The 60,948-nt window shown below is 38.1% G+C and overlaps 5 protein-coding genes across 8 annotated transcripts; 4 read left to right on the forward strand and 1 right to left on the reverse strand.

Moving 5' to 3' along the window:
* The first annotated feature begins 9,644 nt into the window (after positions 1-9,644).
* On the forward strand, positions 9,645-26,484 carry eppk1 (epiplakin 1). The gene is made up of 3 exons (XM_059350759.1): positions 9,645-9,759; positions 15,623-15,751; positions 16,261-26,484. Exon 3 carries the CDS (start codon positions 16,275-16,277, stop codon positions 25,854-25,856), a length of 9,582 nt encoding a protein of 3,193 aa, XP_059206742.1. The 5' UTR covers positions 9,645-9,759; positions 15,623-15,751; positions 16,261-16,274; the 3' UTR covers positions 25,857-26,484.
* A 342-nt stretch (positions 26,485-26,826) lies between these two features.
* fbxl6 (F-box and leucine-rich repeat protein 6) lies at positions 26,827-34,520 on the reverse strand. 3 transcript variants are annotated; one of them, XM_059350764.1, is made up of 10 exons: positions 34,469-34,520; positions 33,355-33,958; positions 32,462-32,620; positions 31,351-31,414; positions 30,788-30,919; positions 30,498-30,605; positions 30,068-30,181; positions 28,436-28,667; positions 27,470-27,722; positions 26,827-27,257 (listed from the first exon to the last, which is right to left on the reverse strand). In XM_059350764.1, the coding sequence occupies exons 2-10, from the start codon at positions 33,900-33,902 to the stop codon at positions 27,128-27,130; spliced, it is 1,740 nt and encodes a 579-aa protein (XP_059206747.1). In that variant the 5' UTR covers positions 33,903-33,958; positions 34,469-34,520; the 3' UTR covers positions 26,827-27,127. The 3 variants fall into 3 exon arrangements, with proteins under 3 accessions (XP_059206747.1, XP_059206746.1, XP_059206745.1); XM_059350763.1 differs by lacking the exon at positions 34,469-34,520 and adding an exon at positions 34,100-34,446; XM_059350762.1 differs by lacking the exon at positions 34,469-34,520 and adding an exon at positions 34,033-34,446.
* Positions 33,712-40,608, forward strand: LOC131985576 (uncharacterized). 2 transcript variants are annotated; one of them, XM_059350761.1, is made up of 4 exons: positions 33,712-33,844; positions 35,929-36,038; positions 36,477-36,543; positions 37,690-40,608. In XM_059350761.1, the coding sequence occupies exons 3-4, from the start codon at positions 36,483-36,485 to the stop codon at positions 40,224-40,226; spliced, it is 2,598 nt and encodes an 865-aa protein (XP_059206744.1). In that variant the 5' UTR covers positions 33,712-33,844; positions 35,929-36,038; positions 36,477-36,482; the 3' UTR covers positions 40,227-40,608. The 2 variants fall into 2 exon arrangements, with proteins under 2 accessions (XP_059206744.1, XP_059206743.1); XM_059350760.1 differs by lacking the exon at positions 33,712-33,844 and adding an exon at positions 34,623-34,686.
* Positions 40,609-40,733: 125 nt separating this feature from the next.
* slc52a2 (solute carrier family 52 member 2) lies at positions 40,734-47,729 on the forward strand. Its single transcript, XM_059350765.1, has 4 exons — positions 40,734-41,914; positions 42,821-43,673; positions 43,782-43,905; positions 45,831-47,729. The coding sequence occupies exons 1-4, from the start codon at positions 41,785-41,787 to the stop codon at positions 46,167-46,169; spliced, it is 1,446 nt and encodes a 481-aa protein (XP_059206748.1). The 5' UTR covers positions 40,734-41,784; the 3' UTR covers positions 46,170-47,729.
* Positions 47,730-51,756: 4,027 nt separating this feature from the next.
* si:ch73-196l6.5 (riboflavin transporter 2) lies at positions 51,757-54,572 on the forward strand. Its single transcript, XM_059350461.1, is given in 5 exon segments — positions 51,757-52,426; positions 52,429-52,550; positions 52,594-52,769; positions 54,117-54,240; positions 54,358-54,572. Coding segments are annotated over 5 exon segments (1,302 nt in total). The 3' UTR covers positions 54,568-54,572.
* The last annotated feature ends 6,376 nt before the right edge of the window (positions 54,573-60,948 follow it).

A 60,948-nucleotide genomic window follows, 5' to 3' on the forward strand; every position in this document is an offset into this window, starting at 1 on the left:
TGATCTTTTCGGCACAATAGTCATTTGAAGATACACCTGGAGAACAGGTCCATTCTCGCTTTCTTGGCCTCTTCTTTCTAATGCTTTGATTTTAATTGCCCAATTACAATCATAATACATCCTCTGAATGCTCTTGACCTCTAGTTTATTATTGTAAACAACAATACTAATAATAATAATAAATGCATTTCAATTAAATGTATGCATATTATTCATTTTCCAGATTACATGCATTGTATACGACCTATATCAATATACAGTTATGAAAAATATTATTAGGCCATTTTAATGCCTGGTACAACTAAAGGTACATTTGTTTGGACAAATATAATGATAACAAAAATAGCTGTTAAGAGTTTAATTTAAGAGCTGATATCTAGACATTTTCCATGGTTTTCTTGCTCTTAAATTAAACTTGTATGAGCTATTTTCAGTGTTATCATTATATTTGTCCAAACAAATGTACCTTTAGTTGTATCAGGCATTAAAATGAACAAGAAATTGAAGAAAACAATGATCTAATATTTTTTTCCATGACTGTATGTCTGACCGCTTAGGAACTGAGTTGGCAATTACGTATATACATGGCCAAAATGAACATATCCATTTAATCAAATAATCATCTAGTGATATTCTCAACAGCTTTAATGGATTCCTTGACCAAGAAAATGTATATTACGACACCAAGATTGACCTTCTAAGTGGCTTGGAAGATAAATTGGTTCTCATAGATTTTATATGGCTGCCATCTCCAATCCGCAAGTTTGATGAAGTCGCTCCCATCAAAGATTGGTCCATAACAATGTTCTGTGCAGAAAGCTAAAAAGGCAAGAGGACATTTCAAAATCCATATTGTGTGTAGTGACTTTTGTTTCCTTCTTGAGGGACTTTATGGTACATTAGTCTGGATACTACTGTTGCATTTGGTCGGTCCTTTCCACCTTTGGTGATGGAGAGCATGTGGAAAAAATTAGGTGCTTTTGTCCGTTGTGTCCCCTTCATTTATCTCAGCCACCAAAGTTTCTCCAAGTTTTTATAAAGGAGGGTCAAGTTTTTATTTTGAAGATACACCTGGTTGTTTGAAAATTATGAAAAATTATAATATTTATAACATGAATATACTGTTTCCTACTTTTGAAACTGATTATCTACCACCTGGGATATAAATGAGTCAACTACTTAACTGTGAAGTTCTCTTGAAAACAAAGATTTTATCTGGAGATCTTGAGAGAAATATCCCATTATCAGGGAAAATTTGACGATTTTGATTTTGACTTTGCACTATTCTCTTTATATGCACAATATCATACATGTTTACAATTGCATCTCCATGCTGCTCTGCACTTTTATACATTGCATCTTCATTATAGCACCTCAACAACATACCTCAAAATGGCAAAATGACTAAACTCTGGCAGACTGTGAATTTTCTTTATATAGCTTATCGGTCCATTGTTTGTCTGTATATGTTGGGTCCATTGTTGTTGTTGGTTTGCATTTGTTGTATAAAATATGTTGTGTGTTATATATTACTTGCAAATTTGGGTATGAGAAAACGCAATTTCAATCCTCTGTGTAACTACCTGTTGCATTGTTTGGTTTACAATACAGTTCACTTTGACTTTGATATAAATAACTTCTGATCTTGAGGGGAAAAAACAAAAATAATATTTTCAATACGTCACATAACTGTCCTTTAGTCCTAGATGCTTGAACATTCAGTTATCTCGCCTCCATCAGGGTGGTGAGACCTTTACAGCGGCAATATAGAATAAAGATTGAGCAGATAATACATGTTAACGATTACTTTAATACTCATTCTTCCACAGTTGAGCTCTTTTGGCATGTGTAATTAAGCCGTGAGCACACAGCTCAGTGTCAGGGTGCCCAGTCGGTAGGAAAGCTGTCAGGCCTTTGTGTTCACTATTGATGCATGTGAGGAGAAAGACTGGGTGCGGCTGAGATAACGTGGCTGATAAAACCTGTCCAGTGTGGTCCTGGAATGCAGAACATTATAGATGCTCAGATTAAAATGTTTCAACAGTCAACGGATAATGAGTGTTTCTGAGAATCAAGTCGGCAAAGTCCGCAGTAGAAACTAAAAAAAGAACTGTAGCAACAAAGTGTCAATGTCAACACAGCTCAGGGACAGAAGCTACGATATATTTTGAGGCTTATTACAGTCAAATTTAGCTCTTTTGTTGTGCAGCCAAGAGCAAGAAGAAAGCAAGAAGAGTTTAGAATTTGAGTGACAGTTAGGATAAGGATTTGGTCAAACCGGCTTGCATGCAAGCAGTGTTGACCGTTTTTAAGTAAAGTATGTTACAAAAGAAAGAGTCTTTATGACTTTAAATAATAATAAGAAAACCATATAATGCAGAATTTACTGCATGTTTGAGAACTCTCAGATTAATGTGTGTCAATAGTCATCGGAAAATGAGTGTTTCTAAAAATCAAGTCGGAAAAGTCTGCAGTTAAAATTTAAAAAAAGAACTGTAGCAACAAACTAAGTGTCAATGTCAACACAGCTCAGGGACAGAAACTATGGGATATTTTGAGGCTTATTACAGTCAAATTTAGCTCTTTTGTTGTGCAGCCAGATCTTCTGGACTGGTTCAAGGGGTTAGCTCAGATTAAGTACTGTGAAAGCAAGAACAGTTTAGCGTTTAAGTGACAGTTAGGACAAGGATTAGGTCAAACATAGGGCTTGCATGCAACCAGTGTATGTTGCAAAATAAAGAGTCTTTATAATTTGAAATAATCAGAACAAAACCAGATAATCTTGGGAATTTACTTCCTCTAAAGAGAAGTGGACAGATATTAATGAGGTGAGGCAGTCAGGGGCTCTCACAGCAGAGTGAGCAGGGTGTGGTGCTGGCAGGAGCGGACAATGGGAAAACATTCCTGCCCCGGTGCGTTCGTTTCAGAGCAGACTGGAACTCACCGAGCAATATCCTGCTGCAACTTTAACAATGTGGAGAGGAAGGAAAACATCTTCTGCTTATAAGTGAGCAACGACTGACATATGAGGAGGGTTAAGTGGAGTAAACTGAAATGAAAAACTGTAAAATATTCATCAAGCCTTGTTGGAATTTGATTTTGCAGAACAGGGAGTTCATGAGTGTGTGTTATTTTAAATAGTAGGGTTAGATAGTTTCAGTTTTAGTCATAATAAAATGCTTCCATGTCTCTTTAAGGCATCAGCACTCAAAACTTCCCCTTTTTGTCTTTTGAAAGTAAAAGCTGTTTCTCTCATCATGAAACTTAAGAGCTTGGCCAATTTTCACACCCACCAAAAACTGCTGCAGAAAGCTGGCATTCGAAATCAGTTCAGCTTCCAGTTTTATGCCCCCAAGAGTCAAAAGTTTATACTTTAAGTTTATGCTTTACTCTGTGACTCAAACATAATGTTAACACACCAAATGCACAAACAGTGGAAACTAGATACGATAATAGTCTACTTGCACAAAGGACATTTTCTTCTGACACATTCAGAAATAAATATGCAGAATCAAGTGTCCGTGTGGATTCCTGCTCGTGTCTTTTGGCCTGATGCTTTAAAGTCGCATCTGTACTCTGCAGGTTTGAGCATTAGTTTGTTCCTGAGAGAAAAATAACCAATTAAAAACCTGCCCAAACATGTGTTTTATAGGTCAGTGTAGCATGCAGGATTTGTTGGCAGGCTAATAGCAAAAATGAAAGAAAGAAATGGTTCAATGCATCAGCACATGTCTATTCAAGTCTGCTGAAAGGAGCTTTAATGGTATAATAATAATAATGGTATAATTTAAAACCATGATTATGCACCCTCATTTAGATATAGTGTGTGTGTCTCAGCACTTAGATTGTATTTCATGGTTTCATGAAAGCAGTAACTTTTGAAAAAAATGTAAAACAGCAACTTTGGTTCTTTATTGTTTAAACAGCCTATAACAAATACATGAGAACATTTAATTGCAAAGTTTTTAGATACTTTTAAATATTGTGCTACTTTATACTTGTTCTCCACATTCGAACTTTTCAGGTGGAAACATTGCACTCTTATCCAAAATCTATAGAAATATTTGAAACACTAAACATATAATCATCTAACTATTCAAGTTGCATTGTTACGAACATAACAGCTGCATAATGCTTCAATAATGACTACTAAACAAACTTTACAGGCCATCATGTATTATTAGTATATTTTTGTGCCACTAGAGGGCAGCAGAAACAAGTTGTCAACACAACACCTACAAATTATCACCTTATAAAGTTAAAACAAACTTATTAGAAAGCCTTTTCACACACTTAGCAGACATAAAGCAATGTGAGAATTAATCTGGTGTCATGCTTGTGATGGTTTAAATATTCACTCACTTTTTAGCTCTGTTTTGGTCTCCAGAACTCGAGAAAAACGTCAGAAAAATATTGTTCAAAGCCATATCAAGTATATTGTGCAAACACTTCTATTTCACTTAACATAGTTAACGCAAGATTTGTTTTACTTATAATAAGTAGATTTACATTGTTGGATTACTACTGTTATAGAGATAAATTTTTGTGAATATTTTTTTGATTAGCAAGACAATTGTTAAAGTGGTCATTAAAGTGGACAAAGTTGCTGTTTTTGACTTTACAGCATAAGGATCTGAGGACTTCTTCCACCCTTTCCAGTAATAAATGCCCTCAACTCATATTCCTATGTATTCCTTATAAATCTGGTTTGGGTCAGAAGTTATTTTAAGGTCCAACTAAACAAATGAACATGTCTGAAAGTCCCCTCGCTGAAGGAAAGCCCGTCTTAATTAGTCATCAGGTCCGTCAGAGACAAACAAGGCCCAGTGTTTAGTTTCTCAGCTGCTGAATTGTATGTGCAGACTTTTTCATTGTGTGTGTGTGTGTGTGTGTGAGTAAACATTAACCTTGCCTGACCTTAACCTAGTTATTTTAAGGATCCGGTTTGTTCACGCTAATGTTGTGAATTTAAACTGAACTAACTTCTGATTAAGCTGTAATAACTTCAGTGACTCAGATTAACAATGAAGCTAATGTCAGTAGGGGAGACTTTTCTTTGAAACGGTTTCATTTGTCTAATAAGTCAGCCCACTAATAATTTTTATTTGCTGGTATTATTTGAAAAAAAAAAAAAAAAGTTGTTAAGCTGAACTGTAAGTGATTCCAGATGTACATATTGGGTTTCACTTTCTTTTTAATAACTATTTTGGCAAACATGCATCTCCAAATAATCAAGCAAATACGAATTATTAATGGGCTGTCTTATTACACAAATGAAACAGTTTCAAAGAAAAGTCTCCAATGATAGAGAACATAAACTCAGGAACTTAGGAAATGTTTATCAAGATAATAAATCAAGTGAGAAGTAGTGTCATATGCTCATAGCCTTACAACAATTAAACTTCTTTTTGCAACCAGTGGAGTCGCCCCCCTGCTGGGCATTAGAAAGAATGCAGGTTTAACTTTACATTTTAGCTCTACAAGTTACCTCTTGAGTGTGACTTGCCGTGATTTGCTTCAATATTTCAATGCAGCGTCTTATTTGTATCGATCAACATGTATGTATGTTTCATGACAAAGTCTGATAAATAACTACAGGTTGACAAGGTAAGAATAAATACGGTCAAAACCATTTCAACACTGCCAACATACTGTGCTGATGGTGTTTAAAGTAAGTGGCATGAAGACAAATGTGCTTTGTATATTTTTCTTTACTGGTAAATAACCCAAACCCTTTGTAGTTTCCCTAACCCTAACCCTATTTGTTAAATAAACCACAAAACTGGCATGAGCTCATCATTAATAACCATTCTAATAGTGGTTAAGTGCTGCAAGTTTGTACCCATCTCTATCAACAGTTTAAATGTTTGCTGACAAGGAAAATTCTTTTGACAGCTGCTTTTTCTTTTAACCTATAAAAAAAAGAAAAGTCAATTTGTTTTACCCCCAGAGTGAACAACAAAATGTCATTGACCCCTTAAGAATTTAGCAATCTGGTTCCAAGTCATGTAAACGCTTGTCTCTACATGTCATTAAAACGCCCCCTTCCTGTTAGTTTAATGAATCCTCCCTTCTTTCGAGACCTGTGGCTACCACACCCAGCTTCAGCAGAATAATCATTCTGGCAGATAAATGTGAGAAGACAGGTTATATGCAAAAGTGTTTGGCACAGGGGAGGGGAGAACTTGGATGCCATAAATGTGTTGGCTTGATTGGTTTTAAGGTTTGTAATCTACCCAATTTCTCCCAAAGGGAGTGGATTAATCACTTTGATTGTCATTTGACATTTTAATATCTGTTTCATCATGTTTAGTTGGTTTTGATTTGACATTTAATGAAGCAATTCTCAGCAAACCAAAAGGTTAAGCTCATAATTTATGACTTCATTTCGCATCAATGTTAATGATATTAAACTTAAACTGCAAACAAGTGGTTCTGGCAGCTGTTTTAAAATTGTAAAAACTGTTTTTGCAGGTGTTTTTTTTGCACAATTGAGAGTGACATTTATTCTAGTTTGAGTTTAATTTTTTTGTGATATATCAAGCTATTTGCACATGTGTCAGATATTTTCTATAGAGCCTTTCACACATGCAGTCAATCCCTGAAATGCTCAGGAACATTTCCTGCACACACTCACAGAAATAGTGTGCTAAACTTTTACCTTTAGGGGTACAATGGTCCGTCACTGGAGCAGTAGCCCTTAAGGTCCAGCTGTTGTACCCTTGACATTGGCTTGGGAACATAAATGTTCCTTTTTGGCAAAAAAAAAAGGACACATTTTGAGGTCCAATAATAAAGAAGGAGTCCATTTAATTTTTTTGTCCTCCATAGTACAGTCTACATTAATGTACGCACCAAGGGTTCATTATTGGAACTCAACTAACTACAGGGTTCAAATTCAAGCATTTTTCAAGGTCAATTTTCAAGCTTTTCCAGTGTCTTACACCTGTTGTAAATTGCATGTTTTAGATGAGTACTTACATACTAAAAGGGGGAGATTTCACTTAACCATACCAACAGCGATGGTATTACACTTTTAGGAGGAACAGTCTTCATTTCAGATAGGCTACTCATTATTTTTTACATTGAACATGTGATTATCTATAGTCTATAGATGGATATAGTCAGATTGCAAGAGAAATACAGTAAGAATTTCAAGCATTGGGCGTTCCCGGTGGCACACCTGGTAGAGCGCATACCACAGAGGCCCAGTCCTCGTAAGCGGGCGGCCCGGGTTCGAATCCGGCTCGGAGCTCTTTCCCGCATGTCTTCCCCTCTCTCTTCCCCTTTCACTCTCAATATCTCTCCTGTCAATAAAGCTCCAAAATGGCCAAAAAAATATCTTTAAAAAAAAAAAAAGAATTTCAAGCATTTACAAGCACTTTATCTAAAATCCAAGCACTTTTTAAACCTTGAAAATACAACATTTAAATTCAAAGATTTTCAAGGATTTCAAGCACCCGTACGAACCCTGGAACTAAGGGTTGTTTTTTTTGTTGTTTTTTTTTAGGGCCAAAAAGGTACATACAGTATGTGTTTCCAAAGGTTCATTATTGGAACTCATCTAGGTACTTTTTAGGGCCAAAATGGTACATACAGTATATGTTCCCAAGCCAATGTTAAGGGTACAACAGCTGGACCTTAGAGGTACTGCCCCAGTGACAAGCTGTTGAACCCCTAAAGGTACAAATTCAGCACATTATTTCTGACAGTACAGGAGTCATGTGTGAAAGGGAGCTGAGTTCAATATTCATGTTTACGGCCGTGTTGTGAATGAAAACGGTAACACTGCAGGGACAAACACTTAGAGGGTTACGTACGTCTGAAAAAAGACGTCTTAATGTGCAGCAGTGAACCAATCACAAGACCTCACTGATGTCTGTTCTGGCATTGACATTGCATGTGTGACTGTGCACAAAACAGAAATGTTCCTGAATGTCATGCATGTGTGAAAACAGTGCAAGAAAAAAGGATAGATAACAATTTATTTGAAGGGGTATGCATAAGACTGACATGACATCTCTCATTTAGATGAAGGAGGCTTTATGCATGCTTATGAATGATGTCAACAAGTGTCATTCGGTCAGTTATGTCACCTTTAATGCAAAGCTGAGATTGTTTGAGATGGCTGAAACTATCACAGCAAAGAAAAAAAGTGGAAAACTCCTCCAAACAAGATACGATAAGATAAGATAATATAAGATAAGATAAGATCTGACTTTATTTATCCCGCAGTTGGGAAATTTAGTTGTCACAGCAGCTCAAGGTACAGACAAATAAAAAAAACAGAATAAAAGTACTAAATGAACATGTACATGAATATGTTGGGGCCTCTGTTTGAGGAAGTAATCCTGTGTTCTTGTCAAAGACATCACAAACAATGTCAACTTTGCATTAAAGGTGACATAACTGACTGAATGACACTTAATGACATCATCGTAAGCATGCATAAAGCCTCCTTTATCTTAATGACAGATGTTATGTCAGTCTTATGCAAACCCCTTCAAATAAAGTGTTACCAAAGGTTATCACAATATTTTACCAGGTAGTATCCAAACTCCTCCAGTGAGACAATACCTGCATTTGATTGCTTGCAGCCAATAACTGGAAGCATTTTTCGTGTGTGACGTGTGATTGGCCCGCTACTGCAGCAACCCACACAGTCGGTGGTGTCAGACGGCTGAGCATGTTTGAGTTTGCAGTTCTACGTGCCAAAATGCCATCAAAAACTCTTAACACACACCTGTGGCCCTGGTGACATTCTGCACTTGTACTTTTCCATTCACATGACAAAAAGTCTTCAAATGAAGCTCTACTGGTATCAGTGTCACTTTAAGGTATTTGTATCAGTTAATGAGAAACACAAAGAACACATTTGGAGCACAACCTGCAGAAAATGCTTTTTAATGACTTATTTTCTTTTGAGCCACTCAATTGGATCGTTCTCACGATAGATTGCCTCTGTTGTAATCTTCACCTGGACAAAATGTTTCCACCTGCACATTAGTCATGGAACAGTGTAAGACATTAAAGTGTCGTCACTAGAATGTGACTGCTGCCTCTGCACCTGGTTCGTGCCACTAATAACAGATGTTTGTTACACAGGTGATTTCATGACGCAATGGATTTTTTAATGAGGATTGTGGGCCTCCCCCCCCCCCAACCTGTCAAGTTTCGGCTATTCGCAGTTGAAAACCTGCCAAACCTGAGGGAAGTTCACACACAAAGACAAAGCTCTCTGTAATGAGGGCTTCCGGCTCTGCTTGTCTCAGGCTGGCTGGTTAGATAAGGAAGATAAGCTGCTCACTTAAAAAAAATAATAATTTACTGTACATCAACAGAAGACAAAGGGGGCTTGAGACCCTTCTGTTTGACCAGAAAAATCATTAACACTAATCTTTTAAGCAAGTTATAACACAATATTTGGTTGATCTGCTCACCTACAGTACAGTAAGAGAGGATCAATTTGCTGTGTGTTATTGTTTAAGAGCACAATGGACATGTTCTGAGGAAGCCTGCAGGAATTCGCGGCATCCTGAGTGCAAAGCTGCACAGACTTCTCCTGCCGTTACTCCCTCACAGCAGAGAGGAGGCTGTTCCTCAGAAAGGGGAGGGACTAAACAGCTGGACCTGCTGTATATTTACCCAGTGAGCACTGAGCTCTACCTCTGAGATGTTGGGAGCACCTCAAGATCCCAATGTCTCTCGCACCCACTGAAACCAACTTCTAACCAGGGTGAAACTTCCTACAAACATCAGGTAAGAGCAGATTTCTCTTTGAAGATTGCTGATTAAATATCCCATAATGTACTTATATGTTTATGTCTTCTTGGATCAGTCTTGTCAGGGAAAAGCTCATTCTGTCAGTGAAAGTAAACCCACATTTAAACTGCAGCTTTGTAGTGGGAGCAGATAGTGTTGAAATGGCTCAAAGTGAAGAAAAAAACTCACTGTCTGCACTGTCAGCCAACACCCTTCTGATAAAAAGGGAAAGCAAACATTCCTCACTGATTGTGTCAGACCGCACTTATTAAAACAAAGATTTACCCACAAAGTTATCCTGCATGTCACTGTTAAAGCTTTTCACAAGTCTGAACACTGTCTCTACATCACCCTCAGGGCTGTTGACACGTAATTATAAAGCTTTGTTTTCCAGAGGTACAGAAACTGTTATGTAACAAAAGATACTCCGTTACCTCATTTATTCCTGTTTTCCTTTTATTGCGGAGATGGTGTCAGGAATTCAGTGATAAAGAGGGTCGTAGACATGAAGCAACAGGCCATGTAAGGTGTATTGTAAACCAAAGGTGAGAACAAATAGGGAGTTTTCAGTGTAGTGTTTTTAATTTAATATTGGTCTGAAACAAAGGCAGATATCCCCAGGATGGCTCCGAACAGTTTAGATTGAATGGAAATTGAAGTAAGAAAATATCAAATATATTATATAGTATATAGATACTTCAGAGATACAATAGGTTTGGGAACATAAGATTTTTTCCCATATTCCCAGAGCCAGAAGCTAATAAATGAAGGTTAGAATTTTTTAATGTACAACCCAGACTCCAAAAAAGTTGGGATGATGTGCAAAGTGCATCAATTAATTTAGAATTCAGTGTTTTTTCAAAAATAAAAGTTTAACAGTTTGAACATAAAATTTTCCTGCAGCTCTTTAATCCCTTTTCAGTGGCTCCCTGGTTGTACTTTTTTAATATTTTAATCTTTATGCAGGCCTTGTGATTTTTGCAATATTTATTGTGAAAATGTATAGCTTACATACTAATTTTGGACATTTTAGTCAACTAAAATGCGCATCTTCTATGTACGTCTGTGTCTTATCTTATCTAATACTGCTGAACTTCAATACTACTACTTTCCTTTATGAGTTTCCATCGCTGGGTATGAATTACAAATCTCCTGATACATTTCTTCACTGCCCTGCCTCTCATTTGCACTTCTCACTGCATTCTGCATTCAATTTGATCTATGTCTGCATTGAATTAGACCTATTAGTATTATTGATCGGCTAATTTATACCTAACAGGCTGTGATTTCTTCTTTATTCGACTCAAATGTTTTGTGGCTCAAGAATCTATATTTTTTTTTGATTGGGGGCAAAAATGGCCCTATTGATAGTAAAGGTTGTTGACCCCTGGAATATACTGTCTTTGTGCTGTTTTCAAATAATTATGTCACAAAGGATGAGCAAGTTGTTTCATTGACATTTTTAATAACTTCCCACCTTTTGGTAGTCAGCATAGCTCTGATATCTTGGCTCAACTTTTGAGTGTGTATGGGATTAAATAATCTAATCATTTATGTAATAATTTGCATGAAAAGATGTTGAAATCCCCTGGCCTAGAACTTCTTTGTCTTCAAGGCAGGTTCACTGGGTTGTCAAACATTTAAATGTAACCACTTCATTTGTCATGCAGACAGATTCTTGGCTAAGTGGAAGCTGCATTTAAAAGCCACGTACTGTAACTCTTTCAGACAGGTGGGCGTACTGCAACGTCAGAGTCAATATACATTATGTGAGGAAAGTTTCACTTTTTTCAGTAAATCAATGTCAGTCAATCAGTTCTACATTATAATAAACACAAAACCCTCAGGGCTGTTCCTTATTAAACTGCTGTTATATAATGTATATAAATAAGTGATGTATGTCATGAAACGTATAATCAAGGTCAAAAGCCAGCAGATGTACTTTGTAGGCTGAAAGAATTAAAGAAAAAACAGCATTTAGGTGCCTTATATCCTGTTAAAGTAATATTTGTGTCACTAGAATTAAAGCGGTAACAATTTGTTGATTATTTGTGATCAACGGGAAATTAGTTGACACCTTAAAAAATAGAAAATACCAAAAGATACCTGGAGACTTCGCTTCCGGCTCTAAGACAATCATGATTGACACTTTTCTACTATTTTACAGACCAAACAATTAATGAGGACATGAACGGCAGATTAATTGTTAGCTGCAGCAATAATTACAATTTCATTAGTAATGGATTCCAAACATTTAATGAGGTGTATCTACAATTCTTAACACAGCTGCGTGCTATAAAGTCGACTTGTATGACACCTATAATTATCAGCTCTTGTTGACACTGTTACAGAGGTACTAATTAAATAACATGTTGTAGTTCTGTGGTGTTGTAGTAACAGAAGTGCGCTCTATTTAGAGGTGTTTCTTATATATATATATATATATATATTCTGCCCCTCCCTCCAATGTTTCAATATGGAGATGCATTTCAGTACATCAGTACAACACCACCTAACTATGACCTTGATGTTAAAACCGACATATTCTCATGAAGGGGTTTTTCATGATTTTCTACAAAAACATTTGCAGTGTGATTCTTGTGATATCCTGCTAATCGTGACATGTGATGAGTTTTCAGCATGTGACCGCTGTTGTTGGGTCACCATCGTGGTTTTTAACATGATGTTAATGCTGGTAAACACAAGACAACTTCCTTAAGGTCAGGCACCAAAACCATAATCATAAGGTCAGAAATAAAGAACAAGGTTAGGCTTTAAAAACTCTACTGACAGACATCCTGGTAACTTCCAACAACCTGACACAGACACCGGTCTTGTGATTGAAAAAGCAAGAGTTCCTCGCTGACACCAAAGTCTGTTACATAGCTACGAATTCCAGTGCTTTATTTAGTTCATGAGGACAGCTTAATAAATATATAACTGAATTTACACATTGAAAAGTAGAATATTATGAGGTGTCTTAATGGAACATCAGATTTTACAGGTGTACCTAATAAAGTGGCCACTTAGTGTATGACTACTGTAGGTACTAAAAAAAAGTGCATCAACTGTACATAAAGCCTCTTTTCTTCCAATATAAAACATCAGCAGTTAATTTAAAATAAAGTGCTAACTTAAGGGTGCTTAACTGACACTCTACTTTGGATAATTTGACTTTCTAAGCAGACTGTGAAGAGTAAACAAAGAAGCTACAGTATGTTAACACCCTCGAGCTTCATGCAGGTGATGCATTTGTCTTTTACGATATGATAAGCAAACTCACTCATGCTGTAATAAATGTAAAGTAAATGTTCAACGACTTTGAAAACATTCAAACATTTACAAAGTGGGCAAAGATGCAAAGATACTGAAGCACCGCATGACTGCTGTTGCTGCTGTACAAATACTTCAGTCTGTTTCATACGAGCAGACGTTTGTTCTATCATAGTGACCTTACAGGTGTTGCATGTAGTGAGAAACAGTACACACCTTTAGTCCACGGAGATTAGAAATGACAACAGAGCCACTATTTTTACCTTAAAGCTGCTCACAAACTATTGTGCAAAAATGCTTGAATGACAGCTGGTGGTTTCCACGTCATGCAGCTAATTTAGCAGATTTTCTGACAGAATTCCCACAGTAAGTTACATATGGAAGTAATGATGTAAAGAATGGAGCCTTGTGCAGATTTGCCCTCTCACTTGTGCATTAGAACAGGGTGCAGGTTTGTGAACTTCATGGCAGAGTTCCAATCCACACCCTGTTCTTTTCTTTCTTTATTTTTCCCTGAGAATTAAATATTCACTCCTACCCGAGGCAATGACATCATGGACCATATAAAACACAGCCATTAACCTCTCAACACAAGGAGTGGAAAAAGGCGCTGGTTTATAGAAATAGTTCTCTACTTACCACTTATGTGTATGGGCTAATTTAACAATACTGGAACTGTTGGAACTTGAATGTCATGGAGAGGTTTTTTTCATAGGACCCAGAACAGAAAATCTTATACAATACAAAAAGATGCTGCCATGTTTTGTAGTATACCAGAATTGTATTGAGTTTAAACTTCACTGGTGTATTTACTGGTGATGCACAATACATATCCATGCTGATAAACTATTAGCCAATAGGGCTATATATATTATTTTGTATTACTAAGATAATTAAATTATAATCAACCGCTAAAACGAAGCCAAATCGCTTTCATTGACTTAACAAGATAATGCACAGGCCGATACAGTAGGTGGTGTTGGCTCATCAATGGAGTTCAGTATTTCATACAAGCCCAATTCTAAAAAAGGTGTGACGCTGTCTAAATCGTAAATAAAACAAAATGCATTAATTTGTTAATCCAATGTGACATAAATACAATTGAAGACTGTATAAAGATGGTATATCTATTTTTGTATACACTCTATATTGTGAATTTGATGCATTCTGGTTTTATTTGCATTTTACACAGCACCCCAACTTTTTTGGATTCAGGGTCGTATATTGACATGTCTGATTTGACAGTGAGTCAAACAAGTCTTTAATTTGAATTCTTCTGCAAAATGCTCTTTAAAAGGCAACATATGGTTGTAAAGTTTTGCTATGTCCTCAGAAAATGTAATTATGAACTATTTAAAATACAATATGTGAAATTACTGGTTATCGATCATGTATGTATTTACTGACTTTAATGTCAGCAGCATGTCTTATGTCTCAAATGTTTACAATACTTTGCTACTTTTACTGAACAAAGCCATTAAAAATTATCCCCCAAATCTGCAGTTCACCTCAGTGTTAAGGAGCATTTGTGCATCTTTCAGCTCACTGTTTCTCTCACTTTCATCACAAAAGAACCCAGTTTACACTACCTGCCCAGCACTAAAAACAGCAGACAGACACAGTCACAAGTAGCTGGTGAACATAGTGGAACATTTAGCCGCTAAAGAACAAGATATTTTCCTCAGAAGGTGGTGGAGACCAAAAACAAAGTTAAAAAGGAGGCTAAAAAAGAATTGTTACGACGAGGTTCAAAGGGTTAAGAACTGTAGAGTGATTGTGTGCCAAGTATTTTCATGCCTGTTGTTACAACACAAGGCATCAGGCTGTTCCAGTTTCAATGAATTACATCATGCCAAGCCAAAGCAAACACATGAAGCTTGTGAAACATGAGTGAACTGGCAGAAAGTTCATTTCTAATCGGTGAATCTGTGACATGATTAAATGACAAGGAAAAATGAACCCCAAGTAAAAAAAATGTCCTGTGCACCATGTACTCAAGAACTCATTAAAATGTTTGCAATATGGTGCTTAAATTCTGTAGGCTATGAAAAATAAAGGTCTCAATTAAAATGTAGTTACAGTTACAGTGAGGTGCTAAATAATTAGACCTAATTTTACTGCATTTTAAAATGAATAAAGACATTTCACAATGTTTTAAACTAAATACTTTTTTTCAAATGTCCTACATACAATAAATTGTTTATCTAAACAAAACAGATTCTGTACTGTCAAACTATAAATACTACTGCCACAGAAACATTTAATTCTCTTTTTTGTTAGTTAACTAGTTAATTAACGTTTATGGCAAAAGAGCATTTGTATTAGATTGAGCGTACAGTATACAGAGCCGATATTATAATCTTGCAATCTTCTTTTATCTGATTTGATATCTGGTGTATCGACTGGATTTTATGGTGTCGCTTTAAAACAAGTACATAAACTTGGCAAATCTACAGGTGTAATAAATAAAGAGGTCATGATAACAAGAAAAGAAAATGTATCATAACATAACCACAAGATATAATCATAAACATGTTCGTAAGAAAGAGATTTGAGGAAACACTTTTTACTTGCCTTATCTCTACAGGGACGGAGTATCAAAGCAAGACGGCTCGGACCAAAAAAGCCTGTTTACCTTTGATCTTTATCTTGGGATTTGGAACGAACCGGAGCATCCAGTGACCTGACGAGCCCACCGTCATAAGGAAATTTAAAGGTTTGGAGCACAGACCATATATTGTAAAACATATTTTATGGGTGCTATTCAAGTTCATAATAAACCATCACTACCCTCAGTTATCATTGACATCATTAACTTTTTTCTAGCTACTAATATTTGAGCAGATCAGAGTAAAGTTGGATGTGACACTTACCTTCTAAGAGAGTTGATTGAAGTACTTCTAAATCCCCTGGAAAAAAAAAGTATTCCCAAATTTCCAAATCCAATCCATTTTTATGACTTGTGTAAAAATGTAGCATATTGCTGTCTCCCCTTCACTAAGTCGGGGTTTACAGGTATTTAGGTACACTACATTGGCCTTGAATTATAGACAATTGTAGCAAAAAACACAAGCTTTGCATTTGTTGTTTACTTATGTATGCAGCCATAAAGGGGAATAGTAATCAGCACCGCAGTGTAACCAAGGTTTACAAGTAGTCCTTAATTGAAAAGAAAAAGAGTACAAAAATTTAACCAATTTAAGCAACTTTTTCTGTGTTACACAGCTTTTTCGGCCAAGATGGACTCCAAGCAAAATGGCCACCAAGAGGTCCATGGACCTGTGGCTGGCATATTCCTGGAGAAAACAAAGGAGAAGATAACCATATATCAGGCCATGAAGAAACGTCTGCTCAAGCCAGGAACCGCGTTAGCCCTGCTCGAAGCACAAGCGGCTACAGTGGGCATTGTAGACCCAATAAACAATCGGATACTTCCTGTTGCAGATGCTGTTAAGGAGGGAACAGTTGGACCGGAGATGAAAGAGAAACTCCTCATGGCAGAAAAAGCTATCAGTGGCTATGTAGACCCCTACACCAGTGAAATTATATCTGTGTTCCAAGCTATGCAAAAAGATTTAGTCCCAAGAGATTATGGCTTGAGGCTCCTGGAGGCACAGGTCGCCACAAAAGGCCTGTTTGATCCTGTTGAGAAGAAGAACATCACAGTTGAATTGGCAATTCAAAAGGGCTACTATGAAAAAGATTTGCTCAAAAACAAGATGTCAGAGCTCAAAGTGTTCTACAATCCAAACCTGCAAGATAACGTTAACTACCGAAACCTGCTGGAGAAATGCACCATCGAGCCCGACACTGGCCTGCTGCTCCTTCCTGTCTGCATCACCTTCAGAGGCCTGCGAAGAGGCATTTCCTCCACTGAACTCCTTGAATCAAAGATCATTGACAAAGAAACATTTGATGACCTAAAGAAAGGAAAGACCACAACACAGGATGTGATGTTGATGGAAACTGTGAAAGAATTCCTACAGGGCAAAGGCAGCATTGCAGGCATAGCCATATTCTCATCCAACCAGAGAATGAGCATTTATCAAGCCATGAAAAAAGGCGTATTGATGCCTGGAACAGCACTGGTTCTACTGGAAGCCCAAGCAGCGACTGGATTCATGATTGATCCTGTTGAAAACAAAAAGCTCACTGTGGATGAGGCCATCAAAAGTAAACTTGTTGGCCCAGAATATCACGCAAAGCTGCGTTCCGCTGAACGAGCAGTAACTGGATACAAAGACCCATACTCAGGTGAAACTATATCCCTGTTTCAAGCCGTGTCCAAAGACCTCGTTGTCAAGGAACACGGGATACGCTTACTTGAGGCGCAAATCGCCACAGGTGGAATAATAGACCCCATCAACAGTCACAGACTGCCAACAGAAGTGGCCTTCAAGAGAGGCTATTTTGATGAGGAAATGAATGCCCTACTAGAGGATTCTGGGGATGACACAAAAGGGTTTTTCGACCCAAACACTGAAGATAATCTAACTTACCTTCAACTGATGGAAAGGTGTGTCATTGACCCAATCACTGGACTGTGTCTGCTCCCTCTCCTTGAAGAGTCAGACAAGCTGAATTTCAACTTCATTGACTACCAAACTAAAATGGCCTTTAAAAACAAGAGTGTGAATGTGACATGTGGGAAGTACATGGGGATGACGGTGTCTCTGTGGGAACTCCTGATGTCAGACTACTTCAATGAACAGCAGAGGCGAGACATCTTTCAAAAGTACAGAGAGGGGAAGCTCAACATTAAGACGATCATCACCACAGTTCTGGAAGTCATTGAAAAGTCTGTGAAAACAACCAATGTCATCTTCAAAGGCATTAGAGAAACTGTCACAGCGACACAGCTTGAGGAAGCAGATATCATCAGCAAAGACACCCTGGAGGATCTGAAAAAGGGAAAAGTGTCAGTGAAGGAAGTGATAGAAGATGAACATGTGAAAGTGTTCCTGAAGGGGAAAGACAGCATCGCAGGCGTTCTGCTTCCTGATTCTCGAATCATGACCATCTACCAAGCCAGACAAAAGGGAAAGCTGATGCCAGGAACTGCTCTGATTCTACTGGAGGCACAGGCAGCAACAGGGTTCATAATTGACCCCATTGGAAACAGGAAGTTTTCAGTGGATGATGCTGTCAAAGCAAAGATAGTGGGGCCTGATATCTGTCAAAAGCTGCGCTCAGCAGAGAAAGCAGTCACTGGGTACAGAAATCCATACGATGGCAAAATAATCTCTTTGTTCCAAGCCATGCAAAATGATCTCATCCTAAAAGACCATGGAATTAGACTCCTGGAGGCACAAATTGCCACTGGAGGGATCATTGACCCAGTGAACAGTGTCCGCATCCCTGTCCATGTGGCCTATGATAGGGGATACTTTAATGAGGAAATGAATGAGATCCTAAGTGATCCAAGTGATGACACCAAAGGCTTCTTTGATCCCAACACCCTTGAGAACCTGACATACTTGCAGCTCGTGGCCAGATGTGTCAAAGATCCCAGTACAGGCCTGGTTCTCTTGCCACTCAAAGGCAAGAGTAACAAAATTAACATAGATGATAATATGCGGGAAATATTCAAAACAACAACAGTCACTGTAAAGTATGGCAGGTTCAAAGGCAAGTACACAACACTGTGGGAACTTATCAATTCGGAGTATGTGACTGAGGACAAAAGACAGGAGTTTTTCAAGCTCTTCAAGTCAAGGAAAATCACGATTGAGCAACTCATTGTCACCATTTTGGAGATTATTGAGAGTAAGGAGATCAAACGGCAAGCAGGGCTGAACTTCGAAAGTCTCAGAGGAGAGGTCTCAGTTGTGGATCTTTTGGAGCTTGAAATTCTGGATGAAATAACATACAACAATTTGCTCGAGGGAGCGGTAACCAGCACTGATGTGATGGAAATGGACAGTGTGAGGGACTACCTACAAGGGAAAAGTTGTGTGGCTGGGGTGATACTACAACCCTCCAATCAGAAGATGAGCATCTATGAAGCACAAAGAGTTGGGATTCTCACACCTGGCACTGCCCTTTGCCTTCTTGAAGCACAAGCAGCCACAGGGTTTATTGTTGATCCCCTGAAAAACAAAAAACTGACAGTGAAAGAAGCTCTCAGAGAGAAGGTCATTGGTCCACAGATGCATGAAAAGCTTCTGTCTGCAGAAAGGGCTGTCACTGGTTACAAAGATCCATACACTGGTCACAAGATCTCACTTTTCCAAGCCTTGCAAAAGGATCTAATTGTCAAGGCACATGGCATCCGTTTACTTGAGGCCCAGATCGCCACAGGGGGCATCATTGATCCTTTGAAGTGTCTTCACTTACCCCTTGAGGTTGCATACAGGAAAGGATATTTTGATGAAGAACTTAATCAGATCCTATCAGACCCAACTGATGACACAAAGGGCTTTTTTGACCCAAAGACACGAGAAAATCTGACATACATGCAGATGTTGGAGAGATGTGTGAAAGATAAAGAAACAGGATTGTTTCTCCTGCCACTGGACGACAAACCAAAAGCTACGGAAGCAAAGGCAAAACTGTACACCAACGCAGAAATAAAGCAAGAGTTTGAAAAGACAGCTGTGAACGTATCGGTTGGACACTTCTCAGGAACATCTGTTTCTCTATGGGACTTGATCCACTCCCGTTACTTCACTGAGGATCAGCAACTTGAATTTTTGGAGAAATATAGAACAAGGAAGATAACCACAGAAACCATCATCACAATAGTGACTACCACCATTGAAAAACTGGAGCATGACACTCCCAAAATGATAATGGGCCTGAGAAAAACCGTCTCTGCACAACAACTACTGGATTCTGATATCATCGATGCAGATACTTTCAAACAGGTGAGAGAAGGAAAACTCACTCTTGAAGCAGTGATCCAACGGGAAACTGTGAGAGGATACTTTAAGGGCACAGGAAGCATTGCTGGAATTAAGGTGTATCCATCTCAGAAAGTAAAGAGCATATATGAAGCAAGAACGGAAGATCTGTTGACACCTGGTTTTGCACTCGTACTGCTTGAAGCACAGGCTGCAACAGGATGGGTCATTGATCCTCTCAAAAACAAGTTCTATTGTGTTGACGAGGCGGCAAAAGAGAACGTTATCGGACTAGATATACATGAGGAACTTCTCTCAGCTGAAAGGGCAGTCACTGGCTACAAAGATCCATACACAGATACAACAATATCGCTGTTTGAAGCAATGGATGAAGAGCTGATCAAGAGAAGTCATGGCATCCGTCTCCTTGATGCACAGATGGCAACTGGAGGAATCATTGACCCAAATCAAAGTCACAGGATACCGGTTCATGTTGCTGTTAAAAAGGGATATCTGGATGAAGAAATGAGCAAACTTTTGTTGAACCCCACTGATGACACAAAGGGCTACTTTGACCCAAACACCAAAGAAAACCTCTCTTACCTTCAGCTGATAAAGCGATGTGAGAAGGATCCTGAAACTGGGCTACTTCTTCTACCCCTGCATCAAGAGGAATCCCATAAATTCCACACAGATGAGCAAATAGAGCTTGCATTCAAAAACAAAACTGTCACCATTGATGCAGGAAAATTCAAAGACAAAGAGGTGACATTGTGGGATGTGCTGCTCTCTGAATACATATCAGAGAAAAAAAGGGAGCAGCTCATACAACAATACAAGACCAGAACCATGAAAATAGAGGAGATCATTGAAATACTCACTGTTATCGTGACTGAGGTATCCTCCAAAGAAAGAAAATTCAAAGGCCTAAGAAAGCAGGTCTCAGCCAGTGAGCTGTATGAGTCAAAGATCATCTCAAAGGAGCTTTTCACACAGATTATACAAGGGGAAGTAACTGAAGAGAAAATCAGCAAAATGGAATCCATTCAGAAGTACCTTGGAGCTACAAACTGCATAGCAGGGGTGAGAGTTGAAGCTACAAAGAAGGTTATGAGCATCTACCAAGCCAAATCCAAAGGGCTACTGACCCCTGGTACTTCTCTGATTCTTCTGGAGGCCCAGGCTGCCACTGGGTTTGTCATCGACCCAGTGAACAACAAGAAACTTTCCGTAGAAGATGCTGTGGCTCAAGGAGTGGTTGGAAGTGAGTGGAAGAGAAAACTGCTTTCAGCAGAACGAGCAGTTACGGGATACAAAGATCCCTACACGGGAGACACAATTTCTTTGTTCCAAGCCTTGCAAAAAGATCTTATTGTCAAAGATCATGGAATTCGTCTCCTTGAAGCGCAAATTGCCACTGGAGGCGTTATTGACCCAGTCCACAGCCATCGAGTGCCGGTACAGGTGGCATACCAAAGAGGTTACTTTGATAAAGAAATGAATGAGATTCTGTCTGACGCTGATGATGACACCAAGGGCTTCTTTGACCCAAACACTCAAGATAACCTTACCTACCTCCAGCTGATTGAGAGGTGTGTAACAGACCCAATAACAGGCCTTATCTTACTGCCCATTGTAAAGAAAGGAGAGTTTTATTTCTTTGTTGATGAGGCAACAAAACTCATTCTGAAATCAACAACAACAACCAAAGCAGGAGGAAAATACCAAGGAACAAATGTGTCTCTGTGGGAGCTCCTCTACTCCAAGTACATCACTGAGGAGACAAGGAGGGAGCTTGTGCAGCAGTTCAAGTCTGGATCAATTACTATTGAATGCTTCTTGGAGATGATCTTGACAAGCATTGATCAGCAGACCGAAACAACCGAATCGTCATCACTCGTAATGTGCCAACCACCAGAAAGAAAAGTGGACAGCAACACAACAACAACAACCACCACAACCACAACTACAATCACAGAGACAACCGAAGTTGAAAACTTCCACGGAATAAGAAAGGATGTCACTGCTACGGAGTTGCTTGAATCAAAAATTATCGATGAAGACCTCTTTGAAGATCTAACTGCTGGAAATCTCACAGTGACAGAAGTAAGTGAAATGGAATCAGTACGCAAGTACCTTGAGGGAACCAACAGCATTGCAGGCGTGTATTTGCAGTCCACCAAAGAGACCCTCAGCATCTACAAAGCCAAAGCCAAAAACCTGCTGACTCCTGGTACTTCTCTGGTCCTCCTGGAGGCACAGGCTGCCACCGGCTTTGTTATTGACCCGGTGAACAACAAGAAACTTTCTGTGGAGGAAGCTGTGGCTGAAGGTCTGGTCGGCAGTGAGTGGAGAAGTAAACTGCTTGCAGCAGAAAGGGCTGTTACAGGATACAAAGATCCCTACACTGGAAACATAATTTCTTTGTTCCAAGCCTTGCAAAAAGATCTTATCGTCAAAGATCATGGAATTCGTCTCCTTGAAGCACAAATTGCCACCGGAGGCATAATTGACCCAGTCCACAGCCACAGAGTGCCAGTACAGGTGGCATACACAAGAGGTTACTTTGATGAAGAAATGAACAAGATTCTGTCTGACGCTGATGACGACACCAAGGGCTTCTTTGATCCCAACACACAGGAGAACCTCACATATCTTCAGCTGGTTGAGAGGTGTATCACAGATCCCATCACAGGCCTTAGCTTACTGGTGATTACAAAGAAAGGAGAGTTTTATTTCTTTGTTGATGAGGCAACAAAACTCCTTCTGAAATCTAAAACAACAACCAGAGCGGGAGGAAGATACCACGAAACAACAGTGTCTCTGTGGGAGTTGCTCTACTCCAAGTACATCACTGAGGAGAAGAGGAGGGAGCTTGTGCAGCAGTTCAAGTCTGGATCAATCACAATTGATCGCTTCTTGGAAATCATCCTGACAATCATTCAGCAGAAGACCATGACTACCTCGTCAATATCGTCATCATCATCACTCGTCATGTGTCAACCACCAGAGAGAAAAGTGGACAGCAGCACATCAAAAACTTCCATTACCACTACAGTCACAGAGACAACCGAAGTTGAAAACTTCCACGGAATAAGAAAGGATGTCACTGCTACGGAGTTGCTTGAATCAAAAATTATCGATGAAGACCTCTTCGAAGATCTAACTGCTGGAAATCTCACAGTGACAGAAGTAAGTGAAATGGAATCAGTACGCAAGTACCTTGAGGGAACCAACAGCATTGCAGGCGTGTACTTGCAGTCCACCAAAGAGACCCTCAGCATCTACAAAGCCAAAGCCAAAAACCTGCTGACTCCTGGTACTTCTCTGGTCCTCCTGGAGGCCCAGGCTGCCACCGGCTTTGTTATTGACCCGGTGAACAACAAGAAACTTTCTGTGGAGGAAGCTGTGGCTGAAGGTCTGGTCGGCAGTGAGTGGAGAAGTAAACTGCTTGCAGCAGAAAGGGCTGTTACAGGATACAAAGATCCCTACACTGGAAACATGATTTCTTTGTTCCAAGCCTTGCAAAAAGATCTTATCGTCAAAGATCATGGAATTCGTCTCCTTGAAGCACAAATTGCCACCGGAGGCATAATTGACCCAGTCCACAGCCACAGAGTGCCAGTACAGGTGGCATACACAAGAGGTTACTTTGATGAAGAAATGAACAAGATTCTGTCTGACGCTGATGACGACACCAAGGGCTTCTTTGATCCCAACACACAGGAGAACCTCACATATCTTCAGCTGGTTGAGAGGTGTATCACAGATCCCATCACAGGCCTTAGCTTACTGGTGATTACAAAGAAAGGAGAGTTTTATTTCTTTGTTGATGAGGCAACAAAACTCCTTCTGAAATCTAAAACAACAACCAGAGCCGGAGGAAGATACCACGAAACAACAGTGTCTCTGTGGGAGTTGCTCTACTCCAAGTACATCACTGAGGAGAAGAGGAGGGAGCTTGTGCAGCAGTTCAAGTCTGGATCAATCACAATTGATCGCTTCTTGGAAATCATCCTGACAATCATTCAGCAGAAGACCATGACTACCTCGTCAATATCGTCATCATCATCACTCGTCATGTGTCAACCACCAGAGAGAAAAGTGGACAGCAGCACATCAAAAACTTCCATTACCACTACAGTCACAGAGACAACCGAAGTTGAAAACTTCCACGGAATAAGAAAGGATGTCACTGCTACGGAGTTGCTTGAATCAAAAATTATCGATGAAGACCTCTTCGAAGATCTAACTGCTGGAAATCTCACAGTGACAGAAGTAAGTGAAATGGAATCAGTACGCAAATACCTTGAGGGAACCAACAGCATTGCAGGCGTGTACTTGCAGTCCACCAAAGAGACCCTCAGCATCTACAAAGCCAAAGCCAAAAACCTGCTGACTCCTGGTACTTCTCTGGTCCTCCTGGAGGCCCAGGCTGCCACCGGCTTTGTTATTGACCCGGTGAACAACAAGAAACTTTCTGTGGAGGAAGCTGTGGCTGAAGGTCTGGTCGGCAGTGAGTGGAGAAGTAAACTGCTTGCAGCAGAAAGGGCTGTTACAGGATACAAAGATCCCTACACTGGAAACATGATTTCTTTGTTCCAAGCCTTGCAAAAAGATCTTATCGTCAAAGATCATGGAATTCGTCTCCTTGAAGCACAAATTGCCACCGGAGGCATAATTGACCCAGTCCACAGCCACAGAGTGCCAGTACAGGTGGCATACACAAGAGGTTACTTTGATGAAGAAATGAACAAGATTCTGTCTGACGCTGATGATGACACCAAGGGCTTCTTTGATCCCAACACACAGGAGAACCTCACATATCTTCAGCTGGTTGAGAGGTGTATCACAGATCCCATCACAGGCCTTAGCTTACTGGTGATTACAAAGAAAGGAGAGTTTTATTTCTTTGTTGATGAGGCAACAAAACTCCTTCTGAAATCTAAAACAACAACCAGAGCGGGAGGAAGATACCACGGAACAACAGTGTCTCTGTGGGAGTTGCTCTACTCCAAGTACATCACTGAGGAGAAGAGGAGGGAGCTTGTGCAGCAGTTCAAGTCTGGATCAATCACAATTGATCGCTTCTTGGAAATCATCCTGACAATCATTCAGCAGAAGACCATGACTACCTCGTCAGTATCGTCATCATCATCACTCGTCATGTGTCAACCACCAGAGAGAAAAGTGGACAGCAGCACAACATCAACCACAACTACCACCACCACAACTACAACCACAGAGACAAACTTCCATGGCATCAGAAAGGATGTCACTGCTACTGAAATGATTGAATCAAAAATTATCACTGAGGACCTCTACAAAGATCTTATATCTGGAAAAGTCACAGTGACAGAAGTAAGTGAAATGGAATCAGTACGCAAGTACCTTGAGGGAACCAACAGCATTGCAGGCGTGTACTTGGAGTCCACCAAAGAAACCCTCAGTATCTATGAAGCCAAAAGGAAAAACCTGCTGACTCCTGGTACTTCTCTGGTTCTCCTGGAGGCCCAGGCTGCCACCGGCTTTGTTATCGACCCAGTGAACAACAAAAAACTTTCTGTGGCGGAAGCTGTGGCTGAAGGTCTGGTCGGCAGTGAGTGGAAAAGTAAACTGCTTGCAGCAGAAAGGGCTGTTACAGGATACAAAGATCCCTACACTGGAAACATGATTTCTTTGTTCCAAGTCTTGCAAAAAGATCTTATCGTCAAAGATCATGGAATTCGTCTCCTTGAAGCACAAATTGCCACCGGAGGCATAATTGACCCAATCCACAGCCACAGAGTGCCAGTAGAGGTGGCATACACAAGAGGTTACTTTGATGAAGAAATGAACAAGATTCTGTCTGATGCTGATGACGACACCAAGGGCTTCTTTGATCCAAACACAAAAGAGAACCTCACATATCTTCAGCTGGTTGAAAGGTGCATCACAGATCCCAAAACAGGCCTCAGTTTACTCCCCTTGCACAAGTGAACGAAAGAAAAGCTTCCTACAAGCATTTACTCGTGTTTTGCTTGCATTATCATGTTTTCCTACTGTTTACTAAAAATTAGTGAGCACTATTTCTGTCCTCACCATAAAAAAAGTTTTCATGTTTTTTTTAAAGAAACCTGAAAGGAAAATACATGTTTACTGTACTGTGCTTAATACTGGTGGACAATAGAGCTAGAAATGGATTACAGAAAAAGGGCTTTGGTTACAATTTTTTTTATCACCATGTGGAATGTAGACCTGGTATTTTATGAGTGAACACTGAAGAAATGGAGTATATACATGTAGTCTGTCTTTTTGCTTTCAGTCTCTTTACTTAATCGTTTGCTGACGTATATGGCAGTTACTGCAGTATAAAACATTTTGGATTTGTGATTCTTACGGTTTCATGTTATTTGTGGAACCAGTGGGTTTGATTGTTTTCCGACAGATGAAACTGGTTCAGCAGAGCACAAGTCTATGTTGCCTAAAAAGACTGGACTTAAATATGTTTTATAACATTTAGACAAGCCTGGTAGCTGGTTATGCACCTATTGTTTTTTTGTATTACTGTAAAACCATTCTTGCTCAAATTGTTTTCCCAATAAACAAGCGAGATATAAAAATTAAATTTTGCCTTTGTTTCAAATAGTCTATGAGGTCTTAACATTTTTGGATATTGATGAGCTTTTCTTATAGACTTAGAATTATTATTAATATTTTGTGGCTTTACTTCAGTACAGCACATGCCGTTAAATAATTTCCTAATTGAAAAGACGACTTTTAGACTCCTTAAAGCACCCATAATACTTCCTGTTCAACAACAACAAAAAACATTTGTAATTTCAAACACCAGCATGACATAAATCTCTCACTTGAATGTTTGTCAAACTGTATAAAAGCAGCATGGTCATACTGTATATTTAGCTTGAGAGTGCAGCACTCTCTAGTGGACAGAAAGTATATAACAAACTTTATAGTAAAATCTTGAACATTTATTTTTCATGTCAAATATCTCTTGACTTTTGTCTGGAATTTTTGTCCCTTGGTGAAAAATGTATTTAGAAAAAAAAGAAATCCATGAAATTACGGTATATACAACTGAATGTCACTGTAGGTTAACAGTTGAGGGGATATATACAAATTAATTCAAAGCCAACATAATCACAGTGTAGACATAAAACAACATTTACAAAATATCCACATTACTAAAACAAAGAGGCCTTGTAAATCCAGTTCAGTTTCCGATTTCTGAAACCAAATCAATACAAGTACTACTCCAATATGTCGAGCAGCTGACGAATGTCTTCCTGGCCACGGTAAAGTCTCTTCATTCCTCTTGGTAGATATCGGCAGGATGAAAGGTTGAGGTAGCTGAGAGCAGTCATTCGGCAGATGACTGGCCTGCAATATAAAGTACAGATACATTTTTTTCGAGTGAATTCCTTGGAAATATAACAACAATACTAAACGTCAATACTCAGAATTTGTAATTGTGAATGATTAATTCATGCTCAGCTCTGCATGCCTGTAGATTATCTCATAAGTGTTGGTTTTTAGTTTATTTAATAACTTAGACTGGTAGAGTTAACAAGGAGTAACTATATTTTGAGTACCTGAGGGCAGGTGGTGTGATCCTGGTCCCAGTCAGGTTGAGTGAACGCAGGGTATCTGCCTCTGTGGCCTGAGCAAGGTAACTCATCGCTCTATCCAAGTCCTTCTCAGTGAAGAGCTGATTTGCAACGTCAAGCTGCTGCAGTGTTTGACTCCATTTCTGCGTCACCATGTGAAGCCCCTTCTTGGGTAACGAGGACTCGAGATTGGTGACAGTGCCTTTGAAATGCTGTCCCCAGAACAGACACTCAAGCTCTGCCAAATAATGGACAGCAAAAGGTAGCATTGATTAATAAATAGGTTTTTGATGCATGTGCATATTATTGATAATATGAGCCCAGCAGGGTATTATATTAGTAAATTTAAAATAATTACAAACAATGACAGCTTATTGACATATTTAAAAATCTATCCACTCTGGGTTATTTTAAAAGCAGGCTGGTGTAGCTGTGATGTGTTTAAAGGGGTATGTGACTGTGACTGTACAATCAGTCTGCCAGCCTTCGTAATTTCCTACAATTGACCGTTTGCAAAAGCTCCGCCCCCTTAGTTACTGTTGCTATGTACGTCAAGCTCAGTCATGGAGAGCACCAGAAAAGTGTTAGCGATTCTTTTTGGAGTAATATCTCTGCAAGGTAGGCTGCCATTCCCACAATGCTACAAAGATTAAAACAATTCATAACGGCCTGTTGGGACGTTATGTTCATTGATATATTTATATTCATTACAGAGCTATACATTAACTGTTTTGGCTCAAAGCACTGGTGCTACAGAGGTTGATAGTTTTGTAGCACAATCCACAAAATCTCTAGCATTGGTATGTAGTTACAACAGTCAATTATAAAATTAATAAACCTGTTAAGGCATAAGCAAATAAATAACTGGGCCTAATGGTGGAGTAAATGATACATAGGTAACTTCAATAACTGAAAATTAACCAAAGTATAGATCATATAAGTTAGGTCTACCAGGACAGGGCAATGTTGCAAGGCCAGATGGTGTGATTCGAGAACAGCCTCGCAGATCCAACACCCGCAGCTTTGTGGAGCCAAACAGGATGTCCCAGAGTTCTTTGTCGGTCATGTAGGAAAACGAGGTGGTTGCGATACATAACTCCTCCAGTAGCGGGAAGCCTAATGTTGTCTCAGGGCCACAACGCATCATCTTGTAGCGAGGCCGGACGTTCAGCATACGGAAGGTCTGATGGGAAGTGCAATCGATGTCAAAAATTCATGGGTAAACATGGTGCACACATACATAATAAAGATTCATTATGCACTGACACATAGCATAGCTGTGCAAAACGTATCACTGGCAACAGGCAGCTGAAAATATAGAAGTTAGGGCTGCAACTAATGATTCTTCAGATGATCATTTACTCAGTCATTTTTCTTGCAAAACGTCATAAAACAGTGAAAAATGCCTGTAATATCTGGTGACCTTTTCACATTTCTTGTTTTGTTAGACCATCAGTTAAAATCCAAGACAAAGACAATCATTAACTCACATTAAAAAGCTGTTTCCCTGCTAAATATTTGGCATGTTTGCTTGAAAAATAACTCAAACTATCAGTCAGTTATTGGCGATTAATTTTCTGTCGATCGAATATGGGATTAATGTTCTCAGCTGTGAAAGCATTACACTTGGCTCAGGAAATATGACGGTATATACCACATGACGGTAGAATTCACTGTGGTAGCTATTCTTGTGTCATCTTGCGAGTCTCCTGTCGTCTCTTGCAAGGCCTGTTTAGAGTCTTATGTTTTTACCTAATTGTTGTCTTATGTTAAGCACAAGACCATTGGTTTTTTTTAGCCTATATAAGTTATAAATTCAGAAAATAATGGAATGTGTTCGTAATTGAATTTACTAACAATTAGTGTATTGTGATAATAAATTGTGATATAAAATGATATACACCATGAAAGAGAGATGCACAATGTTATTATTTATAATGATCTGTTTCTGCATTTAGCAGTAATTTACCTCCAATGCAAAGAAATAACATGATTATTATTATTATAAATAATAATTATTATAAATAATAATAATAATAACTTTATTCTTTTTTCCTTTGTTTTATTATTTTCTGTAACCGCACCGCTTTCTTTTTTTGTTTTATTTCTTGTGTCTTGTTGTCATTCCCTGTTTTGTCTTTGTTTAAACTACTTTACAGTGTCCTTGAGTGTTAGAAAGGTGCTTATAAATCCAATGTATTATTATTATTATTATTATTATATAGCATCTTTAAAAACAGCAGCTTACAAAGTGCTTAGACTGAGAGCTGTTAATTACAAAGCCTATGATGCCATTAGGCTAAAAAACATACTTAAAAGAAAAATCACAAGACATTCTCAGATACCTAGAAAATGAAAGGTAAAAGGAGTAAAAAAGTAAAAAGTGAAGTAAAAAGGAGTGGTAAAATAGAAAGCATTACATAAAAGCAAGTCCATAAAAGCTATTTTAAGGAGTGATTTAAAAGAAGTTACTGGCACTGCACGCCTTATCTCCTCATTAACATAATCATACAATTGCCATCACAATTCTGTCACAATTATATACAGTCACACAACAACTGGCAGAGAAAACAGAAAAATTACCTTAAGTTTAGGGCATGCCATCTGCAGTGCCGGGATGAAAACGGGAAGTTCACAGTCTTTAGTGTCGAGCTTTGTGTTGATCTCCAACAACTCCAAATCAGGACAGCTTCCCCTCTGAAAAGACAGATTCGATATGTTAAGTGTACAGATTTTATCCGTCCTCTGTAGTTGGGAATAATTAACCGATGAGCGATTAATGGCCGATAAGAATTTGGTCAATCACGTGGAATTTTTAATTGATCTGTGTATTTTTTCATTTTATCTCTGACTGTGTATCAGTATCACTGAACTGAAACACGCTGAGCGTTCAGTTCCGCCAGTGAGCTGAGAATAAAGTTGGATAAAGCTACAGGTTGCAAACTGAAATAATTGACGTAATGCATACATTAAAATAACAGTTTAAAGAGAAATGTGTGGTGAGGGGGCTTACGCTGATGGCTGTCAGCAGTCTGTCAGTCTTTAGTCCATGAGTGAACAAAATCTGCTTGAGCTGGCGCCCACGATGTTCAAGGTACTCCAGGAGTCCCTCAAGCTGAAACTGCAACAAAAACAGCTCTCAATCATTTGGATATTTCTTCACACTGTATAAACAAACACTGATGGAATGAGGTGAAGCTGTGGCTTGAAGTCAAAGTGATAAATTCAAGGATGCATCCACTATGAACAACTTTTTTTTTTACAGTGAAGCTAATACACTAACTGAGCTGGCCTGTGATATACCTCTGAATATTGGAGATTTATGCTCTGCAGTGACTGACTGTGACGACCGAGGCTGTGGAAGGCTCTCGCGGTCAGGCCTGTGCAGTAGGAGAGCTTGAGGGAGGACAGGTGGGGAGAGAACTGCGACACAACCTGAAAATGATCAAAACAAAAGCAGAAACAGTAAATTCAAAATGTATTTTTTAAAAACACCAACAACAAAAAAAAGCTCCAAGATTACTCCTAACACTGGCCGGCCCATATTTTATTTTATTATGGATCTGTTATTCTATTGTGTCCAAAGAGATTAACCGAACAATACATTAATTGTTGATTCATCTACTGATTTTCTTGATTGACTGTTTTATATATAAATAGTCAGATTATAATTTCCCTGAAAAAAATGAACATGATCAAATCCTCTCTGGCATTTTAGGATAAATTAACAGAAACAGTAAAATGATTATCAGAAATGTTGCCCGATTTATTCTACCATCCAAAAAATGAATCAGCTCATCTTGTCAGTTTGGTAGCAGGTATAAAATAATTGTTGAAAGGACATATATCTGGCTTTGATGACTTACCTCTACTGCATGGGTAACATTTTTTTTCCAGTGACAGAGAGAGAAGTCTCGTAGCTGAGAGAATCTAGAAAACAGATAGCACAGTTTATTATTTAACTATTATTTTTCAAGACATTAAAACTATAGATTAGATTTTCCTTTATCAGTCTCACAATGGGGTGATTTTGGGCATTACAACAGCAAAGTGGATAGCAAGATTGAGAGCAGCTTCAATAAAAATAACAATAGTAAACAAGCAGTATAAACTAGAAATATAAAAAAGGTATTAGCAATTAAACTATTTAAAAATATTTTTTAAAGTATTAACAATTTACAGTTGAAAATGCAAGAGAATATTGCACATATAAATTAAATTTAAAAAGTAACCCGTCTTAAATATTGTACTGTTTTAGTGCAGTGATTGTCAATATTTGTTGAGTTTGGTCTACTGCTCCTTTATAACACATCTAGGCACAAAATAAGGGTGTTTTAATGCCTTCCTTGCTTAGTTTTGTTCAATATAGGGCTGGGCGATATATCAATATAAAAAATATATCAATATATTTTTGAAATGTGATATGGAATTAGACCATATATCGATTTAGTTAAAAAAAATTCCTTTCTTCCTTTGTCATATTTAGTTCTTTTGTAATGTTCATTATTCTTTTCTAATATAAGTACATTTGTTTCAGAATTGGCCTATTATATTTCATAGGCTCTTTTCATTTAAGATATTTTTTTATTCAAATGTGCACTTTATGGAGCTTTGATTTTTTTAAAAAGGTAATCTTGTTGTTATACAGTATTTATGTTCACTTAAATAAATGGTTTCAATAAAACTACATGTCATATTTGGCTTTAACTTTGATTGAATATTTGCTCTCACTTTGCGATAAAAATATTGGGATATATATCGTATATCGATATTGGTCCATATCGCCCAGCCCTAGTTCAATATAACCCTGGAGCATGCATCCCTAAAACGACACCAGACCAAGGGGGGAGAAGCTCCAGTTTTACAAACTTGTCAACTGATTCTAACCAGAGTCAACCAACTATAGCAGTGAAAACACCCTTAATCACAGTTCACATTATGTCTGTTAAACCTTGTCATAAGACTGATTATGCAAACCTGTTCTGTGCCAGCCAGTCGAAAGTGTCTTTAACCTTCTTCTCAGTTTTAGGTGTGTGGGTATTTCCTGGTGGAATCCAGCAGTGACCTACAGCCACTTTACGCCACAGGGCCGGACTGGAGGCTGCAGCGTTCCACAGGCGACAAACACTCCCCACCCTGCACCACAAACACAAGAAAAGCATTTATTTGTTTCAGTGTGGAATTTATGATTTCCAAATATTACAGTGCTCCAGCTGGATGATATACTTTAGATACTTGTTTTATGTTTTTTCTGGTGTCTCTTTGTAACACAACTTGAGCTCAAATATTTAGTCAATTAATACAAAATATCACTTTGTTAAGTGAAATAAGATTGATCAAAGAGAATTTTGATATTCAATGATCAATTTAAGCTAAAATGTTAGACTTTTCTGAAATAAAATGTGAATATTAGTGGTAAATTGAATATATACTGTTCAGGCCAATTTAAGAGGGCACCTCTAGCTCTGTGAAATTGTGAATGCCATTTTCCCTATGTTCTTTTATTTTTACGGACAAATGTAAAAAAAAAAAGAAAACAGTTTACAGAAAGTAATAGTTATTTGCAGTCCTAGTCAATATTTAAATTAATACAGAGTCAAACATAAAATAATGAACAAACTGTTTGCATTAAAACCTATGATTAAAACAGACAAAAAATCTTCCTATGTATAAAAATGTGCTGGAGTTAGATACATTAAGTTTGTAAAACTATAATATAATAATAATATAATATCATGTTATTATGGTATGTCTTCCCTGAAATGTACAAACGGTGCAATTGAAATAAAGGACATTCCAGCCCTTTTTTGCAAAATGCCACATACTTAAGCATTTAATAAGCAAAATGAAATCAAATATGTGTTTATTACCTGCATAGGAATGGTACAGCACCATCTTGGACCACCACCATCTGAAAAATGCTGATTAGCACCTCCTCAGGAAGACTTTGACCCCATCTGTGGTCTGTTGCTTTCTCCGCCACAAACAAATCAGTGTCCTCTTTTCCTTTGGCAACTGGATCAATTACCAGTTTAGGCTTGGCACGGACCGTCTTTCTTTTTTTAACCTGCTTAACTTTCCCTTTCCCTTTAGTTAACTTCTTCTTCTTCTTTTTGCTTCCCTTCTTTGTAGGAATCCAGGCTGAGCCTTCGGTCTGAGAAGTCAAACTCGATATGACGAGGAGCATATCTTCCCCCTGATGGACAGTGTATCCAAGTGGAGCAGGCCTGGACGCGCTGGCCTTTCTACGCTTCTTGGCTTTTGCATTTCTAGGCTTACCAGCGGTCCTCTTCAAAGGCGCCTTGTTTGCATTTGGTCCGTCTTCTGTCGATCCTGGACCTGATGTATTTGATGTGCTTGGTATGGTGTCTTCTCTTCCTTCACTGTGGGTTGAAGCTTCTGCTTCTGGGGAGTCCATTGTGTGCTGCTAATGAACCTTTACTAAACATTGGCTGGTAAGGGACATATCAGCATCTGAAAAAAAAAGAATAACAGTAAGATTTAGCCATCTCTGTGTTTGATTTAAAGTGGATAAGAAAGTCACGTACATTGTGAATGCAGGAAATATGCAAATACAACACAGTAATAAAATTACAACCATATCTGATGGCTTACATCAGCACAAAGTAAGTTGCTTGGTAAAAATTATAATCATGGCTTATTTGGTCAATAATGAGATCACAGATCAGATATGTTACACTTTTGATGAAGTTTTTTTGTGTTTCCTGCAAAACTTGAAAAAAATGAGTTAGGCGATTATTTTAACAGGGTGACGATTTTTTAGCTAGCTGAATAAATCAAATTGGTTAACTAAGCTAACATTTCTGTTACAAGTTAACGAGTTAGTTAACGAGTCGCTGTAATATACAACGTAGCCGAACAATAGCTTAGCAACTACTATCGCGTTGACAACAGATACTGTAAACAGTAATATTTATTTTCTTGAATAAAAAAACAGTATTTCGAGTTGCTATGTTACATTACCTTCTGCTAGTTCACCCAAACGGCTATCTCCAAACCATAGTAGACCCACAATGCACTTCTCACCCCCTCTGTGATTGGTGGAGACCTCGACAACAGCCCGCCTTCTGTAAAAAAAAACATCCAATCACGGACCGGCTCACTGTTTTCACTCCACCACGCATTGTTGTGAGGCTGAGGAGCAGAGATGAGTTTCACGGTGGTGTAAGTGAAGTTTCTGGGTAAGAACTTAGGTTTTTAAGTACAAATTTTACATTTAAATTACTTGTAAATGCTACAACATGCAGCACAGTGCTTCTGATTTGGTGTTATTTACGGGTTATGGTAGTATAGTTGATTTCCCGCAGGCAAAGTTGGTGCTAACATTAGCAAGTTGCTCACCAGGCTAACATTAGCAACATTAGCAAATGTAGCGTTTATGGTCGTATTATTTAAAGTTCGGAATTTAGTTAGAGCTAGTAAACCACACAGATTGTATTGGGTTGTTATTTATATCTGAATTTTATGGAAATTCAGAAGACAAAGTTTCTTCTTGCATGTGCACAGCTAAACTAGAATATTTAGCTGTGGTGGTAATAGGGGGAGGGATGCCCTGCATGGCTTGGACCCCAAACTCCAACAAGGTTCACTTATTTTCCAGTTGATTAGGCATACATTTCTAAAAAGAAAGCAGTGTATTACAATGCTAAAGTCGAGACCTTTAATCTAGCATGCAACACTTTTAACTGAGTTTTATCTGTCTTTTACTGTTAAAGGATAGCCTTGGCTTTTAATAAAGCTTTATTTACATTTCTAATTACTTACTGTATTTTACTTTTTTTAGTGTAGTCTTTAGTTGCATAATAATAATAATAATAATAATTCATTTGTTTATTTTATCTGTTTAGTTATTTTTTGTTTCTATTGTTTTTATTTTATTTATAGAATTTAATCTATTTTATCTGTTGGTTCACGTTGCTGCCTCTGGTGTTTCCTCACTAAATTCTTGTTTTTACTGTTTTACTTGCATTTAATTGTTATTCTTATTTCCACTATGAATTATAAAGTTATTTATTGATTGGTTTGTGGGTGGGGTGTGTGAAGGAGGGGGGTTGTTGTATTGTGTGGTAAGCACTTTGTGTAACTTTTTTTCCCCCCTCGTGTTTGCATGAAAAATGCTTTTCACATAAAGTCTGATTGAATGGCCCAGCAATAAATCATACCCATATGAATATAAAAATATTGAATTATGCTCGGGTTTTGTTGAAACTGCTTTGGAGATGTGTTGATTCAATGTCATGGTCATTTTGGAGGCTTTAGTCTGTGGGCTGTTGATGAGAGGCATTTTTAATATTTTGTCCACACTATGTACATCAATAAAGGTGTGGACTAACTGTCACACATCTCAGTGCAAAATAATATAACTCAACAGCACCACCCTACTATGCAAATGTATCTATAATCTAGCTATTTGTCTTTTTCAGGAAAGGAAAGGAGCCACTCATCCTGTGGAGCTTCAATATTTTGTTGCTGTGCATGCTAATGCAAAGAAGAGGCATTTTTCTGCAGGGCTGCATTCTCCAGGACACTGAAAGTAAGAAACTTGTTGCAGCTCTATGACCTCTTTGTTTAATCAAGGGCACACTCTATATAAATGTTTGCTACTTGCTGTTATTGCCAGGATGCAATGTTTAGTTAGTTTCCAGATTTGTTTTCTCTGCTTTTGGGGGTTAAAATTAACCTACGTCATGTCATGACAAACTGGTATGAAAAACAGCAGCAGTTTGCTGTATAACGTGGAAAACAGCCATAGTTCTAAAATTGATGGTGCACAAACAAAAACATAAATACCAATTATTATTTCAAACACTCAGTTTCAGTCAGGCTTAAAGTACATTCAACATGGATGGCAGCTGGCAGTCACAAGCAAGCATTTTGACTTGCTGCACACATCCCCTTTCTTCTTTAAATGGCTATGCTTCTAGATGCTGGGAACTGCAACTTATTTTTACTTTTCTTGCCTTTGAAACAGCACACAATGGAGGATTCCGAAGATTTCTCCCTTTGTGGTAAAGCGGCTGTCACCGAAGCCAATCTGAGTAAGTAAAATGAATGTGTAAAGGGTTCCCTCTGCTGCTGTAAATCCTTAAACACTTGAATCTTGACAGTGTTTTTAAGGTTTTAAAATGTGCTTGGATGGTAAATAATGTGCTTCAAACAGCTCTAGATTTTGGTTTATAAAGGATGACAAGTTTACTTACAATCTAACCATTTTGAAACATGAAACATGAAACCTTCCTTCCATTTGTCATCATTCTGTTGCAGTGGTGGAATGTAACTAAGTACATTTACTCAAGTACTGTCCTTAAGTACGAATTTGAGGTACTTGTACTTTACTTGAGTATTTCCATTTTATGTTACTCTTGTATGTTTACTTCTACTCCACTACATTTTGAGGCAAATTTTGTACTTTTTACTCTGCTATATTTAGATGAAAGCTTTAGTTACTTTTCAGGTCGAGATTGAACATGAAACACATGATCAATTTAAAGTGATTAGAATTTTAAAAAAATTAAATAAATGAGTAGTTAAAATGAGTCTGACCTTTACAAAATTTAAATAAACATAACAAATGCATCAATACAAATAATCAAATAATATATTTAGAATATATATAACAATCTGAGTGGGTCCATTCAGTGAACAAGTACTTTTACTTTTAATACTTTAAGTAGATTTTGAGGCTGATACTTTTGTACTTTTACTTCAATAAGTTTTGAATGCAGGACTTTTACTTGTAGTGGAGTAATTTCACAGTGTTGTATTAGTACTGTTACTTAAGTAAAGGATCTGAATACTTTTTCCACCACTGTTCTGGAGAATGCAGTCACATTAAACATATTGGACAACAACATTTTGGTTGTTATAAGCACAATAATAGCTAATTTAATGTCTGACTTAAAGGTGCCGGAAAAGCTTTAAGATGCATATTAAATGCTTAAAAAGTGCTTGAATAAGATTTCTATATAATTGCCTATATAATGTGTATATTTATGAACTTTTTTATGCTATATTGTATTTTTAAAGCATACTCCCCATGCGTCCAGAAAACATTGCATCTTCAGAGGTTGATTTATCTGATAGCAAAAGAAATAAAAAAAAATCTCACAAATCAACATATCCTGCAACCTCACCTCTTTGTCATGCACGGCTTTTCTGCTCACTCGTCTCTTTCTGTTTTTCAGGAGATGAGTACTACTGGAAGCTCGTTGCAGACTTCATTGGTCCTCAGTCTGGAGAAGAGTTAGAGCTCGAACAGGCACCATGCAAGAACAGACTTTTGATTCAAGTCGGACTAATGAAAGAAGACAATAATTTCCCCTGGGTTGCCATTGTAAATTGGCTCCAGAAAATCTTCCCCCGGCATCGGTCGACTGACTTCCGCCGTTTGATCGAAAGAAGCATCGCAACAACATTGAGTCTGGGAACAGACGCGAGGCTGGCCTTCCTGGAGTCAGACGTCAACTTTAACTTTGTTGGCCCGATCTGTGACAGCATCGGAGTGGAACGACAACATCTTTTGGAAATGAGGGATTTTTCCGAGCGAGCGCAGTCAATTGAGGTCACAAACGGATTGATTCTTGAGTTGTGCAACTTTATCACCAGAGAGAAAGTCTCGCCAATTGTTCTAGTTAGTTGGCTTAGAAACTTCAATCCTGAGTTTTGTAAGAATGGAAATATTCAGAATGAATTTAAAATCCTGAGGCCCAGGATAAAAAAGTTAAAACTGCATTACCGCAATCATGAAACAAGGAGTCACAGGAGGAATGCAGCGATGGAAACTCTTCTTCAGAGTCCATTTGAACTAGTGCAAAAAAAGGAGCCAAAATTTATTGTGAAGAAACGCATGAGAAAAGATGACGCCATCAATTATGAAAAAGTTGTTGTCAAGGAGGAGTACGAGATGTATGAAATCATGCAAGATGAGGAGTCTGAAATGAACAGAGGAGTTGTAAAGAGAATAATATTGAAAGATGCCTCTGCACACGAAGAAAGTAATGAGGATTTGGAGAGCAGTGCAGACGAGACCACAGATAACAAACAAGAGGCCCTGACTCTGCTTGACATTGCAATGCTGTCAGTCCAAAAGCTGTCCAGTGTGTACGGTGGGAAAACTGAAGCGTGCAAGCAAGTTTGCTTAGATCTCCTCAAAAATCAGTACGCTCTAACATGCAAGGAGCATCCAGCCATGACCGAGTTTGAGAAAAAACTTGACACACTCTGTGAGGAAATTTCACTTGTTTATCCCGTGGTGTTTTTAAACCTCAACGCCAGTTTCCTCGTCGGGGTGCATGACGCAGTGGAGCAGCAGATCATGAGTTTTGAAAAAGAGATCATTCTCACCACGGGAGAGAAACTGGGCCGCGACAAGCTCCCGAAATTCAAGAACTTCGTGAATTTCACAGAAAGTGCCACATTGCGCTACATCCACATGGCTTGTGATACCTTGAGCTCAAGCAACCCTGGCACAAAAAACTACAAGAAACACTGGCTAGCTTTCTGTGAGGAAAAGAAGAACCCATCCAGGCTTGAAGTGAATCAGTCAAATCGATTCAAGAACTACTTTGAAGCCGCAGCGGGTCTTATCCACCATCACAAAGAGATGGCTCTATTCTTCTCTGATTTGTTGTCAATGAGCAACGACGAATGCCCCAACATCCTTCTGGAGTGTGTCGACGCTGATGCTAAAGACCCTGTGATTCAGAGCCTTGTGTGTGTTCTGGCCATTGTTTACTGCAAGATCCTCGGCCCTTACTGGCAGCTCCTGAAAAGCGGAGGAGAGTACTCGCTCTTCAGCCAGTACTTACTCGGCCTCTACCAGAAGTTCCTCGACTGGTCCAAAGATCCGTCAACTCTGCTGGAACCTGAAGGGGACACAAATGTTTTCCTGCAGTCCCCCATGCAGGAGAAAACTTTCGATGGGGTTTTTCATTTCTGTGGCCAGTGGCACACAAACAGGGATATGATCAGAGCTTGTTTAAAGAGGGTTATAAAGGTGATTGCTGCTGTCACGGATGAACACCTAAATGATTTCCTGCCAGGGGGGACCTTTTCTAAAGTCCCTTCAAAAGAATTGAGCTCCCAACTCGTAAGTTGCACCTTCTCTGTCTTGATGGCGGAGTATCCCTTCAGCCATGTTGAGCCTAACAAGGCGAAAAAGCCTGCCAAGTCCTCCAAACGCTCCTCACGGAAAAACCATGATAGCTCTCAGGAATGGGATGACAGATTTGGATCATCTGACGGCAGCTCTGATGAAGTTCCCAAAAGGCCACCTAAAAAGAAACCCCATGCTGCCTTAACAGATGCCTACAGTCCGCCAATGAAGAAATGTCACAGCGGTCAAACAGAACAGGAAGCAAAAAAGAGCGAAGAGATTGAGGAGAACATGGACAGGGATTACGTAATCGCTACAGTGATGAAACACGGAGGGCCGTGCAAGACGCAGCAGGACGTCGACAAAATGATGCTGCGCTTCGATGGAAAACCCCGAGCGGAGAAACGGGAAGCAGTCCGTTGTGAGATACTGTATCAGAAAATGATTCTGAACAACACAGACCCAAACCTGTACTGTACGTACCAAAACAGCACACAGATGGTGTTGAAGCTGAAGCTCTCTCTCCCTCGTGTTAAACCCGGGTACTCTCTTGTTTTGGCGCCTAAAAAGACAAAACCAAAACCTGTGTTCACAGAGGAACTGGATCCTGTGATCGGTTTGGAGTGAAAAAAGCTGCACATGATTCTAGAAAGTGAGATAGGGGGATGATTGCGTTAACATGTGACTTTCTCATTTGATTTTTTTTTACATTTGCAGACTAAGCAGAAATACACACAATGACCTCAATCTTTCCTGAAAACATATTGTAAGATTCTGTATATACCAGAAGCAGCTTATATGTGTGTTACATGCTATGTTAACTCCAATAGCTGAAATTATATCAATTCTTTATATGATGAATTTGCATTTTTCTATATTGTAAGACCTCTTTCAAGAAAGTGTTTTTTGTTGCTGAGGAGAAAACTTTTTGTACCCATTTTGATCATGCAGATATCAGACTAAAATTATGTTGCATAACCACTGACAAAATAAACACCTTTTGTTCATATTTCATTTATATTTACTCTAGAAAAAGACAAGCCAATGTCTAGTTTTTGAGAGTTTAGTGTTTCATAATCAACCGAGCTTTAGTTCAAGTTCATGGCTGTATTTTCCAACATCCGCCAGGGCTTTTGTTCTGTCAGACACATAAGGGTATTAAGTGTTTTCTTGGAGGGAAAACAAGAATATAGAGAGGCATTTGTGAAATAGGAGCTTATTTGGGTCACTGTGCCAAATGTCAAGGCCTTAGAGTTCGTTTTTAATGGAAAAGAAAATTGTATGAATGGGGTCTCAGCCTTTTTTCCACACTGAGCGTTTGATTTTATGTTATGGTGTTGCCAGTTGTATCTCAGCTACAACGGATATATGTCACCGCATACAGTATGGACATATCTATAGTGACTCAATGCAATAATCATATCCAGCAACGAATAAGAGTCACAGCTTGTAACTTTTCAAGGGGAAAGCCTTCCTTTTGAATGAGATTTGACATGAGATTCCGCCCGCATCAGTTGTTAGCGAGAGGTAAAACAAACGCTCTCATCTCAACCAACCGTCAGACTGTAGTTCTGTAACAATGGTGCCTTCATGGTCCACCGAAAAACTGGGTTACTAAATGACCGGAACTTTGCAATGCGTTCACTATAATAGGCTAATAATAATAATGACTTTATTTATATAGCACCTTTCAAAAACGAGTTACAAGGTGCTGTACAAGAGAAATAAAACATTAAATTCAATAAACTGACAAAATAAAACCACAAGAAGAAATGACATTGGACTTAATTTAAAATCACCATTCACAAGGTAATCATACATCAATAATAAAAGGAAATTAAGAGAAGGAATGTACCCAGAGCAACGACTGATATAGCAGCTGTCACACAATGAACTGTGATGTTAAAATATTAAATTCAAGTAAGTTAGGGGGACTGTTTATGCCCAATAATCAGTATATGACTACAATTACATCCCACGGGAGTAGCTTGATATCGCAGTGATACAGGAATTTACGAGTGGCACCCAAATGCAACCGAAGGGGCGGGAACTTTGCGTAAGTGTCCACCATTCTTCAAGTTAGCACAGCGTGAGGACAAGAACACACTATTGTTGTTTTAACCTAAACAAAATCAAACGGGTTGCCGGCGTTTTGTTGGTTTTTGTGGCCGGAGTAAGCGGTACCATGTCCGGCAGCTGGTGGAGCAGTGCGGCGGTGACCCACGGGCTGGTGGCTCTGTTCGCCATGGGCTCCTGGATTTCCGTCAACAGTCTGTGGGTCGAGCTCCCGGTGGTGGTCAATGTGCTGCCCGAAGGTCAGTGGTCCCACTTCCACAGATAACACATGTTCACCTTATCTGGCCTCTGATATATTACATTTAAGCCTTTATTGAATCATTGACACTTCATTATGACCCCCTTGTTTATTATTCAATATTTGGTGGCGTCAGTGAGGCTTTAGCGCTGTTAGCTTGTACCAAATATTCCCAGCTAGTTCCCTATTTCTCATATAATGTTCCTACAGGTGTAATGTTGTGATGGTTTCAGTTCAAAATAACGAAAGACATATTTACAAAAAATAAATTAAAATGTATCAAATACGTAGTTATTACCGATATAATAGAATATATTAATAAAAAATAATCTTATAGACAGAATAATGCACATTATTTTGCGGTGAAATAACTTACATTTAATTAACATGCATTTACTCCTATTACAGTCAGGTTAAAGTTAACATATATATATATATATATATATATATATATATATATATATATAACAATCAGTGTTACAGGAAATGGTGTAGTTAAAATTGAAATTATACGGTTTGTTTGATTTAATATTTTCCTGGACTAAAAAGGCTGAATTTCTCAATTAACTTTAGTCAAAATATAAATAAATGTCTGTTTGTTCATCATTTTCACATTCATTTGAATTTTCTCTCCCAATTGTCTTTTTTTGTTAATATTGCTTTTCTAAATAAATGTGGCTTAATACAACCTAGCATGAATATACTTAAACATTGGATATAACATAGTATTAAAATTCTGCACACTGTCCTGCGCATTTGTGCTATGTCGTGTTAAAAATGTATTAAAATGTTATATTAAAAATGGTCAATAATAGCCGAAATAAAATATTTGCATAGTATTTCATTGTATATATTTATCCATAGCTAATTACTTTTTTAAATTGACAATTGTCTTTCCTTGTTTTAGGGTGGAACCTGCCTGCCTATCTCTCGGTGCTGATAGCGTTTGGGAACATTGGTCCGATAGCGGTGACCATCACACACCACTGTGCTCCGGGACGCTTAAATGAACGCCTCGTCATCCACTGCATCCAGGTGCTGGCAGTCATAGCGTCCGGTCTTCTGGCTGTCTTCTGGTCGCACAGCGTCACAGTAGCTGGAGGAGAACGCTCCGTGCCGTTCCTGCTTTTCACCTTTGTGCTGTCGTTTGTTTGCTGCACGTCCAACGTCACCTTCCTGCCTTTTATGTTCAGTTACCCTCCTCAGTATATCCGCACTTTCTTCATCGGTCAGGGCCTTAGCGCCTTGTTCCCGTGTATTGTGGCGTTAGGGCAGGGCGTCGGCAAGCTGGAGTGTAAAACGGTGAATGGCACCGTGCAGCCGGAGTATTTAAAGGAGAACTTTCCTGCACAGAACTTCTTCTGGTTCCTGTGTGTCATGCTGACAATCTCAGCTGTGAGTTTTTTGGCTTTGATGCGAAGACGGACACAATCGCAGGAAGATGCATCGCCGCAGGAGTCCGACAATGAAGCAGCGGCGGTGAAAAACGGAGAGGAAACGCACCCACTACACAACGGAGGAACACCGGTGTCTGAGGATCTGGTGCAGCTGGAGGAGCAGCCACCCACATTTTGGACGAAGCGAAACATTTACCTGCTGTCGCTGCTCGCCGTCTCCAACGCCCTCACCAACGGCGTGCTGCCCTCTGTGCAGAGTTTCACCTGTTTGCCCTACAGCATGATGACCTTTCACCTCTCTGTGGTCCTGGGCAACATAGCCAACCCCGTCGCCTGCTTTCTCGCCATGTTTTTTGTTCTGAGGTGAGAAAATAAAAGAGACAGTTATTTTTACATTTGATAGTTGTGACAGTCTCTTATTATGAAAACTTTGGCTGCAGTGTTTTGATTGGCTCCACTTTTGTCCTGCAGGTCCTCCGCTGGCCTCGGCTTCACGTCTTTAGCAGCAGGAGTATTCGCTGCGTATCTCATGGCGTTAGCAGCACTCAGCCCCTGTCCTCCACTCCTGGGAAACCTTGTAGGAAAGGCTTTAGTGGTGAGTGGTGACACATATCTATACCCAGGTTTTAGTCCCAATACTAAAACTTTTAGTCCCCAATCATTACTTTGATTTGCACCGTTAATAAAAGATCTAAAATTTTAAGTTATCAAAACACAACCATCTGTGTTCAAACTTTGTGAAAATAAAATAGTAAAAGATGGCATAATCCGTTTTTTTAAGCAAACACTAATTTCTCAATTAACTTCTTACTTTACGTTCATTTCACGTGACAGATTTCTGTATGTTTTACACACATTCTTCTTATGAAGTTTTCTTGATGTGTTTTTTATTTGTTATACCAAAACACAGAGGTGAATTCTTTTATGTTCAAAATTCCTTTGCAATGAAACAGTTTCTGATTGTAATTGTTATTAAGATTTGTATATTTAGAGAAAAACCCTGCAAATAAAGAAAAAAACAAAATACAGAAACAGGATATCTTTAAGTGGTGTTGAACTCAAATGTAATACTGCTATTCTTATATACATACCACTCCATCCTAACATTGTGCCTTAAACTTTGACCCTTTTGCTCATATAACCTCCGTTGCACGAAATTGGAAGTTACAGTATAACAGCAGCTCAGTCAGTGTGACGTATCTTCTATTGTGCAGTGGATTGTGGGTCGACGTAGCCAGAAAACATGCTGGATATAGTAATTTTTTTTGTTGATAATTGAGAAAATAAATAATAAATAATAAATAAATATAAATAGTCAAATAAACATCATTACTGTTCAATTGCTGACTATTTAACCCTTATGCCCTTCTCTGGCATTTTTGTACATTTTTCTCTTTTTTTTTTTCATTTGTTGATCATTTTGGCTGTGTTACAGCTGGATGCATGTTTTTTTGCAGGAATTTTTCTTTTTAGTATTAAAAAAAGTCATAGTCATTACCCTTACATGTCTTTTCATACTCCATTGGTGCATTTACTACCCTTTCATGACCTTCGTGGCCAAAAATTTCCATGCACACAACAACTGTCATTAAATCACCATACATCAATATTTTTTCTGCTTTTTTTCCATAAATGCTAATTTTCCATACTCATTTTCAGAACTAACTCTAATATGCCAGCTTATATATTTGAATATTTCATAGTTTCTTCCAAAAAAATAAATTATTTTCCATATGTTAAAAAGTAGGGAGCTGGAGCTTTGGTGGTGATTAGAGTCTTGGATACGTCAAAGATTAGCAACAAAATTGATTTGATTGCATTTGTATTTTTTAAGTAATGCCAGATACTCCCTCCCCTTAGCGTTTTTTGTGTGTCACGAGAGGGTAGTAAATTTGAGGATGGCATAAGGGTTAAAAAAAATAAGATAAATGTATAGCAAACATCATTTCTAAATTATAGCAAGAAACATTTTCTGCATTATACAGTCATGGAAAAAAATATTAGACCACCCTTGTTTTCTCCTTGCATTCTTGTGCATTTTAATGTCTGGTACAACTAAATGTACATTTGTTTGGACAAATATAATGATAACAACAAAAATAGCTCATAAGAGTTTGGTTGGTTTGGATGGTTTTCTTGATAATGATTTTGGTTATTATGAATAAAACCATGGAAAATGTCTAGATATCAGCTCTTAAATTAAACTCTTATGGTCTATTTTTGTTGTTATCATTATATTTGTGCAAACAAATGTAAATTTAGTTGTACCAGGCATTAAAATGAACAAGAAATTGAAGGAAACAATGGTCTAATAATTTTTTCCATAGCTGTATATTGTGTACATTTTTTTTATAACAGCACATATCGGATAGTATATACTCTGATACCGATATGCTTTTGGTAGACCAGTATCGGCCAGTAATGTCTGCCAAGCGATATATCTCTAGTTTTTGGGCATGCTGCCCATATATATGTGTATATATATATAACACTTCCTCTGCTTGCTTGCACCCCCTACAGGTCATCTCGTGGATCGTCTTCACCGGGCTCTTCTCCTATCTGAAGGTGGTGATTGGGACTTTGCTCCATGAGGCGGGTCACGCCGCTCTGCTGTGGTGCGGCATCTCCATCCAGGCGGGCTCCCTGGTCGGAGCCCTCACCATGTTCCCTCTGATCAACGTCTACCAGGTGTTTAACCGTGCTCGAGAATGTGTGGACTGCTGCACCAACAACACCGGGCTCCACTTTGACTGTTTTAACACAGTTTCTGAGTATCAAAGAACGGCATCTGTCTCAGCCTCGTCTTTCTCACAGATCATGCCACCAACGAGGCCTCCTCTCCTGATCAGAGGCGTCTGAGCCTGTGCAAACATTCCTGGATAAAGGAAGCATTGTGTGGCTGCACATTGGCCAGAGGGATGTAAAATGCGTATGATGCAGTAATACCACAAGTGCTTTGTGTGGTATTTTCATTCTCGGTAGTTGTTTACTTTAGCAGAAACAGCAGCTGATGGATTTTTTTCTCTCACAACAACAAACCACGTGAAATGATTCACTCAGGGACACAATCATTAACTTATTCATGAGAAATATTCACACTCCCATCTGCACAGAGCCACAAGTAGAGTTGTTTTTTTAATTTCAGTGACAGTTTTCCAATGTTTGTCTACCTCTTCCCTTTGATTCCACGTCAGCATTGAATATAATTATATTATTAACAGCTTCATCAGAGTCACATATACAATTCGGTTATGCTGAAACCTATTGGTTTTTATTGTGATGGACTTTTATTTTGAATTTACGGTTTGTAGATGCAGTGACATTCCTGGATTTCAAGCCAAAATGATTTCTCTGTGCCTGGAAAATGTTGAACTTTAAGGAAAAAAAATGCAGCTTTTACAAATTTCAGTTTCCTAAAGATTTGTCTCTTTTTCTCATGTTTTATATACAAACATTTTATGATTAATTTTGGGTTTTTTATTCATTCCAAATATACAATCATGTTAATTTACCTGAAGGGAACAACAGCTGATCTTAAACAAGGGATTCTATCATCTCAGTTTCTGAAATAATAATAATAATACTGTATATCTTTTATGCGCTCTAATACCTTATAAGGTAATTTTGTTAACCATGCTGCTACGGAACATCAGATTGAAAATCTTCATTAAACGCTACAGAAGTTTACAGAGAATAATTGTTAATGTTGCCTTAACTTTATTGTGATAATCCTGCTGTTTTTATTTATCAATAACCTGTAAAATTCTGTGCTGGTTTTAAAAACTTCAGAAGTTTACAGAGGAAGAATTTCTGCAAGTGATGCCTAATTTTATGTGTTGATAATCTGCAAAATTCTGCTGCTGATTTTAATTTGACTGATTGTTTGAACAGCTGAGTTATTGGTGCTGACCATTTTATGTTGATTATTTTAGTCAAAGCTGCTGTTATAGGCGTATCATGAAGGTTTTGAAAGGAATGGTAAACAATAAATACTTGTTCAAAATGTCCTGGAGCTTTTTTTTGTTTTGTCTGATATTTTTGTTCGTTACTGTGTGATCTGTGAAAGGTTATAGGTTATAACATTGATAATAGATAAGATAAACCTTTATTAGTCCCATGATGGGAATATTGCACAGTTACTAAATATAACATAAATAAGGTGGAGAATTTAAAAGTGTGGAACAATATTGAAAATAAAAATTATATACACAAAATATGGGGGGATTTGCTCAAATCCACAGTATAAACCTAAACAAAAAATATATAAGATATTACTTCATTAGATAGAGATTTTAAAAAAACAACATGGATTAATTGTGGTTAACAGTATTTAGAACATAAATGCATATTGTTGCTTAATTTATGACTGATCAACACACACTTTGTTATGAGCTTCATTCAATGTCCAGCACAAGAAATACACTGATCTGCTGAAGAATATTGCCCAAGTGACTGATAATTAATTTGGAGAATAAATAAGTAAATATTAGACGTGTGAATCAGTTGAGTCCCCACGATACGATTTTATCACGATACTTGAGTCACGATACGATATTATTGCCATTTTAAGTCTTTTGCGATATGGTGAGTATTGCGATACAATATATTGCAATTTTAACTGTTAAACTGCATTTTGTGGTTGACGTTTATGTTGATTAATTTCTGACTTCTTAGCCCAGTGAGCCGGCTCAGATCTTGCTATAAAATGGTGAATTCATTCTATTTGCCAAATAAATAACAAGAACATTTTTAGTTTTAAACAAGCTTTTGAAAGATTTCTAAAATATATATATAATAAACAAAATAGATAAAATATATCCTTTATATACTTTAGTGGTAGCAATAAAGTGTATTTTCCAAAACTTTTAACTATTCAGAGACAAGATAAGATATAACTTTATTTATCCCGCAGTGGGGAAATTTAGTCGTCACAGCAGCTCAAGACACAGACACTTAGATATAGAAGACAGAATAAAGAATATAAAAAATGAGACATATACTTAACTTCTATACACATTATATACATATATTTCTGCTATGTGGCATTCATTATTATTAATATATATATTTGTGTTTGTTTGTTTCCTGAGAGTACTTTGCATTTTTACAGATACTGCACATTAAAGAAAATATATTTTAGCATGTTAAATAGGTTAAATAAGTTGTTGCATGTAGTAGTATAAACATCAAGAAATAAATATATTTCAATATAAAATGGGTATTTGACATATATAATATAGAAAAAAATACAGATATATAGGCTTAATGTGGTCAGATGTAAACGGAAATCGGTTTAATTAACATTAATTGGCTATTTGTAGTTTGGATTTTCCTCACATGATTACATAAGGTTATATTAATCCTTTTTATGTGCACGAGGCTTTGGTAATAATGTGTCCGACTTAAATAAACAAATGAAATGTGAAGTTGTATAACTGGAAACACTTCACTCATTCCCCCCTCTGCTCCCATGATCCCCTTCAGCAGAATTAACAAATTCTTGAATGCGTCTCCCTCATTCACAAACTGCCTCAAGGTGAAAAAACAACAAAAACAGCATTAAAAAACCGGCCTGATGGAGCCTCAAGTGACAACATGTGATGTTCTTCTGATGAAGTCCTGACAGTGAAGGTGCTTCTTAGGTTTGAGACGATGACCAGTTAACCAAACGTGTCATGGTTGGCTACATGCTCGCACACCCACCTACCGGCTCCGAGGAGGGTTTAATCCTGCTGGGTCACACACACACAGACTTTACTGCACAGGACTTTGGCTGCTTTCTCTGCAGAAACCTCCAAACTCTCCAGCAGACAGCATGTGAGTATGTGCAGGGGTGCATGTCATCTTTTTAATTATATTTTAATACTTTAATGGTTTAAACTCAGGGGTGTATTATGTGCAGAGCCTTTAATCTAAATAGTTTTATTATGGGTATTATATAATATTCTGATGTTTATTGACTGAATGAATGTAACTTTAACTACAAATCAGGATTGTGCTTTCAACACTTTACAGATATTTTTTATTATTTTTTAGCTCTCTCTTTGATTTTTTTCACTTCCCTGCATGCACTTTCTTTTCCCAATAAACAATGCAGCAGTCAGATGTTTCTCTATGTTATGTAATTGTAAGCAGTGCAGCAGGTGGGCATGTTTCTCTGCTGTATGCTTGGTTGTTTAAAGCCTGTTTTAAACAACCAATGAAAATAACCTGATGCTGATGAACTCTTGAGTGCAACACGTTCTGCACGTTTCGGCTCCCGTGACTTTAACTGAGAATCTGCACAAAATAAAACTGTTCATGTCATAACTAACGGAGCAGGAAAAGACAAAGCTTTAGGAAACCTGTACACATTAACCCAAAGCAGGAATAAGTAACGTGCTGCACATTTCACAAGGCCGAGAGGGATTCTTCTTCACTGTGACACATTAATCTGTCATTTCTTGTGTAATGATTTTGATGACTTAACTCATTGTTTAATCACTTCTCATTCTTTGCTGCTGCAGTTCTGCAAATAACCCCAAAATTAAAAGTTTTCTCCCATCAGCAGCAAAGAAAACTGACAAACGGACAGATTATATTATTAACAACTTCATCAGAGTCAGATATACAATTTTATTTTAAACATAAGGTTCGTAGATGCAGTGACATTCTTGAATTTAAAGCCAAAATTATTTCTCTGTGCTTGAAAAATGCAGCTTTTACAATTTCCAGTTTCCTAAAGATTTGTCTCTTTTTCTTGTGTTTTATTTATAAATATTTTATGATTAATTTTGGGTTTTTATTCATTCCAAATATACAGTAATATTAATTTACCCGAAGGGAACAACAGCTGATCTTAAACAAGGGATTATGTCATCTCATTCTATGTAATAATAATAATAATAATAATAATAATAATAATAATAATAATAATAATACTGTCATGTCAATCATTTTCAAATATTTTCCTGACGTTCTCTTGAAAGAACTGTGTAATCTGGTACTAATTGAAATGAAATTCTGGCTTTCCTTTAAAGAATTGCTCTATCTTAACTCAAACAATAATTTGTGTAGTTTTTTTAACATTTTATTCTTCATAAATGTTGAATCGTAAAACTTTAAATGCAGAACGTACTTGTTACAGAATATTTCCACACTGAAATAGTATTACTATTTTTATTTAAGTAAAGGTCACTTCTTCCAGAACAGTAAATAAAATATTTCACAAAAAATGTAAATATTAATCTCATTCTTTGGGTCGTAGGTAGCAAAAACTATAAGAGTTTCAGATTTGAGTTTTTAAATTCAGTCATGATGTAAAGGTCAGAGGTCATTTGATGAACAAGTTTAGGGATGAAACTAAACAGATGATGGGCCTCATGCATGAACGAATGGAAAATGACTGTAAACTTTAAACTCCATATAACAACAGAGCTTCCTCAATCTGGAACTCTCTCTCAAAAAAGAGACTGCTCAGATCCAGCCACCTTCAAAAATCTTGTCAAAACCCACCTGTTCAGAACTGCTTTTAATGTATGACCAATGTTGTTTATTTTAATTGTTTGTTTTTATTTGTAACTGCATTTTCACTGTGTTTTAACTGTTAAGCGTCTTTGAGCGCTCTATACATAAAATGTATTGTTATTATTATTATTAGGGCCGGGACTCGATTAAAAAAATGTATCTAATTAATTAGAGGCTTTAAAATTAATTAATCGAAATTAATCGCATTTTAATCGCATTTAATATTTGACCTGAGAATAAAATAAAAAAAATAAAATATTGTTTATTTTTATTCAAGTCCAACAGACCAGTGCAAATCTTGCCATTAAGTGTAGCAATAGCACATTTAGAAATATAGTACATATCAGAAATTCAGGTAGCCTATAGGTAGGTAGACCTTCTGTAAACTATAATACTTTGGTTTTTTAAGTAAAACACAATCCATGCTAGCTAACACACTAGCCGCTAGCTGCTATATGTTTTGCATTGAGGTGATACTTGAGGCTCGATGTGCTGCGGTGATATGTGAATTCCTTGTTGCATAGCAACACAACCATGCTCTTATCGACGCTTCCATCTGTCTGCTTTTTGTAACAAATTGTCCCATCATCCACGGGGCCAACCAAAGCAGTCTCACCAGCTTCTTCGTTCATGTTCACTGTGGTTTGTTGTTGTCTGAACTCACGAACGCTAGTTGGTGCTCCAGTATAATCGGTCCGCCTGAAACTCATCCAGTGAGAAATGTTCTGCGGTGCAAAAATAAGTGTGATTATTTTTGTGTAGTTAATTAATCTTAATTAACGCGTTAAAGTCCGGGCCCTAATTATTATTATTATTGTAAATTATAAACTTAAGAGAAAGTTAAGATAAGAATATGAGCATTTTCTTTCATGAGGCATCAGCGTTCTGTTTCATGAAATTAAAAGTCCTTCTCTGCCTCCCTGCAGAAACTCTCCTCATCATGTCGCTGCTCACCCACCTGCTGGCGTGTCTGTTCGGGATGGGCTCCTGGGTCTCCATCAACGGTCTGTGGGTGGAGCTGCCCCTCATCGTGCCCCAGATCCCAGAGGGCTGGTACCTGCCCTCGTACCTCTCCGTGCTCATCCAGATGGCCAACGTCGGGCCTCTCTTCGTCACCCTGATGCACCGCTTCCGGCCCGGCGGCCTGAATGAAGCGGCCGTCATATACGTGATCATCGGCCTGGGCACGGTGGCGAGCTTCCTGATGGGCTTCTTCTGGAAGGAGACGGTGGTGGTGGCGGGCGTTCCTCGCAGCGTGGCGCTCCTCGTCCTGACTTTCTTCCTTGCCGCCGTCGACTGCACGTCCTCTGTGACCTTCCTGCCGTTCATGATGCGTCTAAAGCCGCAGTACCTGACCACGTACTACATCGGGGAGGGCGTGAGCGGCCTGCTGCCTGCTCTCGTGGCTCTGATTCAGGGCGTCGGAGTGGTCCACTGCATCAACAGCACCCAGTCTCTGAACCACACGCTGAACTCCTCCGACACCTCCGCGACCTTTGACCTTCGAGCTCAGTATCAGCCAGCCAACTTCTCCGCTGAGGTCTTCTTCTTCTTCCTCACCGCCATGATGCTGGTGTGCCTGGTGGCGTTCCTGCTGCTCAACTACCACCCGTCTGTGTCCAGGCAGCAGCCCAGCGGTCGATACACCAACGGCGTGAAGCAGACGTCTCAGCGGAGCAGGAAGTGGGCCGAGCAGAAGCCGATGATGGATCCGTACCGGCCGACCAACCCGAAGTGCCGGAGCAGCTTCGGCACCGGCCTGTACAGCTGGACGCAGGTGTTTTATATCTTTGTCATCCTGGCGTGGACCAACGCTCTGACCAATGTGGTGCTGCCCTCGGTGCAGTCGTACTCCTGCCTGCCGTACGGGAACAACGCCTACCATCTGTCAGCCACCATGGCCGCTGTGGCGAACCCTCTCGCCTGCTTCATCGCCATGTTCTTCCCTATAAGGTCAGTGACCGCTTTGATACACTTTTTTCCACTAATCCAGCAGGTGCAACATGACAGAACCCAACGGAAGAGCACCTTCTCCTTTTGTAGATATTCAATAGAGGTGGGGGTAAAAATCGATATAGCACTAGACGTGTTTCCACTGAGTACTTTTTGTAAAGCGGCTGAGTGTTTTGGCTCCGCCCACCAGTTAGTTCCCCTCAGCCTCTGTTTCCATTCAGGTACTTTGGTAGCAGCTGACCAACACAGTTTGAATGTGACAACTGACCGACGTGGCAAGAAGTGTTGCCAATTAAGCGACTTTGTTGCTATATTTAGCAACTATTCAGACCCCTCGAGCGACTATTTTTCTAAAAAGCGACAAGAGACAAATCTAGCAACTTTTTCAGGTGTTATGTGAGACTTTTGGAGACTCGTTCCTACTCTTCTTAACGAGTAGCAGGCTTTGTCCCAAAGCACTCATAATCGGCCCAGTCCTCCCGCAGAAGTCTCTCCCAGCTGCAGTCAGAGCAGGAGATGTTAACCCCTCAGCGTACAGACTGCAATGAATCACGCATACGCGAAGTCACCGCCTCAACCGTATCCAATCAGCGTTGACTAGTTAGTAGTGACTCAGAAAGCACCCGAGGCAGGTACTTTCACGAGATGGAAAAGTACCAAATGGAAACGTGCCTATAGTAACGCGATATTTTGTGCTGCAATATTATATCGATTCATGGCCGCCAAGTATCCATATTTATTGTTCCGACGGCCAGCGGGATGGCAGTATTTTCGCCGTTTTTTCGGAGGCTGTAGTGGGCTCACAGCGATATCATATCATATGAAACTATCTAAGGAACCTATGGGCACCATGTGTGTCAGGATATCATGTTGGGAAGTTGTTTGGATTTAGATCCTCCTAAATCTTGCACATCGCTCCTTTAAATCTTAGTAAGTTGCAAATTGTGGACAAATTCTTCTTACTTTTTAAGTCTTCTTTTTTTGTGCATATCACTGATTCTAGGGTTTCACTGGTTGCAGTGAAAATAATAATACAGGTTTTTTTTAAAGTGGATTTTATTGGTAAAATAAATCAAAGTCTTAGGTTTTTGTTTTGTTTTTTCTCTAAATAGATCCTGGTTGCACATATTGTTCCTTTTCTATCTTTTTTTATTATTCTGTCCCTCTTCTGTCTTCTTTGGCATCTGACAGACAGCAAAATAAGATTTTAAATTGTGCAAGGAAACATGTTTCTATTGTGTATATGACAATAAACTTTGAATTGAGTTGAACTGAGGTGAATTGAATTGCATTGCATTGAATTGAATTGGTTAGCTAGCACTGTAACAGTGATGTGTGACTTGACAGATCTCTCCTGCTGATGGGAGCTCTCACAGTGATAGGCAGTGGAGTTGGAGCTTATATAATGAGCATGGCGGTGCTGAGTCCATGTCCACTGCTGGTTCATGACACTTCAGGTGGTGTCATCATTGTGAGTATACTGTTAGACTTCTTCTACTTAAATAAACTCCATTATATCTTCCTAACTTGAGTAAATGTTCCTAAAACAGCACAAAGTATTGAAACTCCCCTGCTCCTCCCTGCACAGGTGTTGTCCTGGATCCTGTTTATTCTCACTCTGTCCTATGTGAAGGTGATTATTGGGGTGATCCTGCGCGATGAGGGCCACAGCGCCCTCGTGTGGTGCGGGGCTGTGGTGCAGCTGGGCTCTCTGCTGGGAGCTGTGACCATGTTCCCTGTGGTTAATGTGTACAGCTTCTTTTCTTCAGGAGACCCATGCAACACAAAATGTCCCTAAATAAACACAGGAGAGAGACTGGAGGCAGATTCAGTGAAGACATATCCACCCCAAGATTTTTAAATGGAGGATGTCTGTGAATAGTTTGTTTTTTAACCTCATTTAAGAGCCTCCTAAATGAATAAAAGTAATAATGTAGCCGTGCAGACGATGCTGCTGCAAACAGGATAAAAAAAACTTTGGAATACTTGTGTCGAAAGCAGCTACAAGGAACTTTTTAAAGTTTTTCCATGAGTACCAGACTCCCATTCGAAAATGTCTAATTTTGCTGCAGCAGGGTCTGACGGTCTAACCTGCTTAGTCCTGGTTCTGGTTCTTTCGTGGCTCCCTTCCCTCCAATGGGGCCCAGCAATTAGGCGTGGGCCTCCAGCGGCATGATGTTGGCGTTGGCTCAGAGGAAGCAGGTGGAGCTCAGATAAAGCAGTGAATATAAATCTCTTTGCATTGACATTAGATCTTAAAACCTTTCTATCAGCAAGGAGTCTATTGGGTTGACACTTGTGCAGGTTGAGCATTCACAAATTCACCTGAACATTTTTTATTCTGTAAAAGAAAATGCATTTTGAGTTTAAGAGTAAAGTTTATATATATATAAGAATATTTGCAGTTGCTGTCCTAGTTGTGTGTTTTGCTTGGGTTGTACCTTTCTGTTTTTAGTGACCGGTCCAACAGTTAAGTGTATTGAGAGTAAGTACATTCATGGAAAAAATCTTCTTCAATTTCTTGTTCATTTTCATGCCTGGTACAACTAAAGGAACATTTGTTTGGACAAATATAATGAGAACAACAAAAAATAGCTCATAAGAGTTTCATTTAAGAGCTGGTTTTCTTGATAATAACCAAAATCATTATCAAGAAAAAACATGGAAAATGGCTAGATATCAGCTCTTAAATTCTACTCTAATGAGCTATTCTTGTTGTTATCATTATATTTGTCCAAACAAATGTTCCTTTAGTTGTATCAGACATTAAATTGAACAAGAAACTGAAGAAAACAAGGGTGGTGTAATAATTTTTTCCATGACTGTATATCTGCTATACTTGACTACGTCCGACCAGTACAATTTGTAGACATTTTTTTTAAAATATATGTTGTGTTGAATTGAATGATTTGTAATATAATAAATCTGCAATCACATTATTGTTTTGTTTTTCTTCATTTACATGAGCTTTAATCATATTGTTTATTGTATGATATGATAGTACACGATGAAAATATAATACCAACATTAACAAAAAACAAAACAAAAAGGCGCTTGTTTTCTTTATCTGCACACAGTTTTAGACACAATCAGGCAGCAGTGTTGAATGCATCATATTTTGACTTTCTAGAAACAGATAAATGGTAGATGTTAGTGAGTAAATGAAATAATGAGCAAATACATTATTCAAATGGCTGAGAGCAAAGATAGAAAGACATGCAAATAAAAAATATTTCCATATTGCCATAACCACATCACCTAGAGTATAAACAGGCGTTAACATAAATCTTATTTGACAGAATATTTCTATTTCATCACATCACATCAGGATAATTTCCATACTTCAGTATTCATTCTACAGTTTCTATTTTGGCATTAGAGGAAAACATGCTGAATAATCGACTTTCCACGCCTCCTTATAATAAGATCTTACACAACAAGCTAATGAGATTATTTCTCCATCAGAGTTTTATTGTTCATGCTAAATCTCCATTATGCATTTTTTCAGGTAACTTAAGTTTGCTCCAAAGTCCAGACCACCAGATTTTTACAACCAGAATATGGTTGTTTCTAAACTATAAGTAAATACGGATACAGGTGTTTATTAGGGCAGGAAAATCAGCTTAACTCTGAATTCAGTTGATGGAAATGTTTAAATCCTAAAAAATAAATAAAAATGTTTTTATCTGCTTAAATGTCTGACATTTACTACTTGTATCTGTATCCACGCTGTCACTACTCTACTGAAGGTGGAGATCTCTCTACAATCTCCAGATCTCTCTCTACGCACTCCACTACAAACTGAGATTCAAACTTCTGGAAAGCTCTAACAGTACGTCACAACAAGCAAATAAAAAGCTGTAAAAGAAACGTTAAACCTTCAGAGAGCGAATACACACCATCAACAACATCTTAGTATTATTTGTACTATATTACAAACTTAAGCTGCTATCACAGGATCAGAGGCAAAACATCCACCCATCCATCCGTCCACCCATCCATCATCCATCCATCCATCCATCCATCCATCCATGGATGGATGGATGCGTTCTGCCCTAATTGAGGGTTTTTTCTTGACTTTGATGTGTGAAAACCATGTTAAATTAAACAAAATTTAAGATGAGTATGTTTACTTTAAAGGGACACACTCTAAAGGGAACCACTATGTTCACAGAGCCAGATGAAAATTGGTCACATTAAGAATGTTAAGAACTGTCGTATTTGCTATTCAAGATTAAAAGAAAATCTTCTTTTCTCACTTTTAGCAGGGGCTCAACTTCCCCTGGGTGGAGAGGTAAAATAGTGGATGCACAACACTCGCAACAGACATCAAGAATATACCTGAAGGTCTCATTTTACATATATACAGATTAAAATTTTTATACTTGAACGATTCGATAAAACTAACTGGAAAGTAACAAAAGAAAGTGATGATAAAAGTGGCACGGACAGTTTTTAAGGCTTTCTTCTTGACAGGGTGCAGCTTGTCTCTCCCTGGGCCGGACTTCTTCAGCGCCCTCGTTAGTCTGATGGTGAACCATGACATCACTCCATTCATGAACAGCATCATATAAAGTGGGACATTTGGCAGTAAGGCGGTTGAGATAAGGGTGGCTTCTGAAAACGAAACATTCACAATAGTAGGGGAGAGAGAAAAGAGCCACACTGCGATGGCGCAAACCTCCCTGCATCTGTACTTCTTCAGCAGAGGATAAGACGTGGGGTGGATCACGGCCACGTATCTCTCCAGACTGATGAGACACAAACTCATTGACCCTCCGATTTGCACGTACATGAACAAAAATCTGAGTATTTCTTCTTGTATTACTGGCAGCAAAAACAAAACAGTTAAATGAATAAGGCAAATCAGGTGCTGCACGTTGTGGATGAGAGCGAGGTTAAAGTTCAGGATGTCCAGTGTCTTCTTGGATGTGAAGGTGATCCACAGCAGTCTGATGACCACCGGCTGACCCAGGAGAAGAGTGATCACGTCGTTCAGTGACAGAAGAGCTAAATGGGCCGGTTGGGCCACACAGTCCCATGGTGTGCTGGAGTTGTTCACCATCTTAACAGACTATCTGCTGCTCAGATCTGAAAGAAACAAACTCTCAGAGAGAAGCTGCGAACAATTAAAAATACTTTTTTAAATTATTTTTTTAAATATAAAAGCAAAGGTAGTTGCATATTCGCAGAGACAAACTGCAAAATTCATAAACAGCCTCTGTTTCCTTAAAGGCCAAAAACTGTTTGACTTTGTAATTGTGTGGGAAAATGATGATATTAGGATAGCATTTTCTATACAATTTGACTAATTTTTTATGCAATATCAATAATAAATATAGTGCAATATAAATTCAATATTTTCCCTGCACAAAGCAGAAGGGTTAATTTATAAAACCTCTGTTTTATTAATTTTCCTTAATTGTGATTTTTTTTTGTGCAAGCCAGGAAAATGAGTTAAACTAATGTTGGGCTGTTCTGAATTAATATTATTTTATTCATATTATTATTATTTTCATAAATCATCTTTTTTATTGTGCATTCACAGGAATATCAAAAGCTTATTCATTTTTTAAAATTAATTTTCAATTTTTGCAAACAAACTCTTCATTTATATTCTAATATCTTAAAAAGTACACATGAAAGCAGGTCATTGCACTGAAATTAAGAAAAAGAACACTTGATTGTCAACAAAAATATTTTAAAAATATTTATTTAGTTGAAGAAGTAAAAATTATCTTTGTTTTGAGTAAGTAAGATTTTAAGAACTGTAATGATATATGTTAAATTTGATTTATACAAAAAAATAATAACAGATATAATATTTATAATATAATACAATTTTTATATATATAGTATATCATTATAATATTAATTAGTATAATAATAACAATAATAATAATAATAATCATCATCATCATCATCATAATAATAACACATTTAGAATACCAAAATAATAATATCTAAATACCACAAACATACATAGAGAGTAAAATTAAGTCAAATGTCACAAAACGTAAATGAAACCGCACATTCTTTTCTATTAAAACTGAGTTTTTAAAGAAGAGATTTAAAAGATGAGACAAAACTTGCAGATATCAGAAAACAGATTAACATAAAACACTGGCATTCATGTTATTAATCATCTTAATGACGGCTGTTCTAAATCAGTCACACAATTCTTCACGTTAACCATTCAACACTGATGAAGTTGGAGCTTACCAGGTGTGTTGAGCTGCTCAGCTGTCAGCAGAGAGTGACCTGCAGAATAATGAGCCGGCAGGTCAAAGTGACACCTGATTTTCCTAATGGACACAAACAGCCGAGCAGAACCAACAAACTGTGGATCCACCACACACTGATTTTCATAACTCAAGCTGTGACAAGCGGTGGAAGTTCTTTGACTTAAAGTGACAGTTGCCCAAAGTTGACCAAAAATACATCACATCACAAACACAACACTGGAGAAAGTACATAAAAATTAAATGTAGTTAGAAGAAGTAGAAGTTAAAACTGAATCTAGAGCAAATTGAGTCTGAAATGGTGATTTAGAATGGAAGATTTAGAATGGACAGAAATCTATAAACAAGATTGATCTGTGTTCTTACTTAAACGAAGTTAACGCAGCATGTTGGTAAAATCAGCCAAAGAGAAAGTTCTGTACAACAGCCAGGAACAACCGGACCAGCAGCTGAACTCAAGACCAAGACGAGTCCAAGTCCATCAAGTTCAAAGAAGTGATATCAAGACCAGACATTTGTTGGACTTTTGAGATTCTTGCTTCTCCATACAGACGTGTCCTTTCTGTATGACATCAGCTGTGAATTGTGACTTAAAAATCGAGTCAACTTTTATAAAAGATCCAAAGCTCTATTTAAAATCTCTTTTAAAGTGTGAATTAATTTGCAGAAAAAGATAGAAACCATTTCTGTAATATTTATATTCCTGAGTGCACCAGCATGACTGATATTCAAATAAAAGATGTATCTGTTTTAATATTAACCTTTGTCAACTTGAGTTGTGTTTGTGTGTGTTATGTAACATGCAAAACCTCCTGATGGACCTTTGACACAAACCCTGCCCAGTGCAGCTGCTGTGTGTATGTGGAGATGATGATTCAACAACAACAAATAGATGTTTGATTATTAAAGGCGCAGGAACTTCAACTGTTGTCCATATTAATGTAAACCAGTGATTCTCAAAGTGTGAGCTGAGGCCCCCCGGTGGGCCTTGAAGATACTGCAGGTGGGCCACGAAAGGTAATTTCCAATAAAAAATAAAATAAATAAATAATAATAACTTTAGACTTTGCACTAAAGTTTCAAATCACCACAAAATTATTAAAATGTATATTAATATTATTAATAAATATATTATTATTACTATTATTATTATACATTGTATTCTTATAATAAATTATATATATATCTATATATCTATATATATATATATACACACACACACACACGAAGGATGCTTAACATTGAATAGTAATGTTCATAAAATAAAAAAGAAATATGCAGGGAAATACTTTATCTTAGTCTTGTGTGTTGGTGAGAGTTTTGAGGTTTGAGCACATGTTGACTGACTCTGAAAAAGTAAGAATCAGATCATTCAGATGAAAGAGATGAAGGCTTATTTATTGACAAATACACAAAATAGGTCACAAAGCAGAATCATGAGTTGTAACAATAACCTCCTTGGTAAACATTTCAGCATGGCTTCAGTTACAAGGATTAAGACTCATAAATACATTTTAAAAAACTCTTCAGTTTTACTGTAAGATAAACTGTAAGATACTGTAGATAAACCACAGTAAGCAGGTAACCGTGTGAAAGAGGCCGTATGATGAACAGGCATAAACAGAGCACATGCTAAGAGAATAAATATGAAAATAGAAAAAACAAACATTAAAGAATTTATATATCTGTATTGCTGTTCTCTGCTATTTGGATTAGAGTCTCAGTTACAATCTTTGTTGCATAGCTTCCAGGGAAAAGTTAAGCTTTGTCCACACTGAGATGATTTCTTCTGACGGTTATCACTGCAGCCAACAGTTCACTCAAATGTTTGTTATTTTCAAGTCAGTAAACGGCAAAAAAAGACATTATTCTGTGAAACAAGCTGTATTTTTGTACTGTAAGAGTGCATAAAAAGGCATAAAAACTCTCCTAACAAA

Source organism: Centropristis striata, chromosome 14 (assembly GCF_030273125.1).
Source record: "Centropristis striata isolate RG_2023a ecotype Rhode Island chromosome 14, C.striata_1.0, whole genome shotgun sequence".
NCBI lineage: Eukaryota > Metazoa > Chordata > Actinopteri > Perciformes > Serranidae > Centropristis > Centropristis striata.

What these genes read in the sequence shown, in the direction of transcription:
- eppk1 (XM_059350759.1), top strand. Translation starts at nt 16,275, where the DNA reads ATGGACTCCAAGCAAAATGGCCACCAAGAGGTCCATGGACCTGTGGCT.
- fbxl6 (XM_059350764.1), bottom strand. Translation starts at nt 33,902, where the DNA reads ATGGACTCCCCAGAAGCAGAAGCTTCAACCCACAGTGAAGGAAGAGAA. An exon ending in GCTGTACCATTCCTATGCAG is followed by an intron (nt 32,621 to 33,354) that starts GTAATAAACACA and finishes TTTGTGGTGCAG; the next exon opens with GGTGGGGAGTGTTTGTCGCC. An exon ending in ATGTTACCCATGCAGTAGAG is followed by an intron (nt 30,920 to 31,350) that starts GTAAGTCATCAA and finishes GATCATTTTCAG; the next exon opens with GTTGTGTCGCAGTTCTCTCC.
- LOC131985576 (XM_059350761.1), top strand. Translation starts at nt 36,483, where the DNA reads ATGGAGGATTCCGAAGATTTCTCCCTTTGTGGTAAAGCGGCTGTCACC. An exon ending in TGTCACCGAAGCCAATCTGA is followed by an intron (nt 36,544 to 37,689) that starts GTAAGTAAAATG and finishes TCTGTTTTTCAG; the next exon opens with GAGATGAGTACTACTGGAAG.
- slc52a2 (XM_059350765.1), top strand. Translation starts at nt 41,785, where the DNA reads ATGTCCGGCAGCTGGTGGAGCAGTGCGGCGGTGACCCACGGGCTGGTG. An exon ending in GGTCAATGTGCTGCCCGAAG is followed by an intron (nt 41,915 to 42,820) that starts GTCAGTGGTCCC and finishes TCCTTGTTTTAG; the next exon opens with GGTGGAACCTGCCTGCCTAT. An exon ending in TTGTAGGAAAGGCTTTAGTG is followed by an intron (nt 43,906 to 45,830) that starts GTGAGTGGTGAC and finishes CACCCCCTACAG; the next exon opens with GTCATCTCGTGGATCGTCTT.